Source organism: Arachis hypogaea, chromosome 19 (genome assembly GCF_003086295.3).
Source record: "Arachis hypogaea cultivar Tifrunner chromosome 19, arahy.Tifrunner.gnm2.J5K5, whole genome shotgun sequence".
NCBI classification, from domain to species: domain Eukaryota; kingdom Viridiplantae; phylum Streptophyta; class Magnoliopsida; order Fabales; family Fabaceae; genus Arachis; species Arachis hypogaea.
In genome coordinates, this window is record NC_092054.1 from 88,608,966 (window position 1) to 88,681,054 (window position 72,089).

General features: G+C 39.4%; 2 non-coding genes across 2 annotated transcripts; one reads left to right on the forward strand and one right to left on the reverse strand.

The window, feature by feature from the left end:
• Positions 1-8,265: 8,265 nt before the first annotated feature.
• LOC112781849 (small nucleolar RNA R71) lies at positions 8,266-8,369 on the reverse strand. The gene has a single exon (XR_003192602.1). It is a non-coding gene; the product is annotated as a small nucleolar RNA R71 (small nucleolar RNA).
• A 55,967-nt stretch (positions 8,370-64,336) lies between these two features.
• LOC112781126 (small nucleolar RNA R71) lies at positions 64,337-64,440 on the forward strand. Its single transcript, XR_003191920.1, has one exon. It is a non-coding gene; the product is annotated as a small nucleolar RNA R71 (small nucleolar RNA).
• The last annotated feature ends 7,649 nt before the right edge of the window (positions 64,441-72,089 follow it).

A 72,089-nucleotide genomic window follows, 5' to 3' on the forward strand; every position in this document is an offset into this window, starting at 1 on the left:
GAAATTGTAAACAAATTACAATTTAAATGAAATTCCTAATCTAGCTTTTTCTTGTGCCTTCGAGTCATGTCGATGGGCTTTGCTTGTTTTGGGGCTTCAATGAAATAGGTTGATTTGGATTTGGCTTTGAATAAGTGGGTCAAGGATGGCTTGGTTCTCCTTCCAGTAGAGCGCTCAGTTGACAAAGTGAATGCTATGTTCACTCCCTTTGGTGTGCATTTGGTGCGCTAATTGTTCCCTTTAGTGCTCTCTTTATGAATGCTGCGCTAGATATTTGAGCGCTACCCTTTCTCCTTAGGTGCGCGCCTTTCTTCCTTGCTAGCGCTCTTCCAATGAGCGCCCAGTTATGTTAGTGAGCGCTACTTTGTGCGCACGGATGGCAAAACCTTTGCCTCCAAGTGTGGCATCGAAAACGCTCACTTAGTGAGCGTGGCGCTCACTTGGGGAATGAACGCCAGCCATGTGGCGTTCTCCTTCTTAACGCAACGCTTCTCTGATTTAGTCATGGGCCATGCTTTTTAAAGCGTGGCCTAAGGCTCCAAAGTGTGTCTAAACTCTAAAATGTGCCCCAAAATTCTTCTTTTCTTCTTTTGAGTTGATTTTGTGCTATTTTGCTTCTTTTTCCGCTTATTTCCTTCAAAATTTATAAAATCAAAAGATCAAAGAAATATACCATTGAAGCACAAAAGCATTCAATATTTAAGCACTAATATTCAATTTCTTGTATGAAAAAGCATAGAAAAACATGACATGATAACATGTCATCACAGGTTGATCCCAATTTAGGCCTCCCACAATAGGAGCTGTGGTCAAAGCTTCCTTCAACTTGTCAAAAGCCTATTTGCAATCCTCATCAAAATTGAATTCTACATCTTTTTGAAGTAGGCGGGAAAGGGGTAAAGCGACTTAACTAAAATTCTTTATGAACCGGCGGTAAAAACCTGCGTGGCCAAGGAAGGAACGAATCTCCCTCACCGAGGAGGGGTAAGGTAAACTCGAAATAACATCGATCTTAGCAAGGTCTACGGAAATTCCGTCTTTAGATACAATATGACCTAACACTATACCTTGTTTCACCATAAAATGGAATTTTTCAAAGTTCAATACAAGGTTAGTATTGGTGCATCGTTCTAGTACCCGAGCTAAGTTCTCTAAACATGCATCAAAGGAGCTACCATAAATGCTAAAATTGTCCATGAAAACTTTCATGCAATTCTCCAAAAGATCTGAGAAAACACTTGTCATGCACCTTTGGAATGTTGCTGGTGCGTTGCATAAGCCAAATGCCATTCTCTTACACGCAAACATTCGAAAGGGGCAAGTAAAGGTGGTTTTCTCCTGATCCTCAGGAGCTATATGAATCTGGAAGTACCCCATATATCCATCTAAAAAGCAATAATGGGATTTATCTGCCAAGCGATCCAACATTTGGTCTATGAACAGCAATGGGTAGTGGTCCTTCCGCGTTGCCTGATTCAGCCGGCGGTAATCTATGCACACTCGCCAAGTATTTTGAATCCGGGTTGCAACGAGCTCTCCACTTTCTGTTTTCACCATGGTTACTCCGGATTTCTTCGGCACTACTTGGACGGGACTTATCCACTCACTATCTAAAATGGGGTAGATGAGGTCCGCTTCTAAGAGGCAAGTTACTTCCTTCTTGACTACATCAAGGATTGTGGGATTTAGCCGTATTTGCGGTTGCCGGACCGGCTTAGCACCTTCTTCCAAGAAAATTCTATGAAGGCACACTTGCGGGCTTATTCCCACAATGTCACTTAAGCTCCATCCGATTGCTTTCTTATACTTCCGGATAACCTCAAGGAGTTGCTACCTCTTGATTGAAAGATCGGTTGCCACTATCACCGGGAACTTGTGCTCCTTGTCAAGGAATGCATATTTAACATGGGGTGGAAGCGGCTTCAAATCTTCCCTTGCTTCTTGAAGTGGTAGCTTACCCTCTCGGTCATGGGGAACTTGTGAAGTAATTTCATCTTCTTCATCCTCAAGTTCTCCCTTTTTGGAGCTCTCTTCATCTACAAGATCTCCCTTGGGCTCATGGTGGTTGCCTATCTTGAGCTCATCCTCTCTTCCGCCCTCAACAAGGCTCTCACCCACATCAATGGATTCCTCCATAGGTAGAGTGGCTTGAAAGTCCATCTCTTCAAGTGATTTTCCTCCTTGTGGGGTTATAGCATCAATGCTAGACTTTAGAGTTGGTGGAGGCAGCAAGTGTGAATCACTAGGCATCCCAAGTTGTGGAGGGGCAAGGTTGCTAGGGGTTGAATGAGGGGGTGTCAAGCGGGACAAAACTTCGGCAAGAGTTGCCATACAATCATCTTGTTTTCTTTGAAATTCCCGTTGTTCTTGGATGAGAGCTTGAAAGTTATGCTCCTCGTGAGAGAGGTTGATGCAAGTGGAATGGTGATGGAATCTAGGTTGTCCTATATAAGGCGACGGGTAGGTTGGTTGAGAAAAAGTTGGTGGTGGGAAGGGTAAAGGGGCTTGAGAGTACAATGGTTGTGGCTCATATAGAGGGTATGGAGGGGGAAAATTGTAATGATGAGGTGTTACACTTGGAGTGAGAGGTTGGTAAACACTAGGATCATAGGATCCTTGCTGCCAAGAATTTCTTGCTTGTAACCCTCCTTCGAATTAGTCTCCTATACCTTGACGTGAACTAGTGTTGGAATTGTTACTCCCTGCAACATGATAACAACCAGACTCCAAGCAAAAAGGGTGATAACTCATGATAGAAAGGATAAATAAAGTGCAACAATACTAATAGAAGCAATAGATAAATGAATATATACTCTAGTTATATCTATCTATCTAGAACTAGACCAACAAAAATGTTAGTTACTATTACTACTTAGGTAGAGGCGCCATCTACAAATTAGTACCAAGTAGCAACAAGAACCAAATATTCACACTATTTACATATTCACAACAACCAAAATTTTAGCACTCATTGCACTTGAAGTGACTCCCCGGCAACGGCGCCAAATTTGATGGCCGGCCGGATTCACCGTCAATCTAGGTTTTCACAAATTATAATCTTATCGTTGAAAGTATAGCCTAGACCAACGATCAATCCACCACATCAAATGTTTAATCTAAAGATATGTCAGAATTCAAAACCAATTCAATTTCGGGAGTTTTAATTCCTGAGTCGTCTCCCAAGGACACTTGAGACCAATGAGTGTGCAATCTTGGTTGTGAGGATCATGGGATTTGTAATGAAGAGATAAACATATAAAGTAATGAAAGAACATGCAAAATTGTAATAAATGAACTAATAAAGGAATTAATAAAGTAACTATGCAATATAGACAAGTAAAGTGTAAAAGGAACTAATGTAAATGTGTATAAAGGGATTGAAGCATAAAAGGCATCTTGGCTTGGAGTGAGCTAAGGGTCCTTTCCTTGTTGGAACCACAACCATGCCAACTAGAATGGATCAATCTCATTTGATCAACTCTCACATCAGAAAGTAAGTTAAATGAGTATAAGTGTTCTTAACACACAAATCCTAAATTGCTTGCTAATTAACTTAGCAACAACATAGCATTAGTGGGAACAAGAACAATTAACAATCCAAAATTGACACTAAATGTTGGACATTCCAACTCTAGAAACCCAATTGCTCACTTTTCCCAAGCCAAGAGATAGAAAACTAGCCCAAAATCATGCTTGACATTTTGTCAAACACTTGGTGGGCAAAAATCTTAAACATGGGAAAACTGAGAAAAAGCTTGAAACCAAAAGCAATAAATGATCTCAATCAACAATAAAGACTCAAGAAAGCCTGTAACACTCATCGAACATCAATTTCGTCAACAAGAAAAAGAAATTGCAAAGGAGAAGTGAAATTGAACTATAACTTGAATTATAAGAAAGTGTAAGAACAATGTAACTATAAAGAGTAATATCAATAGATACTTACAATGGGAATTAGCAAAATCCAAGATCAAAATTGAAATGGCACTTGAATATAAAAACCCTAGTATAAACCCTAGTAGAGAAGATGATGGAAAACATAAAGAAAAACTACACTAAAAACTATCTACCACTACTCTTAAGCTATTCTAATGTTATCCTATACTATGATCATAATTCTCCCTTCCTTATGAGCTAAATGGCTTCAGAAATGGGCCTCAAATCCATCAAAATTGCGAGTCACGTGCTATTTTAATGAAGGCATGTGTGTCCGCACACTCTGCGAAAAATCTCGACCCGTGCGTATGCACAGGAGGTTGTGCGCACGCACACTAGGCGATACTTGACTGGACGCGCGACTCGGCTCACGTGCACGCGTGGCTCTGATTCAATGGCTGTGCGTACGCACACAGCTCTGTGCGCGCGCACACTAGGCTGAGCTCTTCTCCTTTGAATCTTCATGCTTCCTCCACTTTGAATGCTCTTCTTTCATTTTCTCCAAGCCATTCCTGCCTTATACCTCTGAAATCACTAACAAATAACATCAAGGCATCGAATGGAAGGTAATTGGAATGAATTTAATCAAATTAGGCACAAAAGAGCATGTTTTCATAATCAAGCACAATTTAGGAGGAAAGTTCAAATGCATGCTATTTAGTGGAATAAGTGCAAGTTTATATGATGGAATCCATTCAATTTCAAACAAAAATCATCATCAAATATGGATTCATCAACGACCTCGCAAAGCAAGCACGACCTCAAAGAAATAATAAGAGCCAAAAAAGTTGAAAGCAACAGGAGGCCCAAACGTGCTCAGCTAAAGGGGAACAGCTCCGTTCAATAAAGGAACAATCTCGAAATAGGCCTACAAAGAAGTCGTTCGAACTAAAAAGTTTCTATAGAACACTGAAAAGTTGTCGGACAAGTTACTACACCAAGCCACCAGGATCACCTCGCCAAAGCAGAGGACAGACAACATAAACTCAAAAGGCATGATCCAAAGGGCAAGGGTAAAAAACTCACACTACAAACAAGGAGGTCGGACAAGAAAAGTACTGATGCCAAGGCATCATAGGCTAGTTTCACTAGCATTTTTCTGTTAGTTTTAGTTGTTTTATGCATTTTCTTGAGCTTAAAGTAACCAAAAATGGTTAAATGAAGAACAAAGTAATGAACCATCCAAACAATATGATTTTGATGCAAATTCCATGAGTTTTAGTTATATTACTTAAATGCTATGAATGGAAGATTTCTCATGAAATTTTGCAAGACTTTGATGCAATTGTTTGGATGATTTCAGGGAAGAAGAGGCTAAGCAAGGAAGCAACAAAATCAATAAAGGAAGCTGGAATATCACATGTGGAGTTTAAGTTCCAGTTTAAGCCTAAACTGGAGCTTAAACGCCAAAATCATGAAGGATAAAGAATGCTGGGATTGAAGTTTAACCTCCAGTTTGACCTCAAACTGGAGGTTAAACGCCAGAATGAAAAGCCTCACTAAAGAAGCATTCCACGTTTAACCTCCAGTTTGACCTCAAACTGGAGGTTAAACGCCAGAATGAGTATGCCACCCAGGGAGGAGTTCCACGTTTAACCTCCAGTTTGACCTCAAACTGGAGGTTAAACGCCAGAACCAGGAAGAGTACCAGGGAGCCATTCCACGTTTAAGCTCCAGTTTGACTCAAACTGGAGCTTAAACGTGTTCGATAGCTTTTCTACTCCAGGGTTGCTCTCTCCATTTCCACGTTTAACCTCCAGTTTGACCTCAAACTGGAGGTTAAACGTGTTCGACACCTCCAGGGCTACCATTCTAAGCTTCCACGTTTAACCTCCAGTTTGACCTCAAACTGGAGGTTAAACGTGTTCGACCTCCAGTATGCCTCCACCCTTTTCCACGTTTAACCTCCAGTTTGACCTCAAACTGGAGGTTAAACGTGTTCGACCTCCAGGGCTGCCCTTCCTATCTCCACGTTTAAGCTTCAGTTTAACCTTAAACTGAAACTTAAACGTGTTCGACTACATGACTCTCCAGGGCTACCTTCTTCCATTTCCACGTTTAAGCTTTAGTTTAACCTTAAACTGAAGCTTAAACGTGCTTCTACAAAAGGCCTCACTGGAAGTGTCTGGCGTTTAAGCTGCAGTTTAAGCTTAAACTACAACTTAAACGCCACTCTTGGAAAAGGTTTCTGGGCCAAAAATATTGTGATTTAAGTTAGTCTTTGAGCACAAATATTAACTTAAACTTACTTTGGTATGAAACCCAATTGAATATCATGGTTTATGGGATTGGGCCTGAAGGATTGATGAGTTTGAAATCTCAATTTATTGAGTCATGTGTCATTATTTGATTATCACTAAGTTGGCTCAATAAATGTTACAGGATTTGGATCAACAACCTCATCAAGATTATGGATCATAAACCCAAGGCAAAAGGAAAGCAAGGAGAGGCCTCAAAGCCCAAGAAGCACAACTGAAGCTCAATATAGAAAGTGTATAAATAGGATAGAAGTTAAGTTAGAGTGGACTTTTACTTTTCACTTTTAGCTAGTTTTCCTTTTCTTTGTAATTGAATTCAGAGCTATGATTCACTAAACCCCCTTTCATTGGGTTAGGGAGCTCTATTGTAATTCAATGAATCAATAATAGTTTATCTTCTTCTTCAATCTTTTCTCTTGAATTTTGTTAGAAAGCTTCTCGATCTAATTCCATTGAGTAGTTGTCTTGGGAAAGAAACTACTCATACTTGGAATCCTTCGGAGCCTTGGGAAAGGAATGGAGGATTCATGCTAGAGAAGCTTTCTCACAGTGGATTGGATTGGGGTTTGGATGGATATTGTGACATGTAATCCTACCAAATTGTGGTTCATGAAATTGTGTGGTATAATCAGTGATCAAGCATCATCTCTTCTTATGAACATTTAAACCAAGGGATTGGGAATTTGTTTGTTTTTAGAGAGCATTGGTGAGCCAAGGAATTGGGATCCAATCATATAAGATTGCCAAGCAAAATTCAATGAACGCATTGGTTGAGGAAAAGATAAACATATTTTGATTCGGAGATCTCAATATCTCCTATAACCCAATGAATTCCCCATTTCTGATTTCCACTTTCTCTTTACATTCTGCAACTCAATTCTTGCAATCACCCCCATTCCCTTTTAATTTCAGCAATTTACATTCTGCTCTTTAATTCATGCAATTTAAGATTCAGCCATTTAATTTTCTTGTCATTTACTTTTCCCGCCAATTTTACATTCCGCAATTCTCATCTCAAATCTTGATTCAGCTCAACTAGAACACACTTCTAATCCGAATTGCTCACTCAACCAATCCTTGTGGGATTCGACCTCACTCTATTGTGAGTTTTTACTTGACGACGATAACCGGTGCACTTGCCGGAAGGAATTTTGCCGATCGTGCAATTTCCTAAATCGTAGCATAACAAGTTTATGTGCATCAAGTTTATGGCGCCGTTGCCGGGGATTGGTTTTCGATTGACAATTCTCAAATTGGAAGCTAACTAGATTGAGCAATTTTCTCTTGCTTTGTTAATTCTGTTCAAGATACTTGTTGAATTTTAATTTCTGCACTTGGTTACATGCTTTCCTTCTTTATGCCTTTAAATTCATGCAACTAACTCACTGACTCACTAACTGTTTGAATTAATTCCTCAATTGAGCTAACCATACTCTTCCATTAACCAAGAGTATTTCACTTGTTTGTGTTTGAGCTGTGTTCTTGTATGACAGGTAGGAGAGGAGAGACATAAACTCCTCCATATACCGAACCAGAGAGGACCCTTCATAGACTTAGAAGGGAAGCAAGAGGGAAGAGAGTAGTGGGAGAAGAGGAATCTGAAGGAGAATCTGAGGACAATTTTGAGGAAGCTTTAGATCTCAACATGGATAGAGAAGTTCACAACCATGAGAGAGCTGATGGAAACGATGCCATCCCTGAGAGGAGGGTTCTTAGTTCATACATAAACCCAACCTCTGGGAATTGTGGTAGTAGCATCCAGAAACCACCCATTCAGGCCAACAATTTTGAGCTCAAGCCACAGCTAATATCACTTGTGGAAAATCATTGTTCCTTTGGAGGAAGTGCTAATGAAGACCCAAACCAACATCTCACAAAATTCCTGAGAATTTGTGACACTGTGAAGTCCAATGGAGTCCAGGAAGATGCCTATAAACTGCTTTTGTTCCCATTTTCACTTAGGGACAAAGCAGCTAAGTGGCTGGAATCATTCCCAAGGGGGAGTCTAACAACATGGGATGAGGTGGAAAGCAAGTTTCTGGCACGTTTCTACCCTCCACAAAAGGTCAATAGGCTTCGATCTGAGGTTCAGACTTTTAGACAACAAGATGGTGAAACTCTCTACGAGGCATGGGAGAGATTCAAGGACTTGACAAGGAAATGCCCACCAAACATGTTCCATGATTGGGTGCAACTGCACATCTTCTATGATGGGCTCTCTTATGAATCAAGGAAGGCTGTAGACCATTCATCAGGAGGTTCATTGAACAGGAAAAAGACTGTGGAAGAAGCCATTGAAGTGATCGAGACAGTGGCTGAGAATGAGTACTACTATGCATCAGAAAGGCACAACACTAAGGGAGTCATGGAGCTGAACCATGTTGATACAATTCTAGCCCAAAACAAGGTGTTTGCCAAGCAACTAGCAGAGCTTACCAGGCAATTAGAAACAAAGCAAGTGGCTGCAATACACACACAAGATCAAGAGGAAGTAGGCATTGAAGGAGGTGATTGGGATGAGGCTAACTATGTGGGAAACCAACAAAGGCAATCATATGATCCACATTCCAACACTTACAACCCAGGCTGGAGAAACCACCCAAACTTTGGGTGGGGAAACCAACAAACCCCACCACAAAACCACAAACCTTACAACCACAACCAACATAACAATTCCACATACCAAAACTCCAACCAAAGATCATACCAAGCCACACAAAACACTTACCACCAACCATCATATCATGGCCAAAATAATCAACATACCCAACCTAATCCGAACCAACAATTTCAAGATCAATTAAACCGGATAGAAGGAATGCTTGCAACCATGAGCCAAGACATAATTGAATTGAAAGCTTTTAAGGAAGAAGTAAATTCTAACTTGCAAAACCAAGGAGCTGCCATCCAGAAGCTAGAAAATCAAATTTTGTATTTGACTAAGCAAGCCCCTGGGACAAGCGGTTCTCATGCTGCCAAGGCTATTGCAAGGGAGGAATGTAAGGCCATAACCCTCAGAAGTGGAAAGAATCTAAAGGAGATTTCAAGGGAAACCACAGAGGATGAAGCAAAGGAAAATGTGAAAGACAAAGAACAAGGACAATTTGTTACACCGTTTGCAACAAAAGAAAAAGAAAAAGAGGTCTTGAAGCCTTACACACCTAAAGCACCTTATCCTCAACGTTTGATGAAAAGTGAAAAGGATGGCCAATTCTCCAGGTTCTTGGAGATTTTCAAGAAGCTTCAAATCAACATTCCCTTTGCTGAGGCAATAGAGCAAATGCCACTCTATGCAAAATTCTTAAAAGAATTAATGACCAAGAAGAGAAGCTGGAGAAATGAGGAAACTGTGTTGTTAACTGAAGAATGCAGTGCCATCATTCAGCACAAATTGCCTCAGAAATTGAAGGACCCAGGCAGTTTCCAAATCCCCTGCATTATAGGAGAAGTCATGGTGGAGAAGGCCTTGTGTGACTTAGGGGCCAGCATCAATTTGATGTCGCTAACAATGATGAGAAGAATGAAGATTGAGGAAGCCAAACCAACAAGAATGGCCCTCCAATTGGCAGATCGAACTTTTAAATTCCCTCATGGGATAGTTGAGGATTTGTTGGTGAAAGTGGGAGAATTTATATTTCCTGCTGATTTTGTAGTGTTAGATATGGAGGAAGAAGCCAAAGCTTCAATAATTCTGGGAAGACCCTTCCTAGCTACTGCTGGAGCCATCATAGATGTACAAAAGGGTGAACTCACTCTTAGACTACATGATGAGAAATTGGTGTTTAATGTATTCAAGGCAATGAGCTATCCATCAGAATCACTAAGGGAATGCATGAGGGTTGATGTAGTGGACATTGCAGTACAAGAAACTTTTGAGGAAACAATAAAGGAAGTGGCAGAGGAGGAGTTCACCAAGGATATTGAAGTTAGTGATATCAAGGGTGCTGACACAACCATGCTAAGCATGCCAGAGAAAGTGAAAGAAGAAAAGGAAGCACCAAAACCTGAGCTCAAAGCATTGCCCCCTAATCTCAAGTATGCATACTTGGGTAGTGATGAGAGTCACCCTGTTATCATTAGCTCGGCCTTGAGCCAAGAACAGGAAGAAGAATTGATCAAGGTGCTGCAAACTCATCAAGATGCCATTGGATGGACCCTAGCTGATTTGAAGGGGATAAGTTCATCCATATGCATGCATAAAATCTTGTTAGAAGAGGATGCTAGACCCTCCATTCAAGCTCAGAGAAGATTGAATCCCGTCATGAAAGAAGTGGTACAAAAGGAAGTCAGGAAGTTATGGCAGGCAGGGGTAATCTACCCCATTTCTGATAGCCCATGGGTTAGTCCCATCCATGTAGTTCCCAAGAAAGGTGGCATAACTGTGGTGCCAAATGAGAAGAACGAACTCATACCCACAAGAACCGTTACTGGGTGGAGGATGTGCATAGACTACAGGAAGCTCAATGAAGCCACCAGAAAAGATCATTTCCCACTCCCATTCATGGATCAGATGCTTGAAAGGCTTGCCGGACATGCTTACTATTGCTTCTTGGATGGATATTCAGGCTACAACCAAATAGTAGTTGATCCTAGTGATCAAGAGAAAACATCATTTGTTTGTCCATATGGAGTTTTTGCTTATAGACGCATGCCCTTTGGATTGTGCAATGCACCTGCCACTTTCCAAAGATGCATGCTGTCCATCTTTTCGGACATGATTGAAAAATTTATTGAGGTCTTCATGGACGATTTTTCTGTGTTTGGGGATTCTTTTCCCAGCTGCCTACACCACCTTGCCTTGGTGCTTAAGAGGTGCCAAGAGACTAACCTAGTATTAAACTGGGAAAAGTGTCATTTCATGGTCACAGAAGGAATAGTCCTTGGCCACAAAATCTCTAATAGAGGCATGGAGGTGGACAGAGCTAAGGTGGAAATCATTGAAAAACTACCTCCACCAAGTAATGTCAAGGCAGTTAGGAGCTTTTTGGGACACGCTGGTTTTTACAGAAGGTTTATTAGAGACTTTTCTAAAATAGCCAAACCTTTGAGTAACTTGCTTGTCTCTGATACACCCTTTGTATTTGATAAAAATTGCATGCTAGCCTATGAACTTTTGAAGCAAAAACTTTCCTCTGCACCTATCATTGCCCCACCTGATTGGAACTTACCTTTTGAACTGATGTGTGATGCATCAGACCTTGCTATTGGGGCAGTGTTAGGACAAAGGAAAGACAATTTGGTACATGTGATTTATTATGCCAGTAAAGTCTTGAATGCTAACCAAAGGAATTACACAACCACTGAAAAAGAACTCTTGGCAATAGTCTTTGCATTTGAAAAATTTAGATCTTATCTCATTGGATCTAAAGTCATTGTCTTCACTGATCATTCAGCTTTAAAATATTTACTTGCTAAACAAGAATCTAAACCGAGACTTATTAGATGGGTTCTTTTGTTGCAGGAATTTGACATTGAAATCAAAGACAAGAAGGGTGTAGAGAACAAGGTGGCAGATCATTTATCAAGGATACCATGTGAAGAAGGAAGCACACAAAGCACACATGTAAATGAGTGCTTTCCTGATGAACAACTCATGATAATTCACAAAGCACCCTGGTTTGCAGACATAGCAAACTTCAAGGCCACTGGGAGTGTACCTTTGGAAATTAACAAACATCAAAGGAAGAAATTGGTAAATGATGCCAAATACTTCATCTGGGACGAACCATACTTGTTCAAAAAATGTTCCGATGGCATACTCAGAAGATGCATATCCGAGGAAGAAGGAAGGGAAGTTTTATGGGACTGCCATGGCTCCACTTATGGAGGGCACTTTGCAGGAGAAAGAACAGCAGCTAAGGTGTTGCAGTGTGGTTTTTATTGGCCTACTATCTTCAAAGATGCAAAAGAATTAGTGAAGCACTGCCATGAATGCCAGAAAGCTGGGAACCTGCCAAGAAGAAATGAAATGCCACAACAATTCATTCTGGAACTTGAATTGTTTGATGTATGGGGGATAGATTTCATGGGACCCTTTCCCTCCTCATACTCAAATAATTACATTCTTGTGGCAGTAGACTATGTCTCTAAATGGGTTGAAGCAATAGCAACTCCAACCAATGATAATAAGGTAGTCATGAACTTCCTCAGAAAACACATTTTTTGCCGTTTTGGGGTTCCAAGAGCAATCATCAGTGATGGAGGAAGCCACTTTTGCAACAAACCATTAGAGGCATTGCTCCTAAAATATGGAGTCAAACACAGGGTAGCCACACCATACCATCCACAGACAAGTGGGCAAGCCAAAATATCTAACAGAGAACTCAAAAGAATCCTGGAAAAAACTGTGGGAACTTCAAGAAAGGACTGGTCGATTAAGCTAGATGATGCTCTTTGGGCATATAGGACAGCTTTCAAAACACCAATTGGAATGTCTCCTTACCAACTAGTATATGGAAAAGCGTGCCATCTGCCACTGGAGTTGGAGCACAAGGCATACTGGGCCTTGAAACTTCTGAACTTGGACAACAAAGCCGCTGGAGAAAGAAGGATGTTGCAAATTCAAGAGTTGGAAGAATTCAGAGCGGAAGCTTATGAGAATGCCAAAATTTACAAAGAAAGAGCAAAGAAGAAGCATGACAGCAACATAGCCCCAAGGAAATTTGAAGAAGGGCAAAAAGTATTGCTCTACAATTCTAGGCTGAAGCTATTTCCAGGGAAGCTAAAATCAAGGTGGTCTGGACCATTCCTTGTCACCAAGGTCTCCAATTATGGACAAGTAGAAATCATGGAAGAAAAGTCACAACGAACCTTCATTGTTAACGGTCAAAGACTCAAACATTACTTGGGAGATGTGGAGGAGAAGGACAAAGTTAAATATCACCTCAACTGAGGAAGCTGACCGTCAAGCTAATGACGTTAAAGAAGCGCTTGTTGGGAGGCAACCCAACCTGAGGTAATACCTTGTTGCTGTTTCTTTTATTTGTTTCAATAAAAAGGGTAAAGTAGTTTCTGTGCATTGCAAAGAATTAAGTTTGGTGTTTCACACCAAACAATGAATTCATGGATCAATAAGTCAAAGAGGAATGTGTGACTCTAAGTTTGGTGTTCCACCATAAAGATCAACTGAACACAACAACCTTTGAATTATATGAAAGGAACAACTATTCTAAGCAGTCACAGAAATGCTTAAAACCCTTAGTAGCAACATCATTCCAAGATAACTCAAGGATTCAAAGAACAGAGAGAAGTAAGTGGGAGACTAAGTTTGGTGTTCACACACCAATCTAAGAATCCGATACTTACCCACACATAGTTGAGCTAACCACTCAAGTGCTTGAGAAGCAAGCAACTTCATTACTCTTTGCAGGAAAGGAAACAAGAACCTTAAAGCATGAAGCAACATTTAGGAAGAAGAAGGAGAAATCAAATTGTTTCCTGACAACAAAGAGAAAACAAGGAATTTCACAAGGTGGTATTGTTCCTTGCTAATTCTTTAAAAAGGGCAAACAAAAGCATGCGTGTTCTGGTTTAAACTGTAAATGTTGAATCTTTCTGGAATGTGTAGTTTTTTTAGTATGTCTGTTTGTTAATTGCTTTGAATAAAGTGAATGCCTAGATGTTTGGATATAACTTCACCTTCTTAAACAAGTGCGTGCCATGCTTGTTCTGTTTCCAAAAATAAAAGAAAAGTTTGAACAAAAGTAACTTGGCTAAATTAGTGACAAATCAAGTAGAATTAAGTGGTGGTATGCAGGCTTGATTGTTTAGTCAGATCACTAAAATTAGAGTGTAGAATTATCATTTTTTATGTAGAAAGTGAACATTGTCTATGGATCTTGATGAATAAATGTCTTTGGCCATGAAAAAGAAAGAAAAAGAAAAAGAAAAAGCCACGGAAAAAGGCAACCAAAAAGCAAAAAAATTGAGAAAATAAGCTAGGTACCAATGGTTTGAACTTCTGAGACAAATGCCTGTGGTGTTTATGTATTAAGGATATGCTTGGATGAATAGGTTCTGAGGAGTGTTTCAACACTTGGTAACTTGGGTTAACTAACCCGGGATTATCAACCAAAAGTCCATTATCAAGAGCAACCTAAATACAAAACATTTAGTCACACAAAGAGGTGCTGGGCACCAATGTCTCAAGAAGAAATGTGAACTAAAATGCCTAAAGTGGATATGTGTAGTGCACTGATAAGAAAAAGAAAATGCCAAAGGCTTGTGCAACACATGACACTAAGCAAACAAGGAGCAAAGGAGCTCTAAGAAAAAGAAAAGGAAACAAAGAAGAGAAAAGTGCCAAAGACATAAGAATAACAAGAGGCCATAGCAATGTTTGATGGATGCAATGAAAAAGTGATAATCCTACCTGATAAGTATGAAAAAGTGATGCTGCAACTTTCTGCATAAAACCCTTCTGATGAACTTCAAATGCTTGCTAATATAGCCAATGTAATTGCTTTATGTTTCATACTTTCTTCTCAAATAACTCAGGACTTGCTTAGGGACAAGCAAGTATTAAGTTTGGTGTTGTGATGCCAAGGCATCATAGGCTAGTTTCACTAGCATTTTTCTGTTAGTTTTAGTTGTTTTATGCATTTTCTTGAGCTTAAAGTAACCAAAAATGGTTAAATGAAGAACAAAGTAATGAACCATCCAAACAATATGATTTTGATGCAAATTCCATGAGTTTTAGTTATATTACTTAAATGCTATGAATGGAAGATTTCTCATGAAATTTTGCAAGACTTTGATGCAATTGTTTGGATGATTTCAGGGAAGAAGAGGCTAAGCAAGGAAGCAACAAAATCAATAAAGGAAGCTGGAATATCACATGTGGAGTTTAAGTTCCAGTTTAAGCCTAAACTGGAGCTTAAACGCCAAAATCATGAAGGATAAAGAATGCTGGGATTGAAGTTTAACCTCCAGTTTGACCTCAAACTGGAGGTTAAACGCCAGAATGAAAAGCCTCACTAAAGAAGCATTCCACGTTTAACCTCCAGTTTGACCTCAAACTGGAGGTTAAACGCCAGAATGAGTATGCCACCCAGGGAGGAGTTCCACGTTTAACCTCCAGTTTGACCTCAAACTGGAGGTTAAACGCCAGAACCAGGAAGAGTACCAGGGAGCCATTCCACGTTTAAGCTCCAGTTTGACTCAAACTGGAGCTTAAACGTGTTCGATAGCTTTTCTACTCCAGGGTTGCTCTCTCCATTTCCACGTTTAACCTCCAGTTTGACCTCAAACTGGAGGTTAAACGTGTTCGACACCTCCAGGGCTACCATTCTAAGCTTCCACGTTTAACCTCCAGTTTGACCTCAAACTGGAGGTTAAACGTGTTCGACCTCCAGTATGCCTCCACCCTTTTCCACGTTTAACCTCCAGTTTGACCTCAAACTGGAGGTTAAACGTGTTCGACCTCCAGGGCTGCCCTTCCTATCTCCACGTTTAAGCTTCAGTTTAACCTTAAACTGAAGCTTAAACGTGTTCGACTACATGACTCTCCAGGGCTACCTTCTTCCATTTCCACGTTTAAGCTTCAGTTTAACCTTAAATGCCAGAATTGCACAGTAAGGGCATTTTGTACGCCTAATTAGAGCAGGGATGCTAAATCCTTGACCCCACTGGATCTGTGGACCTCACAGGATCCCCACCTACCTCACCATTCAAATTCAAACCATTTCCCTCCTAAACCCACCCATTCACACACTTCCATCTCCTCCATCTTCTCCACTTCTTTCTTCTTTTGCTCGAGGACGAGCAAACCTTTTAAGTTTGGTGTGGTAGAGCAATTGACTGCAGATTAAAGAGCTATGAGGAAAAGAGCAACAAAGGCAAGGAAGAGACATAGAGGAGCTCAAGAGCACCATTGGTTCTTCAAGAAGAGGAAGACGCCACCCTCATTAAGGTGGACCCATTCCTTAATCTCCTTGTTCTTATTTTCCTGTTTTTCGTTTACTATGCTTCATGTTTAATTATGTTTGTGTCTTTACTATATGATCACTAGTATCTAAGTGTCTATGTCTTAAAGATATGAATGTCCTATGAATCCATCACCTTTCTTAAATGAAAATTGTTTTCTGAAAAAGAAAAAGAAGTACATGAATTTCGAATTTTAAAATAGTTTAATTATTTTGATGTGGTGGCATTACTTTTCATTTTCTGAATGAATGCTTGAACAGTGCATATGTCTTTTGAATTTGTTGCTTATGAATGTTAAAATTGTTGGCTCTTGAAAGAATGATGAAAAAGGAGAAATGTTATTTGATAATTTGAAAAATCATAAAAATGATTCTTGAAGCAAGAAAAAGCAGTGAAGAACAAAGCTTGCAGAGAAAAAAAATGCGAAAAAAAAGAGAGCAAGAAAAAGAAAAAGCAAGCAGAAAAAGCCAAAAGCTCTTTAAACCAAAAGACAAGAGCAAAAAGCCAGTAGTCCTTAAAACCAAAAGGCAAGGGTAATAAAAAAGATCCAAGGCTTTGAGCATCAGTGGATAGGAGGGCCTAAAGGAATAAAATCCTGGCTTTAGCGGCTAAACCAAGCTGTCCCTACCCATGTGCTTGTGGCGTGAAGGTGTCAAGTGAAAACTTGAGACTGAGCGGTTAAAGTCGAGGTCCAAAGCAAAAAAACAGAGTGTGCTTAAGAACCCTGGACACCTCTAATTGGGGACTTTAGCAAAGCTGAGTCACAATCTGAAAAGGTTCACCCAGTTATGTGTCTGTGGCATGTATGTATCCGGTGGTAATACTGGAAAACAGAGTGCTTAGGGCCACGGCCAAGACTCATAAAGTAGCTGTGTTCAAGAATCAACATACTGAACTAGGAGAATCAATAACACTATCTGAATTCTGAGTTACTATAGATACCAATCATTCTGAACTTCAAAGGATAAAGTGAGATGCATAAACTGTTCAGAAGCAAAAAGCTAATAGCCCCGCTCATCTAATTAAGACTGATCTTCATAGATGTTTTTGGAATTCATTGTATATTCTCTTTTTTTTATCCTACTTTATTTTTATTTGCTTGGGGACAAGCAAAAATTTAAGTTTGGTATTGTGATGAGCGGATAATTTATACGCTTTTTGGCATTGTTTTTACTTAGTTTTTAGTATGATTTAGTTGGTTTCTAGTATATTTTTATTAATTTTTAATTAAAAATCACATTTCTGGACTTTACTATGAGTTTGTATGTTTTTCTGTGATTTCAGGTATTTCCTGGCTGAAATTGAGGGAGCTGAGCAAAAATCTGATTCAGGCTGAAAAAGGACTACTGATGCTGTTGGATTCTGACCTCCCTTCACTCAAAGTGGATTTTCTGGAGCTACAGAACTCCAAATGGCGCGCTCTCAATTGCGTTGGAAAGTAGACATCCAGGGCTTTCCAGCAATATATAATAATCTATACTTTGCTCAAGGATAGACGATGTAAAATGGCGTTCAACGCCAATTCCATGTTGTAGTCTGGCGTCCAGCGCCAGAAACAAGTTACAAGTTAGAGTTCAACGCCAGAAACAGGTTACAACCTGGCGTTGAATGCCCAAAACAGCCCAGGCACATGAGAAGCTTAAGTCTCAGCCCCAGCACACACCAAGTGGGCCCCAGAAGTAGATTTCTGCACTATCTATTATAGTTTACTCATTTTCTGTAAACCTAGGTTACTAGTTTAGTATTTAAACAACTTTTAGAGATTTACTTGGTACCTCATGACATTTTAGATCTGAACTTTGTACTCTTTGACAGCATGAGTCTCTAAACTCCATTGTTTGGGGTGAGGAGCTCTACAGCGTCTTGATGAATTAATGCAATTATCTCTGTTTTCCATTCAAACACGCTTGTTCCTATCTAAGATGTTCATTCGCACTTCACTATGAAGAAGGTGATGATCCGTGACACTCATCACCTTCCTCAATCCATGAACATGTGCCTGACAACCACCTCCGTTCTACATCAGATTGAATGAGTATCTCTTAGATTTCTTAATCAGAATCTTCGTGGTATAAGCTAGAATTGATGGCGGCATTCATGAGAATCCGGAAAGTCTAAACCTTGTCTGTGGTATTCCGAGTAGGATTCAAGGATTGAATGGCTGTGACGAGCTTCAAACTTGCGATTGTTGGGCGTAGTGACAGACGCAAAAGAATCAAGGGATTCTATTCCGACATGATCGAGAACCAACAGATGATTAGCTGTGCTGTCACAGAGCATTTGGACCATTTTCACTGAGAGGACGGGAAGTAGCAATTGACAACGGTGACACCTTACATACAGCTTGCCATGGAAGGAGCCTTGTGTGTGTGAAGAGGAGTACAAGAGAAAAACTGAAATAAAGAAGACAAAGCATCTCCAAAACCCCAACATATTCTCCATCATTGCACAATAAGTATTTATATTTATGCCCTTTGACTCTTTACAATTGAAGTTGAAAAACACTGTTGTTGGCATCCTGACTATGAATAATAAGATAACCATAGCTTGCTTCAAACCAACAATCTCCGTGGGATTCGACCCTTACTCACGTAAGGTATTACTTGGACGACCCAGTGCACTTTCTGGTTAGTGGTACTAGTTGTGAAAAGTGTGATTCACAATTCGTGCACAAACCAGCAAGTGCACTGGGTCGTCCAAGTAATACCTTACGTGAGTAAGGGTCGATCCCACAGAGATTGTCGGCTTGAAGCATGCTATAATTATCTTGTAAATCTTAGTCAGGAGATTAATGATAAAAATGATTTTGTTTATGAAAAGTAAATAACATGAAATAAATGGTACTTGTGATTCAGTAATGAGGAACAGGTTGAGGTTTCGGAGATGCTCTGTCATCTGAATCTCTGCTTTCCTACTGTCTTCTTCTCCAAACACGCATGGCTTCCTTTAATGGCAAGCTGTATGATCCTCTCGGATGAAAAATACCAGGTACGATCTCTTCACGGCTAACCAACTGTCGGATTTCTTGTCTTGGATGAAAAATACCAAGTACAGCTACCGCACGGCTAATCATCTGTCGGTTCTCACTAGCATCGGAATAGGATCTCTCTATCCTTTTGCACACTGTCATTGCGCCCAACATTCATGAGTTTGAAGCTCGTCATAACCATCCCTTCCCAGATCCTATTTGGAATACCACAGACAAGATTTAGACTTTCCGGATCCCAGGAATGCTGCCAATTGGTTTTAGCCTATACCACGAAAGTTCTGATCTCACGGACTCGGTCCGTGGATCAAAGACCCAAGAAATACACACTCAAGCTGTCTCCCAATGATTACGTTGAGCTCAGATAGAATGGGAGTGGTTGTCAGGCATGCGTTCATAGAATTGAAAATAATGATGAGTGTCACGGATCATCAGATTCTCTAGATTGAAGTACGAGTGAGTATCTTAGAATAGAATCAAGCGTGATTGAATAGAAAACAGTAGTAATTGCATTAATCCATTGAAACACAGCAGAGCTCCTCACCCCCACCTATGGGGTTTAGAGACTCATGCCGTAGAAGATACAATATGAAACGTAAAATGTCAAAAGTTGCTAAATGAATCTCTAAAAATAGTTTTTATACTAAACTAGTAACTTAGGTTTAGAGAAAATGAGTAAATAAGTGCAGATAGTGCAGAAATCCACTTTCGGGACCCACTTGGTGAGTGTTTGGGCTGAGCTTTCAAGCTTTCACGTGCATATGCCACAAGTTGGAGTTAGACGCTACCCTGGGTGCCAAAATGGGCGTTTAACGCCAAGAAATGTGCCAGTTATGGCGTTTTACATGAGAAACTTTTTGGCTGGCGTTTAACGCCAGTTTGGGCCATCAAATCTCAGAAAAAGTATGGACTATTATATATTGCGAGAAAGCCCAAGATATCTACTTTCCAACGCAGTTAAGAGTGCGCTAATTAGGCTTCTGTAGCTCCAGAAAATCCAATTCGAGTGCAGGAGGGTCAGAATCCAACAGCATCTGCAGTCCTTTTTCAGCGTCTGAATCAGATTTTTGCTCAGATCCCTCAATTTCAGCCAGAAAATACCTGAAATCACAAAAAAATACACAAACTCATAGTAAAGTCTAGAAATGTGATTTTTGAATAAAAACTAATAAAAATATAATAAAAAGTAACTAAAACATACTAAAAACTATGTAAAAACAATGCCAAAAAGGGTATAAATTATCCGCTCATCACAACACCAAACTTAAATTTTTGCTTGTCCCCAAGCAACTAAAAACAAAGTAGGATAAAAAAAGAGAATATACAATAAATTCCAAAAATATCAATGAAGATTAGTTTCAATCAGATGAGCGGGACTAGTAGCTTTTTGCTTCTGAACAATTTTGGCATCTCACTTTATCCTTTGAAATTCAGAATGATTGGCATCCATAGGAACTCAGAATTTAGATAGTGTTATTGATTCTCCTAGTTCAGTATCTTGATTCCTGAACACAACTACTTTATGAGTCTTGGCCGTGACCCTAAGCGTTTTGCTTTCTAGTATTACCATCGGATACATAAATTCCACAGACACATAACTGGGTGAACCTTTTCAGATTGTGACTCAGCTTTGCTATAGTCCCTAGTTAGAGGTGCCCAGAGCTCTTAAGCACACTCTTTTTGCTTTGGACCATGACTTTAACTGCTCAGTCTCAAGCTTTTTACTTGACACCTTCACGCCACAAACACATGGTTAGGGACAACTTGATTGAGCTGCTTAGGCCATGATTTTATTCCTTTGGGCCCTCCTATCCATTAATGCTCAAAGCCTTGGATCCTTTTTTTTTACCCTTGCCTTTTAGTTTAAAAGATTATTGGCTTTTTCTGCTTGCTTTTTCTTTTTCTTTATTTTTTCTTTATTTTTTCTTTTTTTCCTATTTCGCAAGCTTTGTGTTTTTCACTACTTTTTCTTGATTCAAGAATCAATTTTATGAATTTTTTTCAGATTATCAATAACATTTCTCTTTTTTTATTATTCTTTCAAGTGCCAACAATTTTAACATTCATAAGCTTCACTATAAAAAATATGCACTGTTCAAGCATTCATTCAGAAAACAAAAAGTATTGCCACCACATCAAAATAATTAAGCTAATTTCAAGATAATTTTTGAAATTATGTATTTCTTGTTCTTTTACAAATAAAAATATTTTTCATTTAAGAAAGGTGAGGGATTCATGGAATCATTCATAGCTTTAAAGACATAGACTCTAAACTTTAATGATCATGTAATAAAAATAAGGCATAAAATAAACATAAAAGCAGACAAATAATAATAAAAGAAAGGAAATTAAAGACATAAAAATAAATGACTCTAATACTAATGCTTATGTAACTCTTAAAATAGGTTTCTAATAATTAAAGTTATCACAGAGTTAGGACTCAACAACCTTGATTTTGAGGGGTAGGTGCTCCTTCAATCTCTGGGACGTCCAGCTCTTCAAGGGACAGCTTCTGACGCTTTAGCTCCTGTATTTCACGCCCTTGTTTCTCTTGTTCTATGAGCAGTTTGCAGAGCATGCTGTTTTGATTCTGCTTCTCTTCTTTGAGTTGACTCATAGCTTCTTGCAGCTTGGTGACAGATGCTTCTAAGCGGGCCCAATAGTCAAATTGAGGAATTTCTGGGAGGAGCTCATGCGCCCCCCTCTTGATGAGGTTATCTTGAATTTGAGGTCCATCCATCACTTTTTTGGTGATTGGGCGTTCAAATGGGATATATTCATCCACACCCATCTTCACCCCAGCATCTTTGCATAACAGACTAATCAAGCTTGGGTAGGCCAATTTGGCCTCATTGGATTCCTTGTTTGCAAACATGTAAATTTCAATAGAGATCAGCTGATGAATCTCTACCTCCTTCCCCAGCATAATACAGTGAATCATCACTGCCCTCTTGACAGTGACTTTAGATGGGTTGCTGGTTAGGAGTATAGAACGCCCAATGAAATTCAGCCACCCTCTAGCAACTGGTTTGAGATCTCCTCTCTTTAACTGGTTTGGGACACCTTTTGAATTAGTAATCCACTTGGTTCCAGGAGGCATATGTCCTCCAGAACTTGATCTAGCCTTTTATCCTTGGCCATTCTCCTATTAAAGGACTCTGGATCATCTTGTAGTTGAGGAAGTTTGAGAACATCTCTCACTTTGTCAAAGTAGAAGTAAATAATCTTCCCTCTGACCATAGTCCGAAAGGAGTAGAAAGCAGTTTCTTCTAATCTGTGCTTCTCTGCCATCCACAGATTTGCATAGAATTTCTGGACCATGTTTCCTCCAATATATATATCAGGATTAGCCAGGACTTCCCAGTCCCTATTTTGAATCTGCTCTTAGATCTCCGGGTATTCATCTTCTTTTAGATTGAACTTAACTTCTGGGATCACTGATCTTCTGCACACAATTTTGAAGTAATCGTCTGCATGTTCTTTTGTGCAGAAATTCTCATGCATCCAAGGTAGTTTTGGATTACTTTCTTTCTTGCCTTTTGAAGAGGTTTGTCTTCCTTTGGGAGCCATGAGATTCATTTGATTTAGCTCAGGGATCACGGAAATCACACCAAACTTAGAGAGTTGCTTGTCCTCAAGCAAAAAAAAAAGAAGAGGAATAGATGGAGAGAATGATTCGAATGGTGTGGTAGAGGGGTTGGCCGAATGTATATTGAAAAGGGAGGGTGGGAATGGGTTTGAATTTTTAGAAAAACATATGATTGAAAGATATGTTTGATAAAAGATAAACATGATATGAAAAAGATGAGATTCCTTTCAAAAATTTAAAAGATATGAAAAAGATATGAGGAAGTTAAATCTCAATTTTTGTTTATGCATCTAAAAAATAAAAGATAATATGAATGAGTTAAAAAGATTTGAAAAGAAATTGGAAAGATGAATGAATTTTTGAAAAAGAATTGAAAAGAATTGAAAAATAATTAAAAAGAATTTTTAAGATTATGAATTTTTGGGAATGGAAATTAAAAAATGAATGTTTGTAATATTTGGATGCAGAAAATTTTGAATTAAAACATGAAGATTCGAAAAAAATTGAATTGGAAACGAAATTACATCTCCCCTAGCTGTTCTGGCGTTAAACGCCCAGAATGATACCCATTTTGGCGTTTAACGCCCATCTGGTGGCCATTTTGGGCGTCTGGCTGGCGTTAAATGCCAGAAATCCTTTTTATTGGGCGTTTTTCTGAACGCCCAGAATGCTGCTATTTCTGGCGTTAAACGCCCAGAATGCTGCCCATTCTGGCGTTTATCGCCCAGAATGATACCTTTACTGGCGTTAAACACCAAGAATGGTAGCCATTCTGGCGTTTAACACCCAGATTGCCTCTTTACTGGTGTTTTGACGCCAGTGAGCTCTTTTTCTCTGTGATTTCTCTGCTTTATGTCTTGATCCTCCATTTTGCTGACTTATTCACTGAAATGCATTAGCTAACATTAGGAACAAAATTAAATAAACTTATATAATTGTTATAAACATCTTATTTTTGATAATGGCTGGGTTGCCTCCCAGTAAGTGCTTCTTTACTGTCTTTAGCTGGACTTTTACTGAGCTTTTTAATTTAGTCTCAGTTTTGAGCACTCTTGCTCAACATTGCCTTCAAGATAATGTTTGATTCTCTGTTCATTAACAATGAACTTTTTGTCAGAATCAATATCATGAAGCTCTACATAACCATATGGTGACACGCTTGTAATCACATATGGTCCCGTCCACCGGGATTCAATTTCCCAGGGAATAATCTGAGCCTAGAGTTAAACAGCAAGACCTTCTGTCCTGGCTCAAAGACTCTAGATGACAGCCTTTTGTCATGCCATCTTTTTGCTTTCTCTTTATAAATTTTAGCATTTTTGAAAGCATTGAGTCTGAACTCCTCTAGCTCATTCAACTGGAGTAATCTTTTCTCTCCAGCTATCTTAGCATCAAGGTTTAGGAACCTGGTTGCTCAGTAGGCCTTGTGTTCCAGTTCCACTGGCAGATGACAGGCTTTTCCATACACAAGCTGGTACGGAGAGGTCTCTATAGGGGTTTTGAATGCTGTTCGGTATGCCCACAGAGCATCATCCAGACTTCTTGCCCAATCCCTTCTACGGGAACTTACAGTCCGTTCCAAAATTCGTTTTAGTTCTCTATTCGAGACTTTAGCCTACCCATTTGTCTATGGATGATATGGAGTTGCCACTTTATGGTTAATTCCATATCGGACCAGAGCACAGTCAAGCTGTTTATTGCAGAAATGAGTGCCTCTATCACTGATCAATATCCTGGGGACACCGAACCTTCTGAAGATATGCTTCTGGAGGAACTTCATCACTGTCTTAGTATCATTAGTGGGTGTTGCAATTGCCTCTACCCATTTAGATACATAGTCTACTGCCACCAGAATATAGGTGTTTGAATATGATGGTGGGAAAAGCCCATGAAGTCAATACCCTATATATCAAACAACTCAATCTCTAAGATCCCTTGCTGAGGCATGGCATAACCGTGAGGCAGATTACCAGCTCGCTGGCAATTGTCACAGTTACGTACAAACTCTCGGGAGTCTCTTTAGAGGGAAGGCCAGTAGAAGCCACATTGGAGAACCTTGGTGGCTATTCGCTCACCTCCGAAATGTCCTCCATATTATGATCCATGGTAATGCCATATGATCTTCTGTGCCTCTTCTCTAGGCATACATCTACAGATCATTTTCGTTTGCTGCTTATTGTATTCTTTTGGTATGAATCTCACAGCTTTATAGTTTGCAATGTCTGCAAACAACGGCACTTCCTGAATGGCAAAGAGTTGCTCATCCGGGAAGGTTTCAAAGATCTCAGTAGGAGGGAGGGACACTCCTGCTACTGGTTCTATCCGGAACAGGTGATCAGCTACTTGGTTCTCTGTCCTTTTTCTCTCTTTTATTTCTATATCAAACTCTTGCAGAAGCAACACCCATCTTATGAGTCTGGGTTTTGAATCCTGCTTTGTGAGGAGATATTTTAGAGCAGCATGGTCAGTGTACACAATCACTTTTGATCCCACTAAATAAGATCTGAACTTGTCAATGGCATAAACCACTGCAAGCAACTCCTTTTCTGTGGTTGTGTAATTCTTCTGTGCGTCATTCAGTACACGGCTAGCATAGTAAATGACGTGTAGAAGCTTGTTATGCCTCTGTCCCAATACTGCACCAATGGCATGGTGACGTGTAGGCGGAAGTCGGCTAATTAAGAAATCAAATTAGAAATTACATTGCGAGTATAGCTCTTAACCAGCAAAAATCTGCCTCATCAATTTAGAAAGGTTGTCACAAAAATTAGAATAAAAATACTGGGAGTATGAGTCCCAGGTCTGTCCCAACGATTTGCCAAAAAGGGTGCTAATTTATTAATCAGGAGTTTTCCAAGAGATTTTGAGTTTGGGCAATGAGCACAAGCATATAATTGTAAATTAAGGCAATGAAAATTAAAAGAGATTTATAAATTTAAATTAAAAAGCCTTGACTGGGGGAATGATTGATTGGAAGTTCTATCCTTGTTGGAATCCTCTCAAGTGTAGTATAAAGAGGTTGTTATTTTCACTTAGTTAACCCTTACTAAATAATGGAAAGTTAAGTGATTGAGCTAACTCTTATTCACAAATCCTAGTCCTCTCCCTTGGGAAGGTCTAGCGTTAGTAAATACAGAATTAGCCAACAACTTCCAATTTAACTAATCACTTGAGCATTCTAACTCGAGTGTCTCCTCTTAATCAACCCCCATGTCAAGTATGGAATCTACTCCATTGACATGAATATAACGCTCATAAAAATATAAGAAGAAGACATGATGAATTAAATAAAATAAAGATTGAAAATTAATTAAAAGTAAAAGTAATTCTCTGCATTAACAATCCATGAAAATAATCCAATTGTAACTCTAAACAAGAATTAAGAATATGTAATAAATAAATAAGAAGTAAGAAAACAAACTAGAATAGTATCTTCAACGGAGGTGATGACTCTTCAATATCCAAAGCAAAAGCATAAGACTAATAAACTATGAATGTAAAGAAAACCTAGAGGAGGAGTAATTTCCCTCTAGATTCAGATCTAAAAGCTAAAAACTATCCTAATGAGAATGTGTGTTGAGTCTCTGCACGTTCCCTAGCTCTAGTCTGTATTTTTGGGCCGAAAATTGGGTCAAAATTCAGCCCGAAATCACCCCAGCGTTTTCTGTTATTTTTGCAGATCGCGCATGTCACGCGTATGCGTCAGTCACGCGTGCGCATCATTTGGTGAATTTCCTTGTCACGCGTACGCGTCAGGCACGCGCACGCGTCGTCTTGTAGAACTCCAATCCACGCATGCGCGTCAGGCATGTGCACGCGTCGCTGCAAATTTCTTCATATCGCACGCACGCGTGAGTGATGCGTGTGCGTCGATCCTCGCTGGTTTTCTCCTTAGTTTCTTGTATTCCTTCCATTTTTGCAAGCTTCCTCTCCATTCTCTAAGCCATTCCTGTCCTATAAAACCTGAAACACTTAACACACGGATCATGGCATCGAATGGTATAAAGGAGAATTAAAATATTCAAATTAAAGATCTCTAGGAAGCAAGTTTTCATTCATAGAACAAAACTAGGAAGGAATTGTAAAATCATGCAAATCATATGAATAAGTGGGTAAAGACTTGATGAAACCACTCAATTGAACACAAGATAAATCATAAAATAGTGGTTTATCAACCTCCCCACACTGAAACATTAGCATGTCCTCATGCTTAGCTCAAGGAGATAAAATAAATGAGTAGGGAAAAGTAAGACTCATGCAATGCAATGCAACCTATGTATGAATGCAACTATATGCTAAGATGATTTTGCCTACTTGGTTAAAAAATAGATAAGTTATTCAAGACAAACATAAATCAAATATCACTAATTAAAATCATACTGTAAAAACAAGTAAAATTGTAAGAAGACAGCTCATGAAAGCAGGGAATATAGAATTAAGCATTGAACCCTCACTGATGGTGTATATGCATTCTAGTCACTCAAGTGTATAGGGTAATCACTCTACTCTTCTCTAATCATGCTTTCTAAACTTTGTTCTTCACCTAACCAATCAACAAATATTTAATATACCAATGCAAACATCATGAGGTCTTTTCAAGGTTGTAATAGGGCCAAGGTAAAGGTGAGGGTATATATATGGCTAAGTGAGCTATAAATTGAATCCTTGATTAACCTAAGCTCTTTACCTATACATACACTCTATATACTTTTTAAATTCATGCCTAGCTACCCAAAATTCCCACTTTTGCACATTTCACATGCTCATGCATCAACTTTTCTTTTAATTTTTATCACATATGCATTGATCTTTTATTAAACTTAGCATTTTGGGTAATTGTGTCCCCTTATTTATTTATTTATTTATTTACTTAATTACTTGAATATTTTTTTGTTGTTTTGTTTTTTTTTGTATAATAAAAGCAAACATAACTTATCAATGCACATGGATTTTCAATTTTTCTGGTTTCACATGAGTAGGTACCCAAATTCCTAATATTTTATCAAAGTAATAACATACACATTCCCTATTAACCCATGTTCCCACAGTTTTCCCATACTTGGTTGACACACAATCTCTATCTTAAGCTAACCAAAGATTCAATTGGGGTGATTACTTGTTTTTCCGCTTAAGGCTAGTGATGTGGTAAAATATAGAACAAATGGGATTTTAAAGGCTCAAAATGGCTAACAAATTTGAATGAAAATGGGTAGGCTTTTTGGGATAAGTGAGCTAATAATCAAATAATGGCCTCAATCATATGCATGCATATAACTACACTAAACATTGGACATATAGGATGGAACAAAATATAGATTACAATCATAGGGAAGAAAACACACAAGAATAAAAATTTATGGTTAAATAATGTAACCATATAAATAAACTCAAAATCTCACATGTTGTGTGTTCTAGCTTTAACTATGTTCCAATTTACAGTCTTTAAACAAGTTTTAACAGAAAAGTTTTAATTTAAATTAGTGAAATTTTCAAAATAGAGTCTTAAAAGAAACTTATTATTTTTCAACCAAATAGAACATGCATGCAAATACCTATTACTATGCAATCTATCCTAAACAAAATAAAAAATAAAAAGTAAATAATTTATTGGTGCTAAGAAAGAGAAATTACCTCCGGAAGTCAGGTACTGACCGACCTCCCCACACTTAAAGCTTGGCACCGTCCTCGGTGCCATCAGTCAGGAACAAAGGGGGGTTGGTAGCAGTATCTCCACAATCGGGACCGTCATGGCTCCCTGTGCTCGTAAATGAAGTGGAGTCCGGGGTGTTTGGGTCTTCTTCAGGTGGGTGGTTACCAACAAGCAGCTCCTTGAGGTATGTAAATCGGCGCTTGTTACGGCGCTCCCTTTGCTTTCCTTTCCGGTCAAGCCGGTCTAACCTCTCAAGTATCTGATGGAACAGTTGGTTTGTTGAAGGTGCTTTTGATGTGGAAGGAGAAGGAATATCTTTGGCCGGTTCTACAGGCCTGCTAGTAGCGGCTGCTGGAGGTCTGATATACTTCCCGTTAGGGACGTACTGATCATCCCGTGGAATCATGGCCTTGGTGTCCCCAGTTCTGTAGGAGACTCCGGCTGCTGAGACTAGATCTGAAACCAAGGCAAAAAAAGGTAGGTTGCCCGCAATCTGTACGTGTCCCATAGCATGACGAAGGTGTCTTGGTAAATTAAGAGGCTGGTCTGTAAGGATACACCAGAGTAGAACAGCCATGTCTGCAGTGAAGGAGGACTTGTGAGTGCTCGGAAAGACGTAATGGGACATAATCTGTGCCCATACTCGAGCCTCCAAGGTGAGTGCTGAAGCCAATATGCCCTTAGGTCGGGATCGATGGTATCCATAGATCCATGTGCTGCCAGGTTGTGCTATAACTTTGAGAACGGCGTCCCAGTCAAATTGATATGTCTGGCGCTTGAATGAGGCTTCTTGGAATGCATCTAATCCTTCTAGAGCAGGCGGAAGATCTAAAGCTCGCTGAATGGCCTCTTCAGTTATGGGGACTTGCTTCTGACGGACATAGACAGACTGCAGTGTTGGCATGTGAAAATTGGAGTAGAATTCAACTACCCATGAAAGGTTAACCTGTCGTGGCTGTCTCCGTGGGAATCCCCATTGTCTTCGCTCAATGCGGGGCTCAACAAATTCAACAATGTGGGTCGGGAGGATGAGTAGGTACTCATTGTTATAGTTTCGCTCAGTCAGGATGGGGAACATCTACTCACAGTAGCGGTTAGTGAACCGCGCAGTGTTCTTTTCTGGAAAGGCTTTCTCTTTTTCATCGACCTTGATAATCCTCTTGATTCGCTTTGTTGAGGGCTTTACTGCTGTTGAAGATGGCTCTGCAGCTAGTACTCTTTTTGTTCTTTTCCTTGCCGATGGTTTGGGAGTAGCTTTCTCTTTACCCTTCTTGGTGGCCATCCTGAAAAGGGAAAAGGTAAGTACATGTAAAGCTAAAGGTTAGAACAAGGAAGAGAACGGGGCAAGTGATAATCAATGCCAAGGTAAAGAAGGATGACTTGTAGCACATGGTCATGACTACATGTGATCAGTTCATCACTGAAAATATAGCAAGTGCATGTTATGGCAAGTAGATGCAAGATGTTTATTGTCATGCTGGCAAAGGCATGAGTAGCATAGATCAAGCATTAATTGCCCAATTTGATTATCAAGTGTTTCAAACTAACAATCTATTTGTATTGACAATTACATTCAATCAATAATATATGAAAAGGGGTTTTGTGAAAAACAGGCGTCAGAGTAGTAGGATAGAATGATTAAAAAAGAATGCACAATGCGAAACGGGCTTTTTCACAAATACTTAGCATGCATGGTAAATATGTTGTTGAAAGTATTAAATTTGAACATGCAAGCAACCCTTAAGAAGTAATATTAATTGTCAAACAACTCCTTAATAATCCAGAAGCAATTACAGAAGAAAACAATCACCCAATTAAATTTCTAACACCAAGTAAATTAATGCAAAAAGAAAGAAAAAGAAAACATAGATAATGAAAGTAAAAAGAAAAAAGAAGAAGAAAACATAAATAAAAATAATAATGGAAAATTAAAGAGGGAAGAAGAAAAGAAAAGAACCTTGATAATTGTAACGTCCCGTCTAGCAAAATACCTTGCTTAAGTCAGGGTATTTCTACTAGAAAGAACATTACGTAACCTTCTCTAGTATTAACTACTTAATTATCGAGCCTTTGTATCGAGTTCGCGTTTCAGTTTTAAGAAAAGGTTAGAAAATTTTGTTTTTATTCATTAAAGTCATGTTTCAAATATTTCAAACAAATAATAATCACATAAATATTATTCATAATAATTCTTATACAAAAGAAACCAAATGAAAGTCAAATACAATATACTAAACCTACCCCTCTATGTGAAATAAAATCTCAAGGGATAATAGCGAGGGGACTCTATGAAAGCAAGTAAAACCATAAAGAAAACCTACTAATCGCTCGCAGCTTCAAATTGTGTCTTCAAACCTGTGTCACTGAAAGGGTGGAAAATTTGGGGGTGAGAACCAAACCACATGTTCTCAGTAGAGGTAGAGAATGCCGTGAAAGTTAAGAATAAAACGCAAATAGTTAATTTCATTTAGAAATATTTAAAAGAAAACTGTTTTCATTTGCAGTGATCATTACTCACCTTATAAACCTTTTATTTTGAAAACCAATGGCATAACATTCAAAAATCCAAAAATCTTATAAAGCATCAGTTAATTATCCAAAATTCTAAACCCATATTTTCCTTTATAAAAATCTTGAAAAGCTTTCCTAGGCCGTATGAATGACTAATTTGTTCCAAGCACAAGTTCATTAAGTCTATGCTGAACCATCTCAATCTTTCATACTTACTAAATCTCAAACACAACTCAATCACGGCCTCAGGCCCAAGCAATTCAACCAACACCCAATTCACCACAACCCAACCAATCAGTTACAAACACAAGTAATGAGGTTCAAACACAATCAAGAGCAATTATATCAAGTATAGCAATTAGCAGTTAACAGAATTATTCACTTAGGCAAACCAATTACAATATACACACCCAAACAATGTCATATAGATGCATATGATGAATGTCTAGTCCTACTGCAGGTAATGAGCTCATCTGTAGGTTTCTACCCGCTCCCAACGTAACCCAGTATTACTAGCCAGATATGGCTTTCCTGTTGGCTATACCCCTGTGTACAGGAAATAACCCCTCTGCCACCACAGGGTCCACTGCACGCAGGAAATAACACATCTGCCACTGCAGGGATGTATGCCGACACACCTTCTGTATACAGGAAATAACCACTCTGCCACTACAGAAATGGAACAGGTAGTCACGGTACTTCTGTAGCAGGAAATAACCCCTCTGCCTTACAGAATTAAAATATGGATCTGTATCGCAGGAAAGTGTTCTCAGTGGTCGCACCACTATCTATCTGACTGCCTCAATGCAGCAGATCATCACATAATCATTCTCATTACCATCATTCATTATCATTCTCATTATTCATCATCACTTTCACATTCTTATGCAGTACCACTTTCTTTCTCTGTTCAATCATACTATACAAACTTTATATCTTTCCTTTTTCTTTCATAATTGCAAATACGCAAGCAGGACAAGATCCACGCCCTTGCCAACAATCTCGTATACCAAATAATCTCTTCTTAAAAGAATCATTGAAGTTTTTATCATTAAATAAGCCTTAAATATTGATTTTTGATTAAGTCCTTATACTTTTATAAAAGTTTAGACATAATCTCCCTTAAAAAAAAGGACTTAGCCACCCTTACGGGTCCCAACCAAATAATTTACCAAACTCTTTTCAACCTTTCCAATATCAAATCAATTCAGAATCAAACAAATTCCAACATTGAAGCAGCCCTATAACGCTAAGGTTCATCTTTAATTTTATGAACTCATAACTCTCACTCAGACATTCTCAACACTCTATCTTCTTTTCTGTTTTTAATATAGTAAATAAACTCGAAATTGTGCAAACTTTATGTCCAGGCATTCATATTGAAATAAGCTTTCTAAGAAACCAAAGATCATAATTTTCTGGTTTCTCTAGCCTTAGGAATAGAGGAAAAACCGTGACTGCTCTGCAGTGCATAAACCCAGAAAAACAGCAGCAGCATGTGATATTCAAAATTCAATATAAAATCCAAGTTAAATCCATTGACTTTAAAAATTAATGTAGTTCAACTTCACTCATCCAGGTTTCTTTCTCAATTGGTTCTGAGTTAATATCATTTTAATGAAGAAGTTACATAACCTGGAACTTAAGTAAAAATGAGTCAAATCTGTTTTAGAAACCAATAAGCTTAGTACCTTTCAATTTGAATAACTTTTATTACAAAACTCCAATTAAGCTAAATTTTGGTTTGAGAATTCCTAGCTCATCCAGAAACAAGTGTGTCTTGGTTGCAACCCAATTGCTATTCAATTTTAAGAGTTACAAGCATTGGAAGTTGGTGCATAGCTTGCTGAAATCTGTTTCTTTCCAGCTTTGACCACCAATATTAAAAAATTCACAACTCCCAATCCTCAACTCCTAAAATTATGAAGTTTTAGATCAATAAAGAAAATTAATCAAGTTTTATAAAAAAATTAGTTTCGCTCCAAAACTCAGCTTGTAGAAGTTGCAGCAAGACACACAAGTTGCTGCCCTGTTTAACCTTTTCTGCGGCAGAACAGATTTAACAACCTAACTTTAAAAATATGCCATAAATTGTATATTTATCAAGAAGGTCCCATATTTTCCAGTTTAGTTCCTTATATTCCCAAGTTTATCTCAGACTTGGTCTCATGCAATTCTGATCATTACATAATTAGTTATAGCTTTTCAAAGTTTCTGTCTTTATTTAAAATTATGCAGAAAATCTGATTTTAGAATTCAACTTTGAAAATATCATAACTAATTCTCTAGTTAATACGAAACCTTTAAAATCGAATTTTCACAATCACACTTAATATAATTTACTTAACATTTAAATTCTTATCATTTCAGTCACTATAGAGTTACTAAATCACTTTCAAAGTTACCGTTTAATTTCAAGAGAAACTGATTTTCAGCAAACCATTTAGTATTCAAAATCCAACCCTTCAATACCCCTCAAAACCAATTCCAAATCAACCACCAACCAAGTTCATTAACATTACAATATACCAAATAACAGCTCAACGGCAACAAATCCATCATAACCCATTAAAATTAAGGAATTCTCAACAATTAGTCAACATACAATTCCCAATCCACATAATCAATCAATATCACTAATCAACAATTCCAAATCACAATCTCAACCATTCCAATCACAATTTCAGCCACAATTCAATATTCACATAATCAATCAATTACTCACAGTTATTAAATCTATTTGCAGTTATTCAATTAACCTTGTAGGCATTCTTAAATTGAAATCGTTTTAAACCCCCTACCTCGATGTCGCAATTGCATAATTTAATGTAACAATTCCCTTCCCTTTTAGTTTCATGGCAGTAGCAGTGACTGTCACGTAACCGGAATAGCAAAGGCAGCAACCAGAACAGCACCATTGTTAATCTTCACAGCAGTGACTGGGGTTGTAACCAAACAAAGGATTCAAATTGGATGGAAATTAAGAGCAATCACAGCCCTGGAGATCTCAAGACAAGGCACATACCGGAATCAACTCAGAACAAGTATAGCAGTGACAATAAAATGTGTAAATAGACAATGATCAAGGAAAAGATCAATCCAGAATTAAAGTAGCATCAGACTCACCAATAGCAACTCTAACAGATTCAAAATAGCATCAATGCCGGTATTCCAAATAATAGCAGTAGAGAAACAGGTGCAGCAAAAGGGCACGAACGAATGGGACGACTAGGATCCAGATTGACGATGGCGACAACAATACAAAACAGGAACATACACTATTGTATTCAGAATGAAAATATAGTAGAGAAATAAAATCGGGAAGCAGAGCACGAGCAAGAGTGTTACAATTTCAAGAATGGAATTGGGAACGCAGGGGAAGCTGCTGTCGTGTATATCAATGGCGCTTCCCTTCAAGCTCAATGATGATTGAACTATGACGGCGAGCTCCCTTCAACGGCAGCACTGACGGCGGTGCGCGGCGTTGGCAGCGATGACTCCAACGCGGCGACGAAGACAAAGCTTCTTCTCGGTCAGCGGCTTGCAACTCGGTTTCCTCCCAACGTCGTTCTTTCTCTCCTCTTCGTGGTTCTGTTTCTGACGGTGGTGACACGTGTGACGGGCTCCACAGCTGCACGGCGTAACCTCCTCTCTCTCCCTCGCGAGTTCGTCCCTCTCTCTTTCTATTGACGCTCTTGATGACGACGGGCTCCAAGGTGGCAGCAGGAAACTCGAAGGCGTTCGGTCTCCACAGCGACAGCAGTGAGACGCTGGTGATGGCGGGATGGACGGCGGCTGGACGACGATGTGGTGTAGCCCCCTCTCTTCCTCTCAGTTCTCTCAGACGCTCTCTTCTCCTCTCTGTGTGTGTGTGTCTGCGTTTTGGGAGAAAGGGGGTAAGGGGTTAGGGTTTGTGAATTGGGGAAATTAGGGTTTCTGAATGAATTTGGGGATTTTGGGATCTAGGGTTAGAAATTAGGATTTTTATAAAAGAATATGGATAAATATGAATAGATATTTTGATAAAATTGGAAGGTAGAGTAATTTTAAAACCAAATATACTCTCTTAAAAATATTTAAGAACATTATTTATCAACATATTACTAAGTTGACTTAATTATTTCTAATTTAAATTATAAAATAAGAATATTAATCACATTTTTATAAAATATAGTTTAAACTCAATACTAATTATTCAAATTAAATGATATAACTTTTTATTATTTTTCTATCACCGAAACTTTAATTTTAATTTACAAAATATTTAATTATAATAAAATTACTTAAACTTAAAGTATTTATAAAAATCCGTTTAATCATTCCTAATAAATTAATCTCTAGGAGCTCAAACTAATAAAATAAACCATAATTTATCCATAATAGAAATTATTTAAATTAAATTATATAATTTTCAAACTATATAAAATAACCAACTATAAAAATTTACACAAGAATATTAATTGAATTAACTCCAAATATTAGTAAACTAATTTAATTACTCTTAATTGATTGATTTATAAAATAAGATATCAAATTAATAAAATAAATCGTAACTTTTTCAGAATAAAAGTTACTTAAATTAAATTGTACAATTCTTTCTTATTTTTCAATTACTAAAATTATACAAAATACCCCATTATAATAAAATTACTTAAGAATATTAATTGATTCAAAATAAAACTATCTCCGAATCTATTTAATTATTTCTAACAAAATAATTTCTAAAATTATAAAATTTAAACTTAACGAGATAAAACCACAATTTATTTATATTTAGATTTTCAAAAATGCGGGATGTTATAATAATGAATGTGAAAAAGGAGGGAGAAAGTAAAAAGTGAGAAGAAGAAAGAAGGAAGAAGAAAGAAATAAGAAGGGGGAAGAAAAAATTAGGATTGGGGAAGAAAAGATAGGAATCCTGTCGCAGGTCTAGTTAAACTATGCGTCGTATGCGACGCGTGCGCGTGGGGCACGCGTTCGCGTGGGTTGCGTTATTTTCAAGTGACGCGTACGCGTGGGTGACGCGTACGCGTGAAATGAATTGTGCGATTGGCGTGAGAGCAGCCTCGCGTATGCACAACTCTCTGTTTCATTCGCATATTACCAAAATTTGGGGTGACGCGTGCGCGTGGGGGACGCGCACGCGTGCATGGCCTTATTTTGAAAAATGACGCGGACGCGTGGGGGACGCGTATGCGTGATAGGACTTGTGCTTCCAGCACACTTCCAGCCCCATTCCATCATAACTCTCTGCCATACACCCATTTACGTCGAGTTCACAGGGTCACGCGTGCACGAGGGTGACGCGCACGCGTGGAAGGCTGATTTTTGTAATCGACGCGGACGCGTCAGGGATGCGTTCGCGTGGGCATGTTTGTGCCTAAGGCATGCCTCCAGCCATGCTCCCACGTAACTCTCTGCTTCTTTTCTTCTTTGTTTCGAAAGCATATATGACGCGTACGCGTCAGCAACGCTTGCGCGTCACGTGCCTTTTTTTTTTTATGCAGAATGCAAATGCAAATACAGACTATATGCAGAGATTATGAGAAGAGTCACTAAGAAAAATAAATTAGAGGAAAATAAAACAAAACTAAGACTGAAATGGAATGATCATACCATGGTGGGTTGTCTCCCACCTAGCACTTTTCTTTTACATTCTTAAGTTGGATGGTCTTTAGGCTCATTCTGCTTTTGTTGGTGGGTCTTCCAAGAAGAAGACCTCTAGTTCCTTGTGATGTTTTATCTTCTCTCCATGATAAAGCTTTAGGCGATGTCCATTGACCTTGATGAATTTGGAGCTAGAAGGATGACGCAGGAGAAAAACTCTATATGGCTCGGCCTTTTCTACTCTGTAGGGACCTTCCCATCTTGATCTCAGTTTACCTAGCATGAGCCTCTGTCTAGAGTTATAGAGAAGAACTAACTCCCCTGTTCTGAACTCTCTCCTTTTTATATGCTTGTCGTGGACAGCCTTCAGCTTCTCTTTGTATCGCCTGGAGTTGTCGTATGCTTCTAGGCGAAGGTTCTCTAATTCTGCTAGTTGCAGCTTCCTTTCAGCACCAGCTTCCTCAAAATTCATGTTGCACTCCCTTACAGCCCAGAAAGCCTTGTGTTCCACCTCTACTGAAAGGTGGCAAGCCTTTTCGTACTAAGCGGAAGGGGCTCATCCCAATGGGTGTCTTGTACGCTGTTCGATATGCCCATAGTGCATCTTGTAGCCTGGCACTCTAGTACTTCCGATGAGGCTTTACTATCTTCTCCAGGATATGCTTAATCCCTCTGTTAGACACTTTTGCTTGCCCATTGGTCTGGGGATGATAAGCTATTGCTACTTTGTGAACTATCTCATGCTTCTTCAGTAATCCTATTAGTCTTCTCCTGTTACAAAAGTGAGTGCCTTGATCACTCACGATTGCTCATGGTGATCCAAAGCGACAGATAATATGATTTCTAACAAAGGAAACAACAGTGTTAGCATCATTAGTACAGGTAGGAATTGCTTCCACCCATTTAGAAACATAATCTACGGCTAACAGTATATAAAGGTAACCACTAGAGTTTGGAAATGGACCCATGAAGTCGATGCCCCAAACATAAAAAATTTCCCAAAATAGCATAATTTGTTGAGGCATCTCATCCCTCTTGGATATATTACCAAACCTTTGGTATGGGGAACAAGATTTACAAAAAGCAACAGCATCTTTAAAAAGAGTAGGCCACCAGAATCCACAGTCTAGGATTTTTCTAGCTGTTCTTTGAGGGCCAAAATGTCCTCCACTTTCAGATGAGTGCCAGGCCTCTAAAATGGACTGGAATTCTGATTGGGGCACACACCTTCTAATTACCTGATCAGCACCACACCTCCATAAATATGGATCATCCCATATATAATATTTGGACTCGCTTTTTAGCTTGTCTCTCTGATGCTTAGTAAAGTTGGGAGGGAAAGTATGGCTAACTAGATAATTAGCTACAGGTGCATACCAAGGAACCACTTCAGATACTGCATGCAAGCTATCAAATGGAAAAGCATCATTTATAGGAGTGTAGTCATCCTTAATGTGCTCAAGGAGACTCAAGTGGTCTGCCACTAAATTCTGGTTACCACTCCTATCGTTAATTTCTAAGTCAAATTCTTGCAGCAGTAGTATCCAATGTATTAGCCTTGGTTTAGACTCTTATTTTAGCTAATAAATACTTTAGAGCTGCATGGTCTGAGTACACTACCACCTTAGTACCAAGTAAATAGGCTCGGAATTTATCCATAGCAAAAACAATAGCAAGAAGCTCTTTTTCAGTGGTGGTGTAATTAGATTGACCAGCATCTAAGGTCTTGGATGCATAAGCAATTACGAAAGGATCCTTACCTTCGCGTTGAGCCAGTGCCGCTCCTACTGCATGGTTGGAGACATCACACATAATCTCAAAAGGCTAGCTCCAGTCTGGTCCTCTCACAATTGGAGCTTGAGTCAGGGCGATCTTCAACTTATCAAATGCTTGCATGCAATCCTCACTGAACTCAAACTCAATATCTTTTTGCAGCAATCTGGATAAAGGTAATACTACCATAATGAAGTCCTTAATGAATCTCCTGTAGAAACCTGCATGGCCAAGGAATGAACGGACTTTCTTCACGGAGGAGGGGTAAGGTAAACTAGAAATGACATCTATCTTTGCTGGATCTACAGAAATATCAGTATTAGACACATGTCCTAGTACAATCCCTTGTTTTACCATAAAATGACACTTTTCAAAATTCAATACAAGGTTTGAACTAACACACCAGTCCAATACTCTAGCTAAACTATCCAAGCAAAGGCTAAATGAATCACCATATACGCTAAAATCATCCATAAATACTTCCATATAGTTCTCAATAAGATCTGAAAAGATACTCATTATGCATCTTTGGAAAGTAGCCGGTGCATTGCATAAGCCAAAAGGCATTCTCTTATATGCATACGTTCCAAAGGGACATGTAAAAATAGTCTTCTCCTGATCTTCAGGAGCTATATGAATTTGAAAGTAGCCTGTATAACCATCTAAAAAGCAGTAATGGGATTTACCTGACAGGTGATTGAGCATCTGATCAATAAATGGCAAGGGGTAATGATCCTTGCGAGTAGCTTGGTTGAGACACCTGTAGTCAATGCAGACTCTTCATGAATTATGCACTTTAGTTGTCAGGAGTTCTCCATGCTCATTCTTTATTGTTGTGACTCCAGACTTCTTGGACACCACTTGTACTGGACTGACCCATTCACTATCTGAGATGGGGTAAATGATATCTGCTTCAAGTAGCCTGGTCACTTCTTTCTTGACAACTTCTAAGATGGTGGGGTTTAATTTTCTTTGGGATTGACGGATAGGCTTTGATCCCTCTTCTAAGAATATTCTGTGCTCACAAACCTGAGGGCTGATACCTACTATATTTGCCAAACTCCACCCAATTGCTTTCTTGTGTTTTCTCTGCACACTGAGCAGTTAATCCTCCTGTTGGGAGGTGAGTTCCCTTGCAATGATAACCGAAAACTTCTGATTATCCTCAAGGTAAGCATACTTGAGGTGTGGAGGAAGGGGCTTCAATTCCAATTTCTGCTCATGGCTAGGCTCTGGATTATCTGGAACTAGTGATAATGGCAAGGTGTCCTCATTGTGTTTAGAGGGTGTCCCCACACTTGGACCTTGCTATATGTACTTATCTTCTACTTCTTCTTGGTGAACTTCAGATATAGTTTTATCAATGATGTCGCACTGGAAGATAGAATGATCTTCTGGAGGGTACTTCATAGCTTCATTTAAACTAAAACTCACTGCTCTACCATCTATCTCAAAGGAGTAAGTTCCTGAGAATGCATCCAGCTTGAACTTCGAAGTCTTCAGGAATGGTCTTCTAAGCAGGATTGATGATGGTTTTCCTGAGTCATTAGGGGGCATTTCCAAGATATAGAAGTCAATGGGAAATGTGAGCCCCTTAATGCTCACTAATACATCTTCAGCAATTCCAACTACTGTAATAATGCTTTTATCTGCTAACACAAAACGAGCTGCCGACTTTTTTAAGGGAGGGAGCCTCAAAGTATCATATATAGACAATGGCATTATACTAACACACGCTCCTAAGTCACACATGCAGTCAGAAAATATTACACCTCCAATGGTACAGTTAACCAAGCATGGACCTGGATCACTACATTTTTCAGGTATACCTCCCATTAAAGCAGATATAGAACTACCTAAAGGAATAGTTTCTAATTCATTAATTTTATCTTTATGTATGCATAAATCTTTCAAAAACTTTGCATATTTAGGTACTTGTTGAATAACGTAAAAAAGGGGAACAATTACCTCAACCTTTTTGAAAATCTCTACCATTTTGGGATCAAGTTCCATCTGCTTTCTGGACTTCCTTGCAAGGTGTGGAAATGGGATAGGAATGGCGCCTGTTCCGGGGGTTACCTGAAACTGGAGGTCGATCTCGGATGAGATCTTCGGTACTGGTCGGAGATGATGTGTCCGGCTGGCTGGTGGCGGCCGGAGCTGTTGTGTCCAACTTGTTGGACTTGCTGCATTGCTGATCCTTGGCCACCGGAGGATGGGGGGTACCTGAAAGAGACTCCGATGCTTAAGTTAGCACGGGTATTAAGCAGGTCGGTCGCTACATCATTTGATCATCCTAGGTCTGATAGCTCGACCCAGGGTATGAACAGTGCCCCTGCTTGAGCTCGGTCTTCTTTGTCGAGGTCTAGTCCTTGACTTTGGTCCTTCTCGTAGCGAAGCCGAACTCAAGCATTTTGTCGACTTCTTTTGTAGCAGCTTTTGAATGTAGAACGTTTTCCTCTACAGGCGCGTGCTTTTATATCGGTGCTTTGGGAACGTGTGAGGGTTTAATGCCTTTTAATTTTAGCATTAATTGCACCGTTTCCTTTTGGCTCTTTATTTTAATTTTGAAAACCCAGAAACGGTTTCTCTTCTTTCGCCCTTTTCGTAACTTCTTCGCATTTTTCCCTTCATTCTCTCGCTTTCAACTTTTCTTTGTGGTGTGGCGTTTATTTGATTTTTCTGAAGCCTCTGCCTGGAGTTCGTGGTTTCGCGTTTTAGCCTAGCGACGTTTTCTTTTGCTCGTGTCTTTTCTTTTACTTCGAGGTAGTGATTCCAGATTTTGCCGTCCCTCTTCACCTTCCCTGAAGTCTTGCTACCTTTTTAGGTTGGTACTAACTTTCTTGCTTCTTTCACAGCTTCATCTTTAGTTTTTTGGTGAAGCTTTTGCTTTTGCATGTTTTGAAAGTTTGAACCTTTTCGTGATTTTGCATCTGTTTGTCGCTGTAAATGCATTTTTCTTGGCTTTCTTTTGTGTGTTCCTCTGGCATTTCCGTCAAGGCTTTATATGGTTTTTGTTTGTTACTTCTGATTTTTTACTATCTGATAGAAACTCTGCATCCGTTCCTTGCTTTGCTTGATTGCTTTTTGTCTGATTTCTCAAAAGTTCGTACCTTTGATGATTTCTATTTGACGTGTTTTGATGTTTTGGGAATGCTTTTTTCTTGGTTGACTGTGATGACTTATGCTTCTGGAAATGCTTGCTTGTTTGAAGTCTTTTTCTTGTTTGTAAGATGCTGGGGTGAGAGCTGTAGATTTTCCTGGAAACCTTGCTTTGTTACTGCCTCCAAAGGATGCCCCAAGATTTTGGTTTGAGTCTTGGGGTTTTCCTTTTCTGTGTGATCACCTGCATCATATTGAGTTATTTTCTCCCTTGTTCGAGATGTTTTTAGTAATCCCCTCTTCTTTTCTTACTTGTAGGATTAGTTGGCCTCATGTCTTCTCGCAATAACATTGTAGAGATGTCTTCCAGAGTTCCCGAGGGGATGTCCAATTGGCTGCACTCCCTTGTTTTGTTGTGTGTTTCTATTGTGGATGCTGAATTTTGCACAAAGCTGAGGAAGCGCCATAAGATTTGTGCTAACAGTGTCTGCGAGGGTGATTATGAGCTTGTTGCTCCTGATTCCGATGAGAGAGTTTGTTTTCCGACTTCCGTCGAGGGGGAGCGTCCCTCTTTCTATGCTTATGAATACTTCTTCAGCCAATTGAACGTTACTTTCCCTTTTACTGCTTTTGAAACTGACTTGTTGTGGTCCTGCAATATTGCTCCGTCCTAGCTTCATCCAAACTCTTGGGGTTTTATCAAAATATTTCAACTTCTTTGTCAGGAGTTGGACATGACACCTTCTGAAACTCTTTTCCTTTATCTTTTTGTCTCGGCCAAACCTGGAGGTTCCTCCAAAAAGAAAGCTTCCTGGGTCTCTTTCAGGTCGGCCCAGGGGCATAAAGTTTTTACCATGTATGATGAGTCGTTTAAAGATTTTAAAAACTATTTCTTCCGAGTTCGTGCCGTTGAGGGGGTTCGTCCCTTTTTTCTTGATGAAAATGATGAGCCTGCTTTTCCTCTGGAGTGGCAAAAGAATGTAAGAGTGCCACGTTACACATGGGAAATGCTTAGTGAGGTTGAGCGGGCCTTTGTAGTTGTTCTTGAAGATTTGTGGGGGAAGCCACCCCACCTGGACACGAAGATATTTTTGAGTGATCCATCTTTGGTTCGGGCTGCTTTGGGTACTGCCTGATTTGTTTTCATACTTGCTCCCGAGCTTTGTTTCTCCTGTGTTGTAACTTGTCTTTGTTTTTTGTGTTTTTCAAAGATGTCGAAGAATAATGATTCTATGAGAGCCTATAAGAAGGCGAAGAAGGCGACCGCTGCTTTAAACATCTCGGCCAAGGCGGCCGGAGAGGGGTCTTCTCAGCCTCTAGTTAAACCTCCTATACCGAGTTCTCCCGGGCCGAGGAGAGCGATTCCTACTCCTCGGGTCCGTCTGGTCGATCCTCCACAATCTTCCGTTGCAGCTTCCAGTGCCCCTCCTAGTAAAAAGCAAAGAACAATTGAGCCTTTCAACCTTGATGCTCCTGACTTTGATGCGGTTGAGTTTGTAGATCAACAAATCGACCCTTATGGTGTTCTTCCTATGGACGATGTGTCGATTCTTCATCATTTTGATTATATCAGCCGGAGTGGTATCAAGTTGGCACATATGGGGGCGGCCCTATATCGAACTGCTCAAAGCCTTCCTTTCTATGCCACTAAAGCTTTTATGGAGGAGGCCAAACAGGAGTTTGATCGGATGAAGGACTTGAAGGGGGAGCTTGAAGTAAGGGTGGCCAGGTTGGAGAAAGACTTGGAAAATGAAAAGGCTATTTCTACTTCCTTGGCTGGTTCTCTGAAACTGGCCGAGGACACGGCTATGCAGCATAAGGATAGTTACTTGACATCTTACCGAGAGGTGTTGCGTCTAAGAGAAGAGTTGGAGAATGCCCGGGGGAATTATTCCGAACTCCAAGGTCATCTTGTTGGCAGTGTAACTGCTGCCTATGAGAACCTGAAAGAACAAGTTTGGGTTATTGCTCCCGAGGCCGACCTAACCCTCTTTAGTTTGGAGAACGTTGTCAGGGATGGCAAGATTGTCCCTGATGACGAGGATGAGGATGATGTCGATCCTCCCCCTGTAACCTCTACCAAGGTGTCGACTTCTGCTGCCCCTGCCGAGGTTGGTCCTCCCGCTTCTGATCCCGACTGCCAGATCTTGAACCGGGATGACGGTACTGTAGATGGCATTCCTCTCCAGACTCGGCCTCCGTCTCCTCGGCCTGATGCTGCTAAAAAATCTTCTGACCCTTAGCTTTATCTTTATTCTGGATATGTAGTTGGCTCGGCTTGTGGGCTTTTTTAAACTCTTTATGTTTTGTTAGTTTGCTGACACTTTCCCGTTGCTTGCCTAGCAACTTTTGTTTTTTATGAAAAACAAATGGTAGCATGCTTTAGCTTTTTTGAGATAGGTTTTGGTGGCCTCTGAGGCTGTTATAACCTTGTGGATGATATTGCGCTTTTTGTGCTTGACTTTCGTATCTCTTTTTCTGCGAATATTGGAACCTTGCGGCTTAACCTTTTTTGGATTGCTTTGTACTTTGTATCTTGAATCCTTTGAGGTTGTGACTAGGTAGGTCTAACTTGCTTTTTGGTTCGTTCTCGCTCCGGCTTGCATTTTTGACGATTTGTAGCCGATTTCTTCAAGTTAGTCCTCCGAGTTGTTTTCGCAGTCCTTTTTTAAGTTATTTTTGTAATCCTCTTTCTTGGATCTTTGTCCGATCTCTTTCAGGGATTACTTTTATAACTTTTTAGTTGTAGGAGTCCGACTTTGTTATATCGGTCTCCTTTAAGTTATTTGTAGTCCTCTTTCTTGGATCTTTGTCAGATCTCTTTCAGGGACTGCTTTGATAACTTTTAAGTAGTAGGAGTCCAACTTGGTTATATCGGTCTCCTTTAAGTTATTCGTAGCCCTCTTTCTTGGATCTTTGTCAGATCTCTTTCAGGGATTACTTTGATAACTTTTAAGTGGTAGGAGTCCGACTTGGTTATATCGGTCTCCTTTAAGTTATTTGTAGTCCTCTTTCTTGGATCTTTGTCAGATCTCTTTCAGGGACTACTTTGATAACTTTTAAGTGGTAGGAGTCTGACTTGGTTATATCGGTCTCCTTTAAGTTATTCGTAGTCCTCTTTCTTGGATCTTTGTCAGATCTCTTTCAGGGACTACTTTGATAACTTTCCATTTTGGGCCGACTTTGTCACGTCGAGCCCTTCTAAGTTAAAGTAATCCTCTTTAATAGGGTTGGCCAGACCTCTTTCCAGGGTTTACTTATAACTTGGGTTGACTTGGTCCGACTTCTCGACGTCGGCCAGTCTTTAAGTTATTATTTTAGCAATCCGTAAGACCTCGTCAGGTTCTTTTTTGGATCACTTTCGATAACTTCTTACATTATTCTGTGTTCATCTTTGCCGATTTGTAGAAAGTGGTTGTCATCTCTAGATCGTCCTTTGGGTGAATCGCGTTTTCACCTTTATCGGACGGTTGTCTTTATCGTGATCGTGCAGTGAAATTGTTTTTCACTTTCTGCCGATCTGTTGCTTTATAATCGGACAATGAATGCTTCAGATTAATGCGTCTTGAAATCTTTGTAGAATATCTAAAATATATTTTATTTAAAGGAAAAGTGCGAATATATACATATGGGGTTGTCTGAGTCTCAACTTGGTGCCTCATTAAAAAACCTTTTCAGGAAAAAGAGTGCGTCCAATGATGAGATCTTTTATCTTTTCTAACTGTAGTACCTTCTGAGGTTGCAGGCGTGCCATGACCTGGGAAGCTCTCGTCCATCGAGTTCAGACAGTCTGTAGTAGCCCTTTCTAAGTACTTCTACAATTCGATAGGGTCCTTTCCAGTTTGCTGCCAGCTTTCCCTCTCCTGGTCGAGTTGTTCCGATGTCATTTCGGATTAGGATGAGATCATTTTCTGTGAATTTTCTCGGCACTACCCTTTGATTATATCTGGAAGCCATTCGGCGTTTTAGAGCTTCTTCCCTTATCCGAGCTCTTTCTTGGATTTCGGGTAATAAGTCGAGCTCTTCCCTCTGAAGTTGGAAGTTTGCTTCCCCATTGTAGTGAACTACTCTGAGCGACCCTTCCTCAATCTCTATTGGAATCATCGCCTCTGTTTCGTATGCTAATCGGAAGGGGGATTCCTTCGTGGTGGAATGTGGCATTGTTCGATATGCCCACAGGACCTGTGGGAGCTCTTCTGCCCAGGCTCCCTTTGCATCTTGTAATCTCCATTTTAATCCAGCCAATATGACTTTGTTAGCAGCTTCGGCCTGCCCGTTGGCTTGTGGATGTTCGACGAAGGTGTACTGGTGCTTTATATTCAAGTCGGCTACTAGTTTTCTGAAGCCTGCATCTGTGAATTGGATACCATTGTCTGTGGTTATTGAATATGGAACCCCGAACCTTGTGACAATATTTCGATATAAGAATTTCCGGCTTCTTTGAGCAGTGGCATTGGCTAGGGGCTCTGCCTCGATCCACTTTATAAAGTAATCTACTCCCACTATGAGAAATTTAACTTGTCCTGATCCCTGTGGGAAGGGGCCGAGAAGATCGAGTCCCCATTTTGCAAATGGCCAAGGCGAAGTCACACTGATGAGCTCCTCTGGCGGGGTGATGTGAAAGTTGGCATGTTTTTGACATGGTGGACATGTCTTTACAAATTCTGTGGCTTCTTTCTGTAGAGTTGGCCAATAAAATCCCGCCCGGAGTACTTTTTTGGCGAGAGCTCGTGCTCCGAGATGATTGCCACAAATGTCGCCGTGTATTTCTTCTAGCACTTCCCTTGTGTTGGAGGTCGGCACGCATTTTAGTAAAGGTATTGAGATACCTCTTTTGTACAGAGTGTTGTTTATGATGGTATAGTACTGTGCCTCCCTTTTTAACTTCTTTGCCTCCTTTTCTTCTGCGGGGAGTGTTCCTTCTTTGAGGTAGTTGATTATGGGGTCATCCATCCTTGGTCCTGACTTGTTATGGCCAGGATTTTTTCCTCTTCCGAGATTGATGGGTTTTGCAACATTTCCTGAATGAGGCTTCTATTGTTGCCCCCTGGTTTGGTGCTGGCTAGTTTTGAGAGTGCATCAGCTCGGGCATTTTATTCGCGGGGTATGTGGCAGATCTTATATTCCCCAATTTGTCCGAGTAGTTCCTTGGTTTTATCCAAATATTTTTTCATGGTGGGGTCTTTGGCTTGGTAGCTCCCTGTTATTTGTGATGTGACCACTTGTGAATCGCTGTAAATGTTGAGTTTTTGAGCTCCGACCTCTTTAGCCAGCTTCAAACCAGCTAATAATGCTTCATATTCTTCTTGGTTATTGGAGGCCGGGAACCCGAACTTGAGGGAGAGCTCAACTTGGGTTCCTTGGTTGCTTTCTATTATCACGCCTGCACCGCTTCCAGTTTTATTTGAGGAACCGTCCACGTAGAGATTCCATTCTGTGGGAGTTTCCAGGGTATCTGTGAATTCTGCGATGAAGTCGGCCAGATACTGTGATTTGATGGCCGTCCGAGCTTCATATTGGAGGTCGAATTCTGACAACTCGACTGCCCATTGTAGAATTCTGCCTGCTAAATCTGTTTTCTGCAATATTCCTTTTATGGGCTGGTTAGTTCTAACCTTAATGGTGTGAGCCTGGAAGTACGGGCGGAGTCGTCGAGATGTTAGGATGAGAGTATAGGAAAATTTTTCTATTTTCTGGTAGTTCAGCTCGGATCCCTGTAGTGCTTTGCTAATGAAGTAGACGGGTTGTTGCCCATTTTCGTCTTCTCTGACTAGTGCTGAGGCTATCGCCCGGCTTCCTACTGCGAGATATAATATGAGTGGTTCTCTTTCTCGTGGTCGAGATAGGATAGGTGGCCGTCCTAAGAACTCCTTGAAGTCTCGGAAAGCTTGCTCACATTCTGTCGTCCATTCGAACTGTTTTCCCTTTCTTAAAGTAGCATAGAAGGGGAGAGATCTTATCGCAGCACCTGCTAAGAATCGGGATAGGGCGGCCAGTCTCCCGTTGAGTTGTTGTACTTCTTTGACACAGGTTGGGCTCTTCATGTTGAGTATAGCTTGACATTTGTCTGGATTTGCTTCAATTCCCCTTTGTATGAGCATGAAGCCCAAGAATTTGCCTGCTTCAACTGCGAAGGTGCATTTTGCGGGGTTGAGTCACATGTTATGCTTCCTTATAGTGTCAAACACTTGAGCCAGGTCAGACAATAATGTATCTTTGCTTTGTGTTTTTATCAACATGTCGTCCACATAGACTTCCATGATTTTTCCGATGTGATCTGAGAAGACTTTATTCATTAGCCTTTGATAAGTAGCTCCCGCGTTCTTGAGACCGTAAGGCATCACGATGTAGCAGTAGTTCGCCTTTGGTGTTAAGAACGAGGTCTTTTCTTGATCTGGTGGATACATGGGGATTTAGTTGTATCCCGAATAGGCGTCCATAAATGAGAGGTATCTATATCCGGAGGAAGCATCTACCAGAGCGTCAATACTTGGGAGTGGGTATGGATCTTTTGGGCAGGCTTTGTTGAGATCGGTGTAATCGGTACACATGCGCCACTTCTCGTTTGATTTTTTCACCAAGACGACGTTGGCTAGCCATAGTGGGTACTTGACTTCTCTTATGAATCCTGCCTCCAGTAACGTTTGTACTTGTTCTTCCACAGCTTGGGATCGTTCTGGTCCGAGTTTTATTCGCTTCTGCTGCACCGGCCGAGATCCTGGATAGACCGCCAACTTGTGGCACATTAGCTTAGGGTCTATGCCTGGCATGTTTGCGGCTTTCCATGCGAAGAGGTCGACATTATCTCGTAAGAATTGTATCAGTATTTCTTTTGAGTCTCCTCTTAGGACCGTGCCGATATTAGTCGTTTTGTCTGAAGTGTCTCCAATCTGAACCTTCTCTACCTCACCTTCCGGGTGCGGACGGAGTTCTTCTCGACGCTGAGCTCTGCCAAGCTCAACGGTATGAAACTCTTCTCCTCTACCTTTGAGGTTTAAGCTCTCGTTATAACAGCGACGTGCCATCTTTTGATCTATTTTTATCGTGGCTATCCTCTCTGTAGTTAGGAATTTCATGCATAGATGCAGAGTTGAGACTATTGCACCGAGTTGATTGAGTGTTGTCCGACCTATGAGAGCATTGTAGGCCGAACTTACGTCGACCACAATGTAGTCTATTTTGAGGGTCCTAGATTGGTTCCCTTTTCCAAAAGTAGTGTGTAGCGATACGTATCCCAGCGGTTGTATCAGAGTGTCTCCTAGTCCAAACAGATTGTTCGGATATGCTCTAAGTTCCTTTTCGTCTAAGCCGAGCTTGTCGAAGGCTGTTTTGAATAAGATGTCGGCAGAACTCCCTTGGTCTACTAGTGTGCGGTGTAGATTGGCATTTGCCAGTATAATAGTGATGACCATGGGATCGTCGTGTCCCGAGATGATGCCGGATGCGTCCTCTTTAGTAAATGTTATCATCGGGATGTCGGGTGCTTCCTCCTTTCCCTCAACATGATATACTTCTTTGAGATATCTCTTTCGGGATGATTTGGAGATCCCACCCCCTGCGAATCCGCCATGTATCATGTGGACGTGTCTTTCTGGTGTTCGAGCTGATCGTTTAGCTCGTCCATCATCTTCGTCTCTCCGTCTTTTTCTTTGGTCATCATCTCGGGTGGCCAGAAATCGATCTAATTTTCCTTCTCTTACCAATTTTTCTATGATATTTTTCAAGTCGAAGCACTCATTGGTAGAGTGCCCTCGAATTCGATGGTATTCACAATATTCCTTCCAGTTTCCTCCTCCCCTTTTGCCTTTGAGTGGCCGCGCTGGGGGGATTTTTTCTGTATGGCAGACTTCTTTGTACACGTCGACCAGGGATGCTTTGAGAGGAGTGTAGTTGTGGTATTTTTTGATTTTCTCACCCTGTCGATCTTCTTTCCTTTTGAAGTCCTTGTCTTTGTCTCGGTAGGAGGTTTCGAATTTTGAGGTTTCTCCTAGCCGAGCGTTTTCTTCCATGATGTATTTTTCTGCTCGCTCCTGTACTTCGTCTAAGGAGGTGGGATACTTTTTTGATATAGATTGGCTGAAAGGTCCCTCTCGTAAGCCATTAATAAGCCCCATGATGGCAACCTCTGTTGGTAAACTTTGTATGTCCATGCATGTTTTGTTGAATCTTTCCATGTAGTTGCGGAGGCTCTCCCGATCTCCTTGCTTGATCCCTAGTAAGCTGGGTGCGTGCTTGGCCTTATCTTTCTGGATGGAGAATCTGGCCAGGTCGTCGAAGTTTGAGATGGACTTCGGAGGTAAGTTGTCGAACCATCTGATCGCCGTTTTCGAAAGAGTTGTCGGAAAAGCTTTGCAGCGAACGACATCTGAGGCGTCGGTAAGGTACATTCTGCTTCTAAAATTGCTGAGATGATGGTTGGGATCTGTAGTGCCTTCATACAAAACCATATCCGGGAGCTGAGCTTGAAATACTTTGGGATTTTAGTCTTCATGATTTCCTTGGTGAATGGATCCTGTTCTTTGCGTGAATTTTCCTCAGGAGTGGTCCGAGGAGCTTTTGATTTGAGGTCGGCCTCTAACTGCTGTAGTTTTTCTTCTAGTTCTCGACGTCGCCGTACCTCTCTTTGTAGATCCTTTCCGATCTCTCGTTGTTGCTGGGTTTCTCTCTCAAGTTGCTTTAAGCGATCTTGAAGTGCTTCCATGGCTCCCGGATTTGATGAGTTTTTGTTCCCGTTGGGTTCCGGAGTATCCTTTAGTGTAGTGTCCGCGTTCTTGTGCGGTGTTCTGTTCTACAGATCCGAATCGTGGTCGTTGTCATGGCCGTCTGCCATGGTTTTGGGATGACTTTCAGGTTCCCCGGCAACGACGCCAATGTTCCGGGGGTTACCTGAAACTGAAGGTCAATCTCGGATGAGATCTTCGGTACTGGTCGGAGATGATGTGTCCGGCTGGCTGGTGGCGGCCGGAGCTGTTGTGTCCGACTTGTTGGAATTGCTGCACTGCTGATCCTTGGCTACCGGAGGGTGGGGGGTACTTGCAAGAGACTCCGATGCTTAAGTTAGCACGGGTATTAAGCAGGTTTTATGTAGAATCAGAGTATGAGTTATACCTGGGTGCTCCAGTGTATTTATAGTAGTGTGGGCTGACCTTTCGGATAAGGTAAGTTAGTTATCTTATCTTATCTTATCCTGTTTTGGATGAAGTCAGCTTATCTTCAAGGGAACCGCCTTTATCTCTATAGGCTGGGATTGCCTTTGGATTTGGGTCGTGTTCCTCTATTTGGGCCCTTTATTGGGATTTCCTGTCGATATGGCCGAGTTCTTTGTAACGAAGTCGGTCCGCTTGACCTTAACAGGTCGGTCGCTGCATCGTTTGATCATCCCAGGTCTGATAGCTCGACCCAGGGTATGAACAGCGCCAATTGCAACTTCTGCATCCTTTGGTGCTCCATTCCTTTACTGAGCTACTTCTTCTTCAACCTTGTCTTGTACTTTCTCTTCCGCTTTAGCATCTTCCACTTCAACCAAGTCCTCAACTAGGGCGTGTTTTTATGGGCTTGGCTCCTCTTGGTTCCTCTCTTGCAGTGTGGTTCCAAATCTCAAGGTGATGGCATTGATGCCACCCTTGGGATTAGGTAAGGGTTGAGAAGGAATTCCGCTCGAGCTTAAAGGTTGGTTGGTAGAAGTAGGTAATGAATCTATCCGGGAGACGAGAGCTTGTAAAGTGGCATTCTAACAATTTAGAGTAGAGTTCAGTGTAGTCTGCATGTCTTGTTGTCCTTGTGCAAGAGAACGAAGCATCTCGTCATTTGATGAGGAAGGAGGATAAGTGATTTGAGGGACCTGTTGTTAGTTGTGTTGGGGTCCTTGTGACTGCCTTAGGTGAGGAGCTCTATAAGGTTGGTTCTGATTCTGCTGTCTATTCTTGTTATTCCACCTCTGATTTTCATTGTTGTCTCTGCCTCCTCTGTTGTAGTTGTCCCTGCAGCTATGATTGAAATTATCTCTCTAGCCATGGTTGGAGTTATCCTGCCATCCTTGGTTATAGTTTCCACCTTGGTTGTAGTTGCCGCCTTGTTGATTGTATCCTTGATTTGGGCGGTCATAGAAGTTATGAGTAGCTACCACAGTGTTGTCTTCTTGTTGGAGCTGCAGGCACTCATCAGTGTTGTGACTATAATCAGCACAAATTTTGCATAGTCTTTGGGGGACCAGCTGTTGGCTTTGTTGTGGTGAGGGAGGCTGTTGTTGTTGTTGATTCAACTACATCTGCTTTAGTAGGTTAGTCATTTCACATATAGCTTGTGTGACGACAGTGGTCTCACTGCTAGAGGAAACCTCTGCAACAGCCTTTGAGTGGCTGTTCCTGTGCCTGTAATTCCTAGTGGACTCAGCTAAGTTGCTGATCAGTTGCCATGCTTCATCTGCAGTCTTGTACTTTTTCAGAGAACCATTACTAGCACCATCCAGTGTAGTTTTATCCCAAGGCTTCATGCCTTGAGTGAAGTAGCTGATCAACACTAGCCTGTCAATCATGTGATGGGGGCATGCGTCCAGAAGGTTCTTAAAGCGCTCCCAGTACTCATAGAGAGCCTCTAATTCACGTTGAACAATGCAGGAGATCTCTTTCCTCAATCTATCTGTAACTTCAGCTAGAAAGTACTTTTCTAATAATTCTCTCCTGAGCGTATCCCAGTTGGTAACAGTTGCTTTAGGTTGGGAGTAGTACCACTCCCTTGCCTTTCCCTCAAGAGAAAACGGGAAGGCGGTTAACAGAATAGAAGTTTCATTTGCACCATGACGCCTAACAGTAGAACAGGCTGTCTGGAAATCCCTGAGGTGCTTGATAGGCTCCTGAGTAGGTAAGCCATGAAACTTGGGTATCAAGTTGATTAGTGCAGTCTTCAGTTCAAAATCTTCAGCCAGATTTGGATGATGCACTTGATACGGCTGCAGTGTAAAATCTGGGGCTCCAGCTTCTTGAAGAGTAATCCTCCTAGGTGCTGCCATTTTATCTGCACGTGAATCAACTGAATCAATAATAAAGGAGCTTATTTCACTCTCAGATGGCGGTTCAGATTTGCCCTCAGATGAGACTGGTGAATCGATAACAATCACTTCACTACCCTCAGAGGCTAACTGACGCCGAGCTCGCCTAATACGTGAAATAGTTCATTCAATTTCAGGATCAAATGCGGCTAAGCTCGGATGAGGCAGTGAACGTGTCATTCAATGAAAGAAACATACAGCTCATGGTAATAAAATAAAATAAAATATGCAAATAAAAATAAAAATATGTACACTAATCAATAATTTAGCATGCTATTGCAACTCCCCGGCAACGGCGCCAAAAATTGACGTATAGGTGGAAGTCAGCTAATTAAGAAATCAAATTACAAATTACGTTGCGAGTATAGCTCTTAACCAGCAAAAATCTGCCTCATCAATTTAGAAAGGTTGTCACAAAAATTAGAATAAAAATACTGGGAGTAGGAGTCCCAAGTCGTCTCCTAACGAGTTGCCAAAAAGGGTGCTAATTTATTAATCAGGAGTTTTCCAAGAGATTTTGAGTTTGGGCAATGAGCACAAGCATATAATTGTAAATTAAGGCAATGAAAATTAAAAGAGATTTATAAATTCAAATTAAAAAGTCTTGACTGGGGGAATGATTGATTGGAAGTTCTATCCTTGTTGGAATCCTCTCAAGTGTAGTATAAAGAGGTTGTTATTTTCACTTAGTTAACCCTTACTAAATAAAGGAAAGTCAAGTGATTGAGCTAACTCTTATTCGCAAATCCTAGTCCACTCCCTTGAGAAGGTATAGCATTAGTAAATACAGAATTAGCCAACAACTTACAATTTAACTAATTACTTTTGCATTCCAACTCTAGTGTCTCCTCTTAATCAACCCCCATGTCAAGTATGGAATCTACTCCATTGACATGAATATAACGCTCATAAAAATATAAGAAGAAGACATGATGAATTAAATAAAATAAAGATTGAAAATTAATTAAAAGTAAAAGTAATTCTCTACATTAACAATCCATGAAAATAATCCAATTGTAACTCTAAACAAGAATTAAGAATATGGAATAAATAAATAGGAAGTAAGAAAACAAACTAGAATAGTATCTTCAACGGAGGTGATGACTCTTCAATATCCAAAGCAAAAACATAAGTCTAATAAACTATGAATGTAAAGAAAACCTAGATGAGGAGTAATTTCTATCTAGATTCAAATCTAAAAACTAAAAACTATCCTAATGAGAATGTGTGTTGAGTCTCGGTGTAACGACCCAACTTCCAAAACGTCATGATCGTACCGAAAGTAAGGCGTTACCAACTTGCTTTCCTTTATTAACTATTTACTATTGAGCCTCTAGTTCGATATCGCAATCCAGTTTTAGTAAAAATACCAGAAAATTTTGTTTTTATTTATCAAATCATATAGCAAACATCACCAAGTAATAATAATCATATAATCATTAGTAAATATTATACAAACAAATTCAAGTGTAACTTAGATACAACTCCTATCCCTCTTTATAAAATAAAATCTTAAGCAACAAAGGCGAGGCAATTCTATGAAAGCAACTCAATTAAAAAACTTAACTCAAAAATAAGGTCTAACAATCGCCCGCAGCTTCAAACTGAGTCTTAGAACCTGTATCACTGAAAGGGTGGAGGATTTTGGGGTGAGAACAAACCACACGTTCTCAGTAGGGAATGGGAATGCTGTAAAAGTAACGATTAACATGCAAATAATTAACATACTCAAGGAAACTATATTTTTATCAAACCCTTATGAAAATACTATTCTTGGTTTTACTTTAACTAATTACTTACCTTGTTCAAAGAAAATCTCTAAGCTCAAAACAAATTCCAAAATATAAAACTGGTCACATTAAGCATTTCTCAACCACCCAATTAATTTTCAATCACAACATCAATTCTTACTCATCATCATACATTCACCAACTAATAGCACTCACAAGAGATTCAATTCAACACACAAACAAGTCACAGCAAGGCAAACAACACAATCACAGGGAAGTACAACGAGCAAACCCAATCAAATGCAAATGCACAAACAAGGATGATGCATGTCTAGCCCTAGTGCAGGTAATTAGCTCATTTGTCGGTTACATACCCGCTCCCGACGTTAGCCGGAGTCCTTTGACTAGGTAAGGCTTCCCTGTTGGCAACACCCATCGCAAGAGTCCTTTGACTTGCGGGGCAAACCATTGCAAGAGTCCTTTGACTTGCATGGCGGCACTAACAACCCACTACAAGAGTTCTTTGACTTGCAGAGCGGAGCTAGTCTGCCCAACACACTCACTGTAGGAGTCCTTTGACTTACAGGAGCACACTCACATACACTCACTGTAAGAGTCCTTTGACTTACAGGAGCATATGCTAGTTATGTATTTTCTCGATACCTCTGTAAGAGTCCTCTAACTTACAGAATAGCATTATAGCTAAGTATCCCAGGGAAGCGCTCTTAGTGGTCATACCACCATCTATCTGGCTGCCTTCACGCAGCAGATCATTACATAATCATTCTCATTATCATCATTCATTATCATTCTCATTATTCATCATCATATTCACATTCTTATGCAATATCTTTTTCTTTCTCTGTTCAATCATACTATACAAACTTTACATCTTTCACTTTTGTAATATCTTGGCTCAAGCCATTTCTCTTTACCATTCGTTCATAAAAATCTCAATCATCAATTCAGTTCATAATCTCTGCTATGGCAATCTTGAGTCAAGCCAACTTTAAAACTATCTTTCATTTTTAGTTCTCTATCAAAGACTCAAGAAAATCATTTATTTTTAAATTCATTAAACACTTTTCAAAACATAACCTTTCATTAGAAGTAATCAAATAAAACTCTTTTTCAAGTTTACTAACTTCCCAAAGACTCAAAAACCATCTCTCTTTATCATTCATATTCAAATATTATATAATCATTAAACTTCAAAAAATAATCCTTTATTTCGAACCCCAGGCATAACTCTCTTCATATTGAATAAATCTCAAAACATAACTTCTTTTATAAATAATTCAAACTTGAACATAAACCTTTTCTTGGTAATTCAAATTCAAAATAGTATAATTCTTTTCTTAACTAAATAAAACTCCAATAATATAATTTTCCAAGTTCAAATCTTCTAAAATTACTTTTCAAGTAAAACCTCAGATTTTTATGAAATTTCGGCAGCACCTCCCCTAAAACTCGGACTTAGCCACCCTTACGGGTTCTTTCTTTCTCAACAATTCAACAATCCCTTCTCAATAATTATCAAATACAAGACTCTCAAGCAACCAGAAAATCCACAATTCGCAATTCTCACATAACCCAACAATCCAATTTTCATTTCATCAATTCATAATTAAATTCATAAGTCATAGAATCCTTTCAAATTAAACTCAGTCAATTCTCCATCCGTTTATCAGCAACTATCATAACAGATTCTCAATAATTATCTCATCATAATTTAGTTTAAAAAACTAACATCCTTTCATCAATTAAAATCAGAATTTTCATAAACCATTCTTTAAAAGTAAATCAGTCCAGCTTCAAAGATTCATAACTAATATTCCAAACACCAACTTTTCATATTCCTAGTTATTTTTAAAGTTCTTTAGTTATTAGCAAAGTTACCATTTTATTCTAAAGATCACACTTTAGGAAAATATTTCAGTAATCGACCTTCAATCCTTTAACCGTTCTCAAAATCAACTCTAGTTAACCTTAAATCAACAATAACCACCAACTTGACATAATCGAATAAAATCCGAATTTCCAAGAGATCTGTTCGTCAAATAAACTTTAACTCGTTCTACAATTTTTTTATTTTCAATCTTGGTTCATTCAAACTCAATTCAATACTCCACACAAAATTATCTAATCAAATTATCATATCCAGTACATAACATTTTCCAAATCAGCTTGCAACAACGTCCATCATCTTCAAATAAATCTTAAATCAACAACCAAATCAAGAAATCAATGTAACCCGAAATTTAGGTAACAAGCATAGCCTCAAACCAAAATCAACCTCATCAATTAATCACTTACAACAATAAAACCAGCCACAATCACAGCCAAGTCAGAATCAATAAATCATGACACAGAAAATTAGTCCAACCATACAAAATTATTTATATACTCTTAAAATTTACTATATTATTTCAGAAAATCAGGTTCTCAAGACAGTTTAATCCCTTAAGTTCCAATCCTTCAATAACCACCAAAACCAATCCCAACTAGTCGCAAGTAAACTTCACAGCCGTTCCCATACATCAAATATCCAATTCAACATCAAACAAGACAATAATTCACTCAAAATCAGAATCTCAACCAATTCATCGCAGAATCAATAATTCAGTCACATTTCACAACTGCATTCAATTCTAATCATAATTCAAAATAATCGCTTCAACTAACTATTCTCAAACATATTTCAAACAATTCACATCAATTAATCAATTCTTAACCATTGTTAACCATTTGCACTTATCCAAATAACTTTGTAGGCATTCTAAATTAAAAACGTTAAATCTCCTACCTCAAAGTGTCGAAATCCATAGAAATTGGGAATGCTGCACTTATCAACAACAACTCTAATAGCAACCATATCATCTCAAAGTAGTAGCAGCAACAGTTTGGCATCTCCGATCACCAGCAGCAGCATTATTTCCGATCACTCTTCGCTCTCGCAGTAGTAACCACGGTGGCAACAAAATAGAGTTCAAATTCAATGGAGTTGGAAATGGAAATGAGTTCAATAGAATTGGAACTACAAATAGCTTACAATAAAATAACGGAGCAGCAACAACAGGGTTTCCGGGCAGCTCCAGTGGCGGTAATGGCTGAGCCAACATAAACAGTAGCAGAAACAGAGACTGAGCAAAGGACAATGGTTCCAACCTTCGTGAACTCTCTCTCTCACTGCAAATGGGCTTTCTAACAACAGCGGCTTCTGATCACAGCACAACAACCTGGCACGGTGAAGATCCTTTCTTTCTCTACTTTGCATGTATTATGCAATGTTGGTGACAGTAGCACCCAGCGAACCCTCCTCCTCCAGCGGCGGCTCCTTCGATGGCCCCAAGGTACGACGGCGATGGAAGGCACGGCGGCACAACTTCACGCAGTGGGTCGCACTCCTCCTTGCGTCACTGACTCGCGTCCTCCTTCCTGAACGTCGAGCGTTCTCTCTCTCCGCTGGTCCTCGACGGCGACGGCTCCAAGGGAGATGACGAGCAAGGACGACGGTGGCTCCTCATGGTGGTCGCTCTCCTTTCGGCGACGTCAGTGGCGGAATGGACTTGAGGGAAGACAAAACGGCGACTGGGCGGGGACGAACAGCGTGGCTTCGACGATGACACTCCTCGCGGCTCCACAAACGGTGACAAGGACGGTGGCGGTGGCGACGGCGCCTCCCTCCTCTCTGAATCTATCGTCTCTCTCTCTGTGGGTGTGGGTTTTTTGTGTATTGGTACGTGAAGGAGAAAGGGGGTGAAGGCTGTGTGTTTCAGAGGCTGAGGAAAGGGAAACAGTAGGGTTAGGGTTTCTGGGATTTGGGAATTAGTGTTTCTGATTCAATTTGGGAATTTGGGGTTAGAAATTAGGATTTTATAAAAGAATAAGGATAGGTATGAATAGATATTTTGATAAAATTGAAGGGTAGAGTAATTTTAAAATCAAATATACTTTATTAAAAATATTTAGGAACATTATTTATCAACATATTGCTAAGTTCAATCAATTATTTCTAATTTACATTATAAAATGAACAAGTTAATTATATTTTGTAAAGTACAATTTAAATTCAAATATCAATTTTCTAGATTAAATCATACAAATCTCTATTATTTTTCTATCTCTGAAACTTTAATTTCAATTTATAAAATAATTAATTATAATAAAAATTATATATAAATATTAATTGACTTAAACTTAAAGTATTTATAAATATCAATCTAATCAGTTCTAATAAAATAATTTCTAGGAGTTCAAATTAATAACAAAATTCATTTAAAATAGAATTTATTTAAATTAAATTATACAATTCTTTCTTATTTTTCAATTATCAAAATTATAATTTCAATTGTACCAAATATCTAATAAAGATTATATAAAAATTCTAATTAATTTAAAATTCAATTATCATGAAACTCCATTTAATTACCTTTACTAAAATAATTTTTCTTAAAATAAAATTATCAACAAATAAAATAAATCACAAATAATTAATTATTTGATTTTCAAAAACTAGGGTTGTTACACTCTGCACGTATCCTGGCTCTAGTCTATGTTTCTGGGCCGAAAATTGGGTCAAAACTCGGCCCGAAATCACCCCCAGCATTTTCTGTTATTTCTGTAGATCGCGTAAGTCACGCATATGCGTCAGTCACGCGTGCACATCATTTGGCGAATTTTCTTGTCACGCGTACGCGTCAGGCACGTGCACGCGTCGTCTTGCAGAACTCCAATCCACGCGTACGCGTCTGGCACGTGCACGCGTCGCTGCAAATTTCTTCATATCGCGCGCACGCGTGAGCCATGCGTGCGCGTCGATGGTCGCTGGTTTTCTCCTTAGTTTCTTGTGTTCCTTCCATTTTTGCAAGCTTCCTCTCCATTCTCTAAGCCATTCCTATCGTATAAAACCTGAAACACTTAACACACGGATTACGGCATCGAATGGTATAAAAGAAAATTGAAATATACAAATTAAAGATCTCTAGGAAGCAAGTTTTCAACCATAGAACAAAACTAGGAAGGAATTGTAAAATCATGCAAATCATATGAATAAGTGGGTAAAGACTTGATGAAACCACTCAATTGAACACAAGATAAACCATAAAAAAGCGGTTTATCACATGGTCACTGGCATCACACATTAGTTCAAATGGTAATGTCCAGTCTGGTGCAGAAATGACTGGTGCTGTGACCAGCTTAGCTTTCAAAGTCTCAAACACCTACAGACACTCAGTGTCAAAGGTAAATGGCATGTCAGCAGCTAGCAGATTGCTCAGAGGTTTTGCAATTTTTGAAAAATTCTTAATAAACCTCCTATAGAATCCTGCATGCCCCAGAAAGCTTCTGATTGCTTTAACATTGGCAGGTGGAGGTAATTTTTCAATTACCTCTACCTTAGCTTGATCTACCTCTATTCCCTTTTTTGAAATTTTGTGTTCAAGGACAATTCCTTCAATCACCATAAAGTGACTTTTCTCCCAATTTAGAACCAGGTTAGTCTCTTGGCACCTTTTCAGAACAAGTGCTAGATGGTCAAGACAGGAGCTGAATGAGTCTCCAAATACTGAGAAGTCATCCATGAAGACTTCTAGAAATTTCTCTACCATATCAGAGAAGATAAAGAGCATGCACCTCTGAAAGGTTGTAGGTGCATTACACAGACCAAATGGCATCCTTCTGTAGGCAAATACTCCAGATGGACATGTGAATGTTGTTTTCTCTTAGTCCTGAGGATCTACTGCAATTTGGTTGTAACCTGAATAGCCATCCAAAAAGCAATAGTATTCATGGCCTGCTAGTCTCTCTAGCATCTGGTCTATGAATGGTAAAGGAAAATGATCCTTTCTGGTGGCTGTATTGAGCCTTCTGTAGTCAATACACATACACCACCTTGTAACTATTCTTGTAGGAACCAGTTCATTCTTTTCATTATGAACCACTGTCATGCCTTCCTTCTTGGGGACTGGTAGCACGAAATTGTTGATTCACAACACTTCTTCACAACTCCCCACGACTAACCAGCAAGTGCACTGGGTCGTCCAAGTAATACCTTACGTGAGTAAGGGTCGATCACACGGAGATTGTCAGCTTGAAGCAAGCTATGGTCATCTTGTAAATCTCAATCAGGCGGATTCAAATGGTTATGAGGTTTTGATAATTAAAATATAAATAAAATATAAAATAAGATAGAGATACTTATGTAATTCATTAGTGGGAATTTCAGATAAGCATCTAGAGATGCTTTGTTGCTTCTGAACTTCTGCTTTCCTACTGCCTTCTTCCAATCATGCGCTACCTCCTTCCATGGCAAGCTGTATAATCCTCTCGGATGAAAACAAATCCATGTGCGCTGTCACCGCACGGCTAATAATCTGTCGGTTCTCGCTAGCATCGGAATAGGACCATTGTCCTTTTGTACACTGTCACTGCACCCAACATTCGCAAGTTTGAAGCTCATCACAGTCATCCCTTCCCAGATCCTACTCGAAATACCACAGACAAGGTTTAGACTTTTCGGATTTCAGGAATGTTGCTAATGGTTCTAGCCTATACCACGAAGATACTAATCTCACGGACTCGGTCCGTGTATTAGATATCCAAGAGAATATACTCTGGCTGTCGTCCAATGACTACGTTGAATATCATGTAGACCGCTTGTGGTTGTCAGGCACACGGATCTTGGCTAAGCGAGTAACGAAGATTGGGTGATTGTCATGGGTCACCCCTTCATTCTGACTTAACTGAATTAAGAATAAGAGTATATCTTAGAGAAGAAGTAGGCGTGAATTGATTGAAAAAAATAGTACTTGCATTAATTCGTGAAGAACAGCAGAGCTCCACACCTTAATCTATGGGTGTAGAAACTCCACTGTAGAAAATACATAAGTGAAAAAGGTCTAAGCATGGCCGTGAGGCCAGCCTCCCAATGTAACATAAGATGATCAAAAGATCAAAAGATAGAAGTTCTAAAGATATAAAATAAACCTCTAAAAGTAGTTTTTATACTAAACTAGTAACCTAGGGTTATAGAAAATGAGTAACTAAGTGCAGATACTGCAGAAATCCACTTTCGGGGCCCACTTGGTGTGTGCTTGGGCTGAGCATTGAAGCTTTTTCGTGCTTAGCCTGTTCCTGGAGTTAAACGCCAGCTTTGGTGCCAGTTTGGGTGTTTAACTCCAATTCTGGTGCCAGTTTGGGCGTTTTACGCTAGAACTTTTAGGCTGACTTTGAACGCCAGTTAGGGACATCAAATCTCGGACAAAGTATAGACTATTATATATTTCTGGATAGCCCAAGATGTGTTCTTTCCAACGCAATTAAGAGCGTGCCAATTCAGCTTCTGTATCTCGAGAAAATCCACTTCGAGTGAAGGAGGGTCAGAATCCAACAACATCTGCAGTCCTTTTTCAGCCTCTGAATCAGATTTTTGCTCAGGTCCCTCAATTTCAGTCAGAAAATACCTGAAATCATAGAAAAACACACAAACTCGTAGTAAAGTCCAGAAATGTGAATTTTGCATAAATACTAATAAAATTATAGTAAAAACTAACTAAAATATACTAAAAACTATGTAAAAATAATGCCAAAATGAATGGTAACAGCAAGTTCAGTGGAATCTCTGTGGTTTCTATATGAGCCTCAGATTCCTTTGGTTCCTCATTAGGAAACTCCTTAGTGGCCAGTGGACGTCCATGGAGGTCTTCCTCACTGGAAATCACTGCCTTTTGACTCTCTCCAGGTTCGGCTATGTTGAACGTGTAGATGGCCTTGCACTCTCTCTTTGGATTCTCTTCTGTATTGCTTGGGAGAGTACTAGGAGGGAGTTCAGTAACTTTCTTACTCAGCTGACCCACTTGTGCCTCCAAATTTCTAATGGAGGACCTTGTTTCATTCATGAAACTTTGAATGGTCTTAGTTAGATCAGAGACTATGGTTGCTAAGTCAGAGAAACTCTGCTTAGAATTCTCTGTCTATTGCTGAGAAGATGATGGAAAAGGTTTGCTATTGCTAAACCTGTTTCTTCCACCATTATTATTATTGAAACCTTGATTAGGCTTCTGTTGATCCTTCCATGAGAGATTAGGATGATTCCTCCATGAAGGATTGTAGGTGTTTCCATAGAATTCTCCCATGTAATTCACTTCTTCCATTCCAAGATTCTCAGGATCATAAGCTTCTTCTTCAGAGGAAGTGGTATGCGAAATTGTTACTCTGAGGTTGTAAAATTTGTTGTTCGTTCTCTCCCTGGTAATGGCTCCAAAAACGTGTGCACAGTACCATGGTCCAAGCATAACTTCATAATTTTGCACAACTAACCAGCAAGTGCACTGGGTCGTCCAAGTAATAAACCTTACGTGAGTAAGGGTAGATCCCACGGAGATTGTTGGTATGAAGCAAGCTATGGTCACCTTGTAAATCTCAGTCAGGCGGATATCAAATGGTTATGGAGTTTTCGAATAATAATAATAAATAAATAGAAAATAAGGATAGAAACACTTATGTAATTCATTGGTGAGAATTTCAGATAAGCGTATAGAGATGCTTTCGTTCTTCTAAACTTCTGCTTTCCTGCTGTCTTCATCCAATCAGTCATACTCCTTTCCATGGCAAGCTTTATGTAAGGGCATCACCGTTGTAAATGGCTACATCCCATCCTCTCTGTGAAAATGGTCCAAATGCTTTGTCACGGCATGGCTAATCATCTGGAGGTTCTCGATCATACTGGAATAGGATTTACTATCCTTTTGCGTCTGTCACTACGCCCAGCACTCGTGAGTTTGAAGTTCGTCATAGCCATCCCTTCCCAGAATCCTACTCGGAATACCACAGACAAGGTTTAGACTTTCTGGATCTCAGGAATGGCCATCCATGGGTTCTAACTTATACCACGAAGATACTAATAACTCGGACTCGGTCCCCTGTATTAGATATCTAAGAGATACTCATTCTAGCTTGGTTGCATGTAGAACGGAAGTGTTTGTCAGGCACGCGTTCATAAGTGAGAATGATGATGAGCGTCACATAATCATCACATTCATCATGTTCTTGGGTGCGAATGGATATCTTAGAAGCGGAATAAGTTGAATTGAATAGAAAACAGTCGTACTTTGCATTAATTCATGAGGAACAGCAGAGCTCCACACCCTAATCTATGGAGTGTAGAAACTCTACCGTTGAAAATACATAAGTGATGAAGGTCCAGGCATGTCCAAATGGCCAGCCCCCATGATCTAAGAACTAAACGTCCCAAGATGCCTAATACAATAGTAAAAGGTCCTATTTATACTAAACTAGCTACTAGGGTTTACAGAAGTAAGTAATTGATGCATAAATCCACTTCCGGGGCCCACTTTGTGTGTGCTTGGGCTGATCTTGAAGTTTACACGTGGAGAGGTCATTCTTGGAGTTGAACGCCAGTTTGTAACGTGTTTCTAGCGTTCAACTCTGGCTTGTGATGTGTTTCTGGCATTTAACTCCAGACTGCAGCGTAGAACTGGCGTTCAACGCGCTTTTGCATCGTCTAAACTCGGCCAAAATATGGACTATTATATATTTCTGGAAAGCCCTGGATGTCTACTTTCCAACACAATTAGAAGCGCGTCATTTTGATTTCTGTAGCTCCAGAAAATCCACTTTTAGTGCAGGGAGGTCAGAATCCAACAACATCAGCAGTCCTTCTTCTACCTCTGAATCTGATTTCTGCTCAAGTCCCTCAATTTCAGCCAGAAAATACCTGAAATCACAGAAAAACACACAAACTCATAGTAAAGTCCAGAAATGTGAATTTAACATAAAAACTAATAAAAACATCCCTAAAAGTAACTAGATCCTACTAAAAACATACTAAAAACAATGCCAAAAAGCGTATAAATTATCCGCTCATCAGGAAGCTTCTTTAGTACTGCAGGAAGCAGCTTGCATTCCAATCAGACTCTGGGAAATCATATTGACTTGCTGAGTCAATATTTTGTTCTGAGCCAATATGGCATTCAGAGTATCAATCTCAAGAACTCCTTTTCTTCTGAGTTTTCCCATTATTCACAGGATTCTTTTCAGAAGTATACATAAACTGGTTATTTGTAACCATTTCAATGAGTTCCTGGGCTTCTGCAGGCGTCTTCTTCAGATGAAGAGATCCACCAGCAGAGTGGTCCAATGACATCTTGGACAATTCAGACAGACCATCATAGAATATACATAGGATGCTCCATTCTGAAAACATGTCAGAAGGACACCTTCTGATCAATTGCTTGTATCTTTCCCAAGCTTCATAAATGGATTCACCTTCCTTCTGTCTAAAGGTTTGGACTTCCACTCTAAGCTTACTCAACTGTTGAGGTGGAAAAAATTTGGCCAAGAAGGCATTGACCAGCTTTTCCCAAGAGTTCAGGCTTTCTTTAGGTTGTGAGTCCAACCATGTCCTAGCTCTGTCTCTTACAGCAAAGAGGAAAAGCATAAGTCTGTAGACCTCAGGATTAACACCATTGGTTTTAACAGTGTCACAGATTTGCAAGAATGCAGCTAAAAACTAATGAGGATCTTCCAATGGAAGTCCATGAAACTTGCAATTCTACTGCATTAAAGAAACTAATTGAGGCTTAAGCTCAAAGTTGTTTGCTCCAATTGCAGGAATTGAGATGCTTCTTCCACAGAAGTCAGAAGAGGGTGCAATAAAGTCACCAAGCATCTTCCTTGCATCTCCACCATTGTTGTTATTTTTGGCTGCCATGTCTTCTTTTTTGAAAATTTCTGTTAGGTCCTCTCCAGAGTGTTGTGCTTTAGCTTCTCTTAGTTTCCTCTTTAGAGTCCTTTCAGGTTCAGGATCAGCTTCAACAAGAATGTTCTTATCCTTGTTCTTGCTCATATGAAAAATAAGAGAACAGAAAAAGAATTCGAACACAGAAAGAGGGAGAGAGTTCGAATTTTAAGAAGAAGAAGAGTGTTAGTACTTAAATAAATAAATAGAAAGAGATGAGAGAGAAAAGAAATTCGAATTTTAATTAAAAAGAGTAGGAAAATATTTTTGTTTTTATTTTAATTATGAGTTAGAATTCAAAAATTATTCAAAGAAATAAAATGAGATTAGAATTTAAAACAGTTAGTTAATTAAAAAGAATTTTGAAAAACTGGTGAGGGGTTTTCGAAAATTAGAGAGAAAAAAGTAGTTAGGTGGTTTTGAAAAAGATAAGAATTAGTAAAACAAACAAAAAGTCAAGTAGTTAATTGAAAAAGATTTGAAAATCAATTTCGAAAAGATAAGAAGTTAGAAAAGATTTTGAAATTAAGTTTTGAAAAAGATATGATTGAAATTTATTTTGAAAAAAGATTTGAAAAAGAAATTTAAAAAGATTTGACTTTTGAAATTAAAGTTGATTACTTGACTAACAAGAAACAAAAAGATATGATTCTAGAATTTAAAGATTGAACCTTTCTTAAGAGGCAAGTAACAAACTTAAAATTTTTGAATCAATCACATTAATTGTTAGTAAATTTTTCGAAAATTAAAAATAAGAAAAAACTTTTGAAAATTAATTTTTAAAATTTTCAAAAATCATGAAATAAAAATGAAAAAAATTTGATTTTTGAAAAGATAGGATTTTTAAATTGAAAATTTGACTTGACTCATAAGAAACAACTAAGTTTTAAAAATTTTTGACTAAGTCAAACCAAATTTTCGAAATTTTTATGAGTAAATAAGAGAAAGATATTATTTTTTGTTTTTGAATTTTAAATGAAGAAAGAGAAAAACACAAAAATGACACAAAACATGAAAATTTAAGATCGAAACAAAAAATGCATGCAAGAACACTTTGAATGTTAAGATGAACACCAAGATCACTTTGAATATCAAGATGAACACCAAGAACTTGTTTTTGAAAATTTTTAAGAAAAGAAAAACATGCAAGACACCAAACATAGAAATTTTCAAACTTTAGACACCAATAATTCAAAAATGCATATGAAAAACAAGAAAAGACACAAAACATGAAAATGCAAAGATCAAACAAAGAAGATTATCAAGAACAACTTGAAGATCATGAAGAACAACATGCATGAGTTTTTGAAAATTTTTGTGAAAATAAAAAATATGCAATTGACACTAAACTTAAAATTTGACACTAGTCTCAAACAAGAAACAGAAAATATTTTTGGTTTTTATGATTTTATTAATTTATTTAAATTTTTTTTTTGGATTTTTTCGAAAATTATTTAAGAAAAGAAAATAAAGAGATACAAAATTTTTAATAAAAATTCTAGGAGTCATGCAATGTTAGTCTAAAGCTTCGGTCCAAAAATTTAGACATGGCTTAATAGTCAGCCAAGCTTTATGTGAAAGCTTCGGTCCAAAAGATTAGACATGGCCAATGGCCAGCCAAGCTTTAGCAGAGCATTTTCATACAACAGCCAAATTGATGGAAATCAAAAGGCTCTTGCAAATGATAAGTGGAAGCCTCGGTCCAAAAGATTAGACATGGCTTGACAGCCAGCCAGGCTTCAACAGATCATGATGAAACTCTAGAATTCATTCTTATAAATTCTGAAGAACAAAATAAAATATATATTATTATTTTTTTTTTGAAATTTTTTTTCGAAAAAATAAAAATAAAAATAAAATAAAATTACCTAATCTGAGCAACAAGATGAACTATCAGTTGTCCAAACTCGAACAATCCCTAGCAACGGCGCCAAAAACTTGGTAGCACAGAATTGTTGATTAACAACACTTCTTCACAACTCCCCACGACTAACCAGCAAGTACACTGGGTCGTCCAAGTAATACCTTACGTGAGTAAGGGTCGATCCCACGGAGATTGTCGGCTTGAAGCAAGTATGGAAAGCCCAGGATGTCTATTTTCCAACGCAATTGAGAGCGCACCAATTCAGCTTCTGTAACTCGAGAAAATCCACTTTGAGTGTAGGAGGGTCAGAATCCAATAGCATATGCAGTCCTTTTTCAGCCTCTGAATCAGATTTTTGCTCAGGTCCCTCAATTTCAGTCAGAAAACATCTAAAATCATAGAAAAACACACAAACTCATAGTAAAGTCCAGAAATGTGAATTTTGCATAAATACTAATAAAAATATAGTAAAAACTAACTAAAACAAACTAAAAACTATGTAAAAACAATGCCAAAAAGGGTATAAATTATCCGCTCATCAGGGACAACTTGGACAGGGCTCACCCAGGGGCCATCAAAAATAGGATAAATAATCCCGGCCTCTAGTAACTTAGTGACTTCTTTCTGCACTACCTCCTTCATGGCTGGATTCAGCCGCCTCTGTGGTTGAACCACTGGCTTAGCATCATCCTCCAATAGGATCTTGTGCATGCATCTGGCTGGACTAATGCCCTTAAGATCACTTATGGACCACCCAAGAGCTGTCTTGGGTGCGAATGGATATCTTAGAAGCGGAATAAGTTGAATTGAATAGAAAACAGTCGTACTTTGCATTAATTCATGAGGAACAGCAGAGCTCCACACCTTAATCTATGGAGTGTAGAAACTCTACCGTTGAAAATACATAAGTGATGAAGGTCCAGGCATGTCCAAATGGCCAGCCCCCATGATCTAAGAACTAAACGTCCCAAGATGCCTAATACAATAGTAAAAGGTCCTATTTATACTAAACTAGCTACTAGGGTTTACAGAAGTAAGTAATTGATGCATAAATCCACTTCCGGGGCCCACTTTGTGTGTGCTTGGGCTGATCTTGAATTTTACACGTGGAGAGGTCATTCTTGGAGTTGAACGCCAGTTTGTAACGTGTTTCTAGCGTTCAACTCTGGCTTGTGATGTGTTTCTGGCATTTAACTCCAGACTGCAGCATAGAACTGGCGTTCAACGCGCTTTTGCATCATCTAAACTCGGCCAAAATATGGACTATTATATATTTCTAGAAAGCCCTGGATGTCTACTTTCCAACACAATTAGAAGCGCGTCATTTTGATTTCTGTAGCTCCAGAAAATCCACTTTTAGTGCAGGGAGGTCAGAATCCAACAACATCAGCAGTCCTTCTTCTACCTCTGAATCTGATTTCTGCTCAAGTCCCTCAATTTCAGCCAGAAAATACCTAAAATCATAGAAAAACACACAAACTCATAGTAAAGTCCAGAAATGTGAATTTAACATAAAAATTAATAAAAACATCCCTAAAAGTAACTAGATCCTACTAAAAATAATGCCAAAAGGCGTATAAATTATCCGCTCATCACAACACCAAACTTAAATTGTTGCTTATCCCCAAGCAACTGAAAATCAAATAGGATAAAAAGAAGAGAATATACTATAAATTCCAAACTATCAATGAAACATAGCTCCAATCAGATGAGCGGGACTTGTAGCTTTTTGCCTCTTGAATAGTTTTGGCATCTTACTTTATCCATTGAAGTCCAGAATGATTGGCATCTATAGGAACTCAGAGTTCAGATAGTGTTATTGATTCTCCTAGTTTAGTATGTTGATTCTTGAACACAGCTACTTTATGAGTCTTGGCCGTGGCCCTAAGAACTTTGTTTTCCAGTATTACCACCGGATACATAAATGCCACAGACACATAACTGGGTGAACCTTTTCAGATTGTGACTCAGCTTTGCTAAAGTCCCCAATTTGAGGTGTCCAGGGTTTTTAAGCACACTTTTCTTTTTGCTTTGGACCTTGACTTTAACCGCTCAGTCTCAAATTTTCACTTGACACCTTCACGCCACAAGCACATGGTTAGGGACAGCTTGGTTTAGCCGCTTAGGCCAGGATTTTATTCCTTTAGGCCCTCCTATTCACTGATGCTCAAAGCCTTGGGATCCTTTTTATTACCCTTGCCTTTTGGTTTTAAGGGTTACTGGCTTTTTGCTCTTGCCTCTTGGTTTTAAGAGCTTTTGGCTTTTTCTGCTTGCTTTTTCTTTTTCTTTCTCTTTTTTTTCGCCATTTTTCTTCTCTCTTTTTTTTTCTGCAAGCTTTTTGTATTCACTACTTTTTCTTGCTTCAAGAATCATTTTTATGATTTTTCAGATTATCAAATAACATTTCTCCTTATCATCATTCTTTCAAGAGCCGACATATTTAACATTCTTAAACAACAACTTCAAAAGACATATGCACTGTTCAAGCATTCATTTAGAAAACAAAAAGTATTGTCACCACATCAATATAATTAAACTAAGTTCAAGGATAAATTCAAAACTCATGTACTTCTTGTTCTTTTGAATTAAAAATATTTTTCATTTAAGAGAGGTGATGGATTCATATTCATTACTTTAAGGCATAGACACTTAGACACTAATGATCATGTAATAAAGACACAAACATAGATAAACATTTAACATAAGAAAAAAAAACAAAAAATTTAAGAACAAGGAATGAGTCCACCTTAGTGACGGTGGCGTTTTCTTCTTGAGGAACCAAGGATATCCTTGAGCTCTTCTATGTCTCTTCCTTGTCTTTGTTGCTCCTCCCTCATTGCTCTTTGATTTTTTCTAATTTCATGAAGGATGTTGGAGTGCTCTTTGATGTTCCACCCTTAGTTACTCCCAATAATTGTGTGGAGGAAAATGTATCCCCTGAGGTATCTCAGGGATCTCTTGATTTACAGTCAAATGTTCTACCACTGAGCTATAGACCCTTGATGGAAGCTTTTGTCTTCCCTTTCCTCTTTCTAGAGGTTTCTCCGGCCTTAGGTGCCATCAATGGTTATGGAAAAAAAAAAGCAATGTTTTTTCCACACCAAACTTAGAATGTTTGCTCGTCCTCGAGCAAAAGAAGAAAGGAATAGAAGAAGAAGAAGATATAGAAGAATCTAGGATTATGAGGAGGGAAGGTGGGGATCCTGTGGGGTCCACAGATCCTGAGATGATCCTGTGAGGTCCACAGATCTTGAGGTGTCAAGGATTTACATCCCTGCACCAATTAGGCATGTAAAATGCTTTTGCATGCAATTCTGGCGTTTAAACGCCGAACTGATGCTTGTTCTGGCGTTCAGCGCCCAGATGCAGCATATTTCTGGCGTTGAACGCCAGCCAGATGCTTGTTTCTGGCGTTCAGCGCCAGCTCTTCCTCAGTGTACATTTCTGGCGTCTGAACACCAGGATGCTGCTTGTTTCTGGCGTTCAGCACCCAGATGCAGCATGTTTCTGGCGTTGAACGCCAGCTTCATGCTTGTTTCTGGCGTTCAGCGCCAGCTCTATGCTCTGTTCTGGCGTTGAACGCCAGCCAGATGCTCCTTACTGGCGTTTGAACGCCAGTGAACTCCTCCTCCAGGGTGTGCTGTTTTTCATGCTGTTTTTTATTTTTCTTCAATTTTTTCAGTTGTTTTTGTGACTCCACATGATCATGAACCTATGAAGACATATAACTAATAAAAAATATAATTAAATAAAAATTGGGTTGCCTCCCAACAAGCGCTTCTTTAATGTTAATAGCTTGACAGTGGGCTCTCATGGAGCCTCACAGATGTTCAGAGCATTGTTGAGACTTCCCAACACCAAACTTAGAGTTTGGATATGGGAGTTCAACACCAAACTTAGAGTTTGATTGTGGCCTCCCAACACCAAACTTAGAGTTTGACTGTGGGGGCTCTGGTTGACTCTATTTTTTGAGAGAAGCTTTCTGTGCCTCTTTTCCATGTTTACAGAAGGATGTCCTTGAGTTTTAAACTCAAGGGATTCCTCATTTAATTGAAGGACTAGTTCACCTCTGTTAACATCAATCACAGCTCTTGCTGTGGCTAGGAAGGGTCTTCCAAGGATGATGGATTCATCCTCATCCTTCCCAGTATCTAGGATTATGAAATCAGCAGGGATGTAAAGGCCTTCAACCTTTACTAACGTGTCCTCTACTTGTCCATAAGCCTGTTTTCTTGAGTTGTCTGCCATCTCTAATGAGATTTTAGCAGCTTGCACCTTAAAGATTCCAAGTTTCTCCATTACAGAGAGTGGCATGAGGTTTATTCCTGACCCAAGGTCACATAGAGCCTTGTCAAAGGTCATGGTGCCTATGGTACAAGGTATTAGGAACTTTCCAGGATCCTGTTTCTTCTGAGGCAATCTCAGTTAATCCAATGCATTTAGTTCATTGGTGAACAGGGGAGGTTCATCTCCCCAAGTCTCTTTACCAAATAAATTAGCATTCAGCTTCATGATTACACCAAGGAACTTGGCAACTTGCTCTTCAGTAACATCTTCATTCTCTTCAGAAGAGGAGTACTTTTCAGAGCTCATGAATGGCATAAGGAGGTTCAATGGAATCTCTATGGTCTCTAGATGAGCCTCAGATTCCTTTGGTTCCTCATAGGAAAACTCCTTATTGATCACTGGACGTCCCAGGAGGTCTTCCTCCTTAGGATTCACGTCCCTCTCCTCTCTTGTGGGTTCGGCCATGATGGTCAATTCAATGGCCTTGCACTCTCCTTTTGGATTCTCTTCTGTATTGCTTGGGAGAGTACTAGGAGGGGTTTCAGTGATTCTTTTACTCAGCTGGCCCACTTGTGCTTCCAAATTTCTAATGGAGGACCTTGTTTCATTCATGAAACTCACAGTGGCCTTAGATAGATCAGAGACTAAGTTTGCTAAATTAGAGGTATTTTGTTCAGAGTTCTCTGTCTGTTGCTGAGTGGAAGATGGAAAAGGCTTGCTATTGCTAAACCTGTTTCTTCCACCATTATTAAAGCCTTGTTGAGGCTTTTGTTGATCCTTCCATGAGAGATTTGGGTGGTTTCTCCATGAGGGATTATAGGTGTTTCCATATGGTTCACCCATGTAATTCACCTCTGCTATTGCAGGGTTTTCAGGATCATAAGCTTCTTCTTCAGAAGATGCCTCTTGAGTACTGTTGGATGCAGCTTGCATTCCATTCAGACTCTGAGAAATCATATTGACTTACTGAGTCAATATTTTGTTCTGAGCCAAAATGGCATTCAGAGTATCAATTTCAAGAACTCTCTTCTTCTGAGGTGTCCCATTACTCACAGGATTCCTCTCA